Below are 72089 nucleotides of genomic sequence, written 5' to 3'. Positions count from 1 at the left end.
CGTAGCTTGCATGCACCGCCGCTTTACTTTCTGGTGATACTTTAGTAAACATGAACTGTTGTTTTTTTAGTCCCGACTTGAGCTCTTTCAACTTTTCTTGTCTCATTAATCCCTCGTAATTATCATATTTTGATTTATGTTGTTCAGAGTGACGATTAATGTTGTACAACTTTGGTACACTGATAACATTATCAGTGTACCAAAGTTGTACAACATTAATCGTCATATTAAGCAGATTATTTTATTTTTTACTTCGCAGCAAAAATACTCCAATTCCCACTTTTCTTGGAAATTTCGATGTTCGTCGGCAATTTTTCGTTTATTACTATCACTTGGTTTCGATAGACACATGTGAATACAAAGGACTGATAAAAAGTAATAATCGTTAACATAAAATAATAGAATATTTTAATAAAAACTGATATTTTTTCTTGAACATCAACGTACCAGACACTAAATAATTGCCCGAATTAATAAGCGTAACGTAAAAAACTTATTTTTCTTGTTCACCGAAAGTTGTTCAAACAAGACTGACGACTAGATGTGGGCGTGGCATTGGCACGTGATAGTAGGTATATAATTGGCTGGTAGAAATAGTGGGGGAAATGCATGAAACACGGCTATGTGTAGTAATTACTTTCATTGGCAAACGATTGGCTGGGCCGCAAAAATATTCGTAGCGGGCCGCGAGTTTGACACCCATGTTGTAAAGGGTAATACAATAACCGGGGAATATTATTCCGATCTCTTAACCAGACTAGACGAAAAAATGCGTGAGAAATGACCCAGTTTGCAGAAGAAAAAAAAAATCATCTTTCATCAGAGCAAGGCACCTGCCCAATGAGGTGTTTTGGCAATGGGAGAATTAAGGGATCTGCACTATGAATTGTTGGAACATCCACCCTATTCTCCCATATTTGGCTCCCTCTGACTTCTATCTCTTCCAAAAACTAAAACTCGTCCTCGCTGGTCAGCGTTTTTCTTCGAATCAAGAGGTGATTGCAGCTGTAAAGGGGTATTTTGCAGATCTTACTGAGAACCACTACAAGGACAGGATAATGGCGCTGGACCATCGCTGGAATAAATGTATTAGTCGTAAGGGAGATAATGTTGAAAAAAATAAAAATAATTTTGAAATTATAAATTCAAAATATTAGGCTGAGAACTTTTCAGACGACTCTCGTACTCCCTAGGGAAAAATTTTTCTCTGATAACTTAGAACCAGAGAGCAACGACATGACCAATTAGATAAGCATAGATTCAAATATTGCGGGAATTCAGGAAACGTTTCTAGACATTTTTTAACCCAACTGTCATTGTATGATGTATTCAACGACTTCATTTATTTCGAAAGGCGAATTATATGAGAGATCATTTGTGCTGCCATCTATCTGGAACCACAAGAGGTATGCTTGTTATTTAGCTGAAATGATAAACAGTGAGAACGGATAACTATATTTATATTATAGTTGAAAAACCGCGTAGAGCTATTGCGCATGTTCGTAAATGTGTATTTTTGATTTTTAGCACAGTGGGAGATGAATTTCATCCCACATAGAGTTCTAATTGGGTGGATTTTTTTTTTTTTTTTGTAAATTATAGGTTTACAACCTTCAGACGGGAATCATAAAAAAAATAAAATAAAACATTCGTCACATGCGTGATAGAAACAGTTATAGCCCTTTATTAGCGAAGCGATGAAGTGGTTATTATTCGTTCCTACAGAAGTTGAGGATAAATTTTCTCACAAGGCCTGAAGAAAACAAGGCTGACTCTATTTTCTCGTTATAATAAAATACTTTAGTTTGTCTGCCAAATAATTTGGTTGCATTTATTGCCGATGCAACCATGGCTATGAGCGTAGTGTATTGTCTGTTAAGCGTGAGATCTTCTGCCTAGTTTGTCCGTTTTACGAGAAGAAAAGTCCGAGTTTCAGAAAGGAAGACCCGCCCGTATAATTCCGCTAAGTCATTCTTAGCTGAAAAGCTGCTAGAAAGATTCTTATAGAAGGGATTTCAATCAATATGTTACTAACCAAAGAGTGTCAATATCTATCAAGCTCAGTAAGGCAGACGTGAGGAATGCTTCCATGGCAACAGTGGACTTTGTTGTTGCTATGTAACCATGTGAGGTGTTGCAGAAATTGGAAGACAACCATTGTTATTCCCCCCCCCCTTTTTTATATCCAGTAAAGCTAGTATTACTATAATTAATAATGTTAATAATCTCTGCTCTATAGACCTAGAATACAGACGTGAAACTTTATATTTTGGTTTAAAAATAAAAATAAAATAAAAATCAGATTTCTTTAAAAATATGAAGAGCTAGAGGGTTCCAAATATACTCACTTTTCCCGACATCATATCCACCTTTCATCTCGAAAGTCCCGAATATTCTTCTCCATTAGTAACTATAAAAACACTAAATAATTGCAGGTTAAACAACTACTTGAATGTTATGTTTAATTAATAAAGTGGCGTTGTGTAAACCATATTTGTCAAGAGCTGACGAAAGCATTCCCCCCCCCCCCATAATCAGTATTCGATCTATGTAAATGAATCTATGTACACATATATCCTTTAATTAATCCCCCCATCAGTAAATGTTGTTTGTTGGTGACGGCACACACACACACGTCAGACTAACGTGACGTTGTCTATTTTCACGTGTTGATGTTGAAGGATAGTTGACTTTTTCATAGAAAGGAAAGAGAAGAAAAAAGAAGAAAAACTGGTCTTGCTAGAAGCTAGACAAATGCAAAATAATTTTATCGCACTTCCTGTCTGTTAATCGTAGGTATGTTTGGTGTAGACATGCAGTAATGTGGAATGAGGGATATTGAACTCGTACGGCGGGATATTTATGCATCACTTTAATATCACTTTTATGAGCCCTGTCCGAAAGCATTCACAGTATCATTTTTGATCTCTGTCATCATTAAAAACCACTGAACTTAAGTGGGACGGCATTCGTACGGGGGTAGAAAAAAACAAAACAAAGTAATTCCAGGTAGAAAGGTTTGACGAATATGGAGAATATTGTAAAAATGAAATGCAACGTTTGGCCACGTATGATTATACGAGTTCTCAGAGTTTTTAGTATTAAATGTGTACTGTACAGGTTCATGTTCGAATAATTAGTGAGCATGATCTGTCAACTTCTATTTCAAACAACTGATTTCAGTGTTACTGTTCGAAATGTTGTTAATTTTTAAGGGAAACGGATCGTATGTTTGCTGAAAATAATCTTCATATTTAATAGTAGTGATACCTATGAAGTCATTATAATAATAGGGACTTCATAAAAGTCACTGACTACTTCTTTCTCTCTGCTGCTTGGCTCTGGTCACACTTCTTTTTAAATCTGTAATGCTCCCCCCCCCCTCCACATTGGGTTATAAAATCATCAGCATAAAAAAAACGGCGAAATTTGGGCAGTTAATCGATTTGATAAGTAGTTTTAAAATAAAAGTAAAAAAAAATCGTACTATCTATACAAGTACTTCATCCGAAGGGACTTTATTTTTTAAATGCAAACATAGGAAAGTATGCTGCATACAGTAGAATTTGTATGCATGCATAAAAGAAGCATCGTCGTGAGTAGTTAGTGTACAATACGAGTCTTCTTTCTTTTCTAAAATTGGATAGTCGTTGAATGATTACAATTTCTTGCTGTTAAATTTACTCTTAGCTAAATAACCGCAAGAAATTGCAATTAACTTTACTCTTTACCGCCATAAATTCTCATGATTTGCAATATCACTAATAAATATAACACATCAAGTGACCAATCATTGCAAATGGCTTTGTGAGGAACTTCTCTAGGACTGCTTTTGTTACAGTTTTAATATTAATCACAAATTTCTTGGATCATCTGTACACATTCTTCTAATAACGTTCACGCAATCTCACCTCAAATTGAACAAGACAGTAGTTTTTTTGTTTACAATTAGGTATGATCAAGTATAAGTATAACGAAGTATAAATATAATAAAATTTTAAAGTTCGCGACATGAAACTGTTGAAATATGAAATACCATATCTGATACACAAAACCAAGCAGCTCAATTCTGATACATCGCAGAGACATTTCAAAACTTCCAAATCCAGCTGGGAAACTGTAGTCAAAGTGTGCAAAACCTTTATGATTCATAAGGCACATTCCGGTAATTGGACCACATTTTTTTATTTTTTTTATTTTTTTTATTAAGCTAAAAGCACAATAAAGAAATAAAACCCGACAAGTTTTGTAAGTCGTTTGACTTACATCTTCAGAGGTAAAAGGTAACTGAAAGTTAAAACAACAAAAAAGAGAAATTAACAGTTCATACTATACAGTTGTAGCCGTCTGACTGTTCATAAAATTAAAAAATCAGAATGCAGATTCAAAGCAGTGTGCTAAGTTTAAACAATGCTGGATGATGCCACGTTCTGTTGTTCACGATCATAATGTCCGAGGTCTGAGTAAGCCTTGGTTTTTATTGCATTGTGTTTGAATTCTAAGCATGTTCGCAGCTTCTTTAAATTTCCTTATGTAACAGTTTTTTTCTTTTTCTGCCAGAGTACATTGTGGCAATTCATAACCATTTTTTGTTTGAGGATCTGTGTTAAATATTCCAGTTCTTCATTTCTCTGTTTTTCTGTTCTGGAAATATTATAAGCTCTGTCCCTCAGGGTTTTTATTAGACTTATTTTTTGCGAAGGGTGGTGGTGTGAAGCCGCATTAAGAAATATTCCTGTGTTGATGAGTTTTCTATATATTGAGAAAGAAAGTTTATTAACTTTTTCATTGACTTCTAATAGGATGCCAAGAAAAGGAAGTTTTCTAAGTTCTTCTTGTTCTAAAGTAAATTTTATATTTTTATGTAAACTATTCAGGTAATTTTTGAAAGCAGTGAGTTCTTGTGTTGTTCCTGGTCAAATGATGAAAATATCTTCTACATGGCGTAGCCAAATTTTTGGTTTTTTATGATAATTGATTAAAGCATTATTTTCAAAATTTTCCATAAATAGGTTAGTTAAAGCCGGAGATAGAGAAGAGCCCATAGCCAATCATTCTTTTTGCTTCCAAAATTTGTCTTGAAACATGAAAAAAGTATTATTTATACAATGTTTATAAAGATCTATGATGTCTGGAGGAAAGAGGTCTTCAAGGAGATTCATAGTTTTGTTTCTTGGAACATTTGTAAATAGGCTGCAAACTTGCTAAGATGCCTGAAGGTCCAATGTAAATATCTTTACCTTCTCAATAAAATGTGCACTGTTCTTGATGAAAGAAGATGTTTTTCCTGTGTGAGATAAAATCATGTTTGTGAGATGTTTTGCTAAATTAGAGGTCGGAGAGAGTCTCTTCCATCCACTATCGTTTTAAGGGAATACCTATCTCATGTATTTTTGGTACACCATAAATTCTTGGAACTAATGAGTGTTTTGATTGTAGAGTTCGTTTAAGTTCTTCAATCCAATTTAGGCATCTTTTTAATTAGATCGTTGGTTTTATTGTGACTATGCCACGTGGGATCTCTGTCTAAAGGTCTATAGGTATTAGAATCTTCAAGAAGAGTTTTAATTTTATTGTTATAATCTTCAGAGTTCAAAACTACTGTTGCATTCCCTTTATCTGCTTTGATTATAACGATTTTTGTCTGATTTTAGTTCTTTGAGGGATGTGTATTCCGTGTAAGGAAGGTTCCTTTTAGGTAATTTGTTTTGCAATAGTAAATCTGCGATCTGTATGCGGATGAGATCTGATGTATCACCAGGTAAATTTCTTATTCCTTTTTCTATTCGAGCCATTATGTCAATTTTTGGTAGTAAACGTGGCGTTAAGGCAAAGTCGAAACCTTTCATGAGTAGATTTTTTTCGGTTCTTGATAGGACACTTGAAGAAAGGTAATATAACCACTTTAGAATAATCGAGGTGTTTTCTTTGTTTTTGTTTTTCATGAAGAAGTAAGTTAATTTTTTTGATTAAAGTATGCTTCTTCCGATCGGAAATTGCTGCAGCTTTGTTATATGTGATAATATCTATGTTGTTCCACAGGTCGGACGGAAGCGATGTGGCTAACTCATCATGTAGAGAAAATGTATCTCTGTTAATTTGTGCTAATTCTGATCTAGTGGCTGAAATTTTTTCTCTCAGAATCGCTAGTTCTATTCTTCGGTAAATTCCGTTAGCTTTATTTGTATGGAATGCACGATTGATTTGGATGAACTTAGGTATGATTTCGTTATCTCTGCATCGGATTAAGAATATAAGTCGGTTGATGAAATTCAGTTGTTCAAAAATGTTACAGACAAGATGGCTAAATTACTAAACAAACATAACATCGAAGTAGCCTTTCTGCCGCTGGAAAAAATTTCAAGATTTCTATATCCCCCGAAACCTCCACATCATCCTTTAAAAAAACCAGGTGTTTATAAAATTTATTGTTCTTGCGGCATCTGCTACGTAGGACAGACAGGAAGATCTGGGGAAATACGCATGAACGAACACCAAAAGGATGTACAAAACAGAAAAGAACACAAATCAGGTCTAGCTTTCCATACCACTTCCACCGGCCACAATCTACTCTGGCAGAAAACAAACATGTCTTATAGAGAAAAAAACTGTTACATAAGGAAATTTAAAGAAGCTGCAAACATGCTTAGAATTCCAACACAATGTAATAAAAACCAAGGCTTAATTCTACACCAAGTTTGGTCAGCTTTGATAAAAAAAAATATACCTCAGTCAGACCTCGGACATTATGATCATGAACAACAGAACGGGGCATCATCCAGCATTGTTTAAACTTAGCACCGCTTTGAATCTGCATTCTGATTTTTTAATTTTATAAGCAGTCAGACGGCTACAACTGTATAGTATGAAATATTAATTTCTCTATTTTTTTGTTGTTTTAACTTGCAGTTACCTTTTACCCCTGAAGATGTAAGTCAAACGACTTACGAAACTTGTCGGGTTTTATTTCTTTATTGCGCTTTTAGTTTAAAACAAAAAGTAGTCCAATCACCGGAATATGCCTTATAAACTTCTAAACCACAGAAACCTCTATTTACCTTTATGATTGTTGAACGCAAAACAGAGCCAACCTTCTTCAAAATGGCAGTCTCATTCGAAAAAGCCTATTGTGTCTTCACTAAATTTTATATGTATCGATTTATGTTTTGACTGGACGTTCATCTGACTTAGTATTAGACTGGGCTTTAAATTATATCAAGACGTCTAAGGTTTACGAGGCCTGTGTATTTGTCTATTAATTGGAGGGGGACGGCGATTCTGTTTGGTTTGCCTGATTTACAAGATAAAAACAGGAAAAAAGGGGGGGGACTTACATCCTCCTCATGAGACCGAGTAACTCACCGGAGTTCAAATTCCCAGAGGAATCAAACCTAGGTCTTTCCTCCTTAATGAGCTCTGAGTTACATAACTTGTTTCAGCACAAGTGTACATGCACCGCTCTTTAGTGATAATAAAAGAAGCTTTTATATTTTTATTACCAGGAACAAGTTAATAACTACCGACTTATTATTAAATGTTACGACAGTTACGTTTTATTAGTGTTTGAAATAAATTTCAGACGTTGTTAGTAGTTTTCCACTATATATCGTCACTTACTACGTATACGACATCTGACCAATAAATGAAACTGATTCTAATTCTTCAAAGAAAAACCAGTTTTATTATGAGCTAATGAAAATCCTGTTTCAAGTTGGCCATTAACTAGTATATATTAACAACAAATTGTATCTCATTTCACGTAGTGTAATAGTTCATGTATTGCAGGCGTACTGGTAGATGTACTTGTAATATTTGCCGGTTTTCAATTCCACAAAATAAACAGATACGAAAAGATGCAAGAAGTAAGATGGTATAAAAGATCTCTTTGTTTTTACCATGGATTCGTCGGCAAAAAAGCATTTGGAAATATTCTCACTTTTACATTTTTAATATATTAGTTTCGACAGTAATAGGATATCCTGTTTATGCTTGAAAGAGCACGATGCACGATAATGGATGTCTGAAGGCTAAAATCCTTGAGAAGATTTATGAATCTATAATTAAATAAGATATATAAAGATACAAGGTTAGTTAGGCTAGCCTGCTTTCGTCAGCATAAGATTGCAATTTGAGTTGTAAGGGGACATTTATAAAATAATATATTCCTGAAAAGAAATTGTAATTTTTGATGACGAAAAACCGAATATTTTAACACCAGATGGCGATGTCTTGTTTGGATTGACGTTCTTTTATCAAATGCCAGTAGAAATAATCGACAATCATGTGGCCCGTTGCTGTGTGAGAGGGGAAACAGATGAGTATGTTGTTTGTATTGTTGGAGATAATCCTACAACATATTATACCGGTTTTCATAAATAAAGGTTTATCATAAAGTTTGTAAAATGATTTTCAATGTTTTATTTATTTATTTATTTATTTATTACTATTGCGCAATATTACAATTATTATTTTGGAACACAGATTATTGGTAGATGCAAACTGATAAATACACAATTTTCTAATTGTTCAACTGTCTGGTGGTGGTGGTGGTGTGTGTGTGTGTGTGGGGGGGAATCCTTTCTCATTCTACAAATCCAAAGTGCAAGTGCATTCAGGTTGTTCATGTAGTTCTTTAAGTGGAGAATTTCAAGATTTAAAAGGAACAGCAATATTAACAAGTTCGTTTGCAAGCTACGTGAAATTCCACCTTAGCCGTGGTCAGTTCCTGGTGAATAACTTCATTACACGTTCTTAGAAGACTTCACAAGTTTCGTCTGCTCATTGCCAACTGCATGTGGGAAAAAACTAACCTATTTTGAAACACTTTTACCAAAGATGCATTTGGTAAAACATTGCATTAACCCAAACAATGAGCAACATTAGCAGCAAATACAGAAGGCTAAAGAAGAGTTAACACTAAAGGATCAAACAGCCCTTGACAGATTCCCAAGGGAATCTCGGCAAGCCTATTTGCAAACGCTTAACAAGGATATCAGAGCGGCTTGGAGGGGTTTAGGTGAGCGATAGAACAAAACGTAAAGGGCTACACAGTCTCAGTTTCTACGGAAGAATAGTCACATAACCGTAGAAAGTTTTCCCACTTAGTTACAAAATAAATTATACTAGACAAGAAATTAGATTTTGTTTTATTTACTCAAGCGGAAGCAAACTATGATTATTCTGAACTTATATTCATGAAGCTCCTCATAGTTTTACTAGTAAGTTTAATAGCATGCTTATTCAGGGCGCTCCTTTCACTAAAAGCATGTTATTCAACTACCGAGTAAGCAAAACAAATTTTGACTGTGAAGTATCTTCACGACTAGTCTATATATAAAGACTGTTGACACATCTACAGCCTTTATATATAAGATAAGATTCTATGTGAGTTTAGAGGTGGAATCGAAATGGCTGTTTACAAGCAGCTGATCTTGTTCATACAGTTTTGCAGGATAATAAAGGATTTACAATGACCGGTTCAACAGTGCATTGGCCATGAAATTTATCTATAGAACGCGTGTATGTGTGTGTGTGTGTGTGTGAGAGAGAGAGAGAGAGAGAGAGAGAGAGAGAGAGAGAGAGAGAGAGAGAGAGAGAGAGAGAGAGAGAGAGAGAGAAAGAATCAATTATCGTACTGTCCTCGATAGCATAAATTAATCTTAGAGAGGATTTCGGTGCACCGCTCATGATGTGTGAGAAGTATTCCATGATTGGAGATTTTGGATTTCTATAGAGTTAGCAGCTGTACAGGGGTTGAAGTATGCCCTAAGTTTTGGTTGCATTGAAGTCTACCAGATTGTCATCATCCAAGTAAAATATAGCTAGGAGATCAGAGTTATTAGTTCGGTAAGTTTGGAGCTCGAATATAAATGAGTGCTGACCGACAGATGATATTAAGTTATGGTAGATCTTGAGGTTTCTAAACTTGGGCACTAGAAGGTTCGTCAAATGAAAAGGAGTGCATTGTCATCAGCTAATCTATGAATAGGATTTGAAGTCTGTGAGAGCAGGTTATTTATATAAAGAAGGAAAAGAGAGAGAGAGAGAGAGAGAGAGAGAGAGAGAGAGAGGTAGAAAGTACAGAGTCCTGGAGTACTTCTGCACTCTTGGCGAAATCTGAGGAGAGGAAGCCATCTTCGATGACTAGTAGTGAGCGTCCAGTGAGAAAGCTGGTGATCCATTTGCAGAGGATGGAAGGTAGATCGTATGATGCTATTTCAGTGAGTGGGTTTTTCTATGCCAAACTTTATCAAATGCTTTAGGTGGTGGAAGGCTAGAAGATCAACTGTGGATTGAAAGTGACGAAATCCATATTGCATGTCACTGTTTAGCTGTTAAGTCTAAATGGAGAATTTAGACTTAACGGAGAGAATTTAGATTTCCCAGAATTTTTAGAGAGAACAGAAGTGAGAAATTTGTTGGCTGATTTGTATCACATTTCTTTGGAACAGACTGCATGTAGGTATCTTTCCATGCTGTACGGTAGATGAGAGTTAAATACCATAGACTGAAGAGGCGATACAGGATAAGTGTTAATTCTGAGGCACAAGTTTTTAGCACAGTAGGGATACCATCAAGACCTTGTTTGTGTCCAAATTATTAAAGATTCGTCTGATTTTTTTAGGCGAAAGACCCCATGGCATTGTGTGAGTAGTTCTTGGTAAAGTGTGGAAAGTTTACCTTATTCATCAGTGCAGGAATTCGAAATACCATCTTGATGTGAGAGTGGTGGAAACATAGATGGGAAAAAGTTGCGTCCAATGATCTTGAAAGTGAACTAGGAAGCTCCATTAACTTTTGGACAGGAGGAGAGTTTGCAGCACTTGGCTTTTTTAAAATCTGATTTAGATTTTCAATTTATTTTATTACTCCTAACACGAGTTGCAACTTCGGTGAAGTGTGCAGTTGGTTTTAGTTTTGAACTACTAATAGTATGTTAAATTTTTTTCTTGTATTGCATTGGCACCCTTATTTCAGAACAAATTCTTGGACAATTGTCGGGAATTTAGGGTAGATGTAAGATGAAGTTCTTCATTCCTGTGAGGGTAATTTTTATTTTTCAGTCTGAACAGGCGTTTGGATTGGGAGAATTTGCATTGGTCGGACGATGGAAAGGAAGAGTAGAAGTCACGGAGCCAATGAGCACCTTCTAATACCAAAGGACACTAGACTCAGACTTGTTGGATGAAAGAAGTTCCATGAAAAAAACTTGTATTACGTTGTGGTTGGAGTTTCCTAAAGGAGTACTGACGTTCACAGTATATGTGGAAGGAGTGCTTGTTAAGAAGAGGTGAAGTGCGTTAGGATTGGCAGGAGTTTTCTGGTATTCTGGTAGGGAGATTAACTATCGGTGTTAGGTCATTGCTAATGGCAAATACTTCGACACATTCACTTGCTTGACCAGTGGAACTGAGAAGGGAATCCAGTCAGCTGTGGATTGGAGTCCCAGGAAGGATGAAGGGTAATTTGACTGCATAAAATCTAGCTTTAGAGATATATAGTTGAAGAAGTCAAGTCCGAGTGGTTATCAGAGTTTGAAAACTGATAGAGACAGCAAATGAATGCGATAATTTTTTGGTAAAGAAATTTTGAGGAAAAGCAGATCAAATAGTGAAGGAGCATCCGAGGTTTTGCAATCTCTGACATAGAATGTCAGTTGTAATGAATGGCATGAGCCCCGCACTTGTGACTGAAGAAGTTGGATAATGTGTAGTTTGAAAAGATAAGGTGGACAGTAGTTGCTGAGGTTAAGTTCCTTTTGCGTACCACCTTATTTGATTTTCCCCCAATCACGAACTGGTAGACCAAAAGGAAGCAGGATATAGCATAAACTCATCGGGAAGTCTCCGCATTTGTTACTATCAGGTGAACTCTCGTGCACCAACTCGTTGTCGGCCTGGGAAACGTTTTATTGCCGTACCCACAAATGGAAGTGGGAATAGGATCTGGGCAAGTCATCGAATGTAATACCTTCAAAGACATGCCAATCACTACCTTGAGGGCATGCGTGAAGACAGGGGAAAAGAAACTAGAGCTGCAGATTTGGCGACCAGTCTTGGCCACAAATCACTTCAGGCTTCCAATATGCAAGGTGCTGGTGTTTCACGATCAAGCACGTTTACCCTTTCGAGATCTAGTAAGCAATCTTTCCAACTAGGAAAGGCATGCATTTCCTGACAAAATTCCCCGGATATGCCAGAGTCCCGTTTATTGAACGCTAGTGCAGTGCAATTATATGATTAGGTTGATCTTTATAGAGCTTGTCGTGATTGGACTCTAGCCTTTGGAAAGTTGTGAAGTGACGATGTTATGGTGGGAGGATGATTCTCTTGGTTTGAACCAGAAGCCCGTGTAGTAAAACCTGAACAAATCGACTTGGACAAATTGATTTATCTGTCAACACAATAATGCGTGTATGCTATAAATCAAGGGTTGTGACGATATGGTTCGAGGGTGTGGGAAAATGTTTAGACTAAACATCCCTTCTATCTGAGCCCTTTGGCTAGAGTGCCAGTTGGAGATGAAACCACATTCATCTTTGTTACAACCGTTTATCACGCCGGTTTATCAAGCTTAATTAGTATTTTACATAGCAGCACAACATCATTCGCGATCGCAGGCAAAAGGTATTGAATGTTAACAGACTATTGAGATTGGTGTAAATAAAAACGGATAATGCAAAATACTCAAGCATTAGAATACTTTTTAACAGAATAGTGAGTACTAAATCAGACCATCTCTGACGGTACCTATGAAAAAAATCTAGGACCACATGATAGGCAATAATTCTTTCTTTAAATGCAAATCTTCGCTTTCATTGGTTCTTTCATTTCATTGTTTTTGTGATTATTATATTTAGCTGCAACCGAGGTATAACATGATCTTCTTTTCTTTAACATTAACCAAATGTTTTCCATTGCATTTAGCAATAAATATAATATATTTTTACATATATTCCTGAAAGCATTCTACGTTTCGACTGTAATAGCACTGATTTCATCGATGCTGATTTTTTTTCAACTTTCCTGCAAAGAAATTAGAATTACCCGCATGGACTTAATCATGGAAGAGTATATAACCAATAACGTAGGCGATTTCTTATGTGTTTGATGACTACAACTGTAAATATGTACTCTGTAACTTCGTGAACATTATAATTCATTATATGGTGCGAATAATGAGTTCGGTTTTATTTTTCAATAAACTTCGCTAACGAGATTGCACTTAAAAGTATTATTTCGACTCTGAGTTATCTAAATATTTACATGCAAGATTATTTGATCATCTCTTGTAAGAAAAATTCCTTAAAGTAGGATATAGAATTGTACAAAGTACATCATTTTTTTTTTTTTTTCGTAGGTTTAACTGTTAAGTCAAATGTTGACTGATTGATTTCTCATATTTCTAATTTATTTTCGGGCAGTTTTATGACTAAAACAATTAATAATTCATAAAATAATTCATTTCATAAAATACTAGTTGTACATGAAAGATATTTCAAGACACGTTCTTTGAAGTAATTCCATGTCCACTACGGTATTTCCCTTCTCTTAATCAGTGGCTTACACCAAAGTTAAATAATATTCATTTGACTTTGATTAGACATTTAAAAAGTTTTTGTTTCGTTACGCAATAAAGCTAAAGAAAAATTGGAATGAATCCAAGCGCTGAGGTATTAACAATTTGAGTTATAGATGATATCTTTCTCCTTTACAAGGTTACGTTTTGCTTTTTTACTTCCAAGAAATGTTTGAATAATATATTTTTGTTGTTCTGAGATAAATGATTTGTTTTTGTCATTTTTCTTTTCTCTTTTTCTAAGAATTGGCTTGTTGAAATATTAAAACATTGCGTCATTAAAGCTAAAACATCATTACCGATTGCTAATTTTTGTAGAAGATATACGAAACGAAGAGATGGAAATCTGAGATTATAATAGCACTTACACAATCTTGATTATTCTAATGGATTATTAACAAAAATCTGAATTTTGTTAATAAAAGTAAATAAATACTTTAAATAAAATAAATAAAATTCATACCCATGAAAATCATATAGATACATTACCATGGAATTAAAATGAGAAAGAAAAAACTCTCGTTGAATCCAATATAAAACTGACTCGTGTCATTTTGCTGAATTTCATCACCTTCGTATTTGCCTTTCAGACCTCTCTTAACAATAATTAAAAAGAAAAAAAAATCATAATGAAACATATTCGTGATAAACACTAATGGGCAATGAGCATCGCCATTGTTTTATTCTTCGGATATTATCTTCTCTCTCTCTCTCTCTCTCTCTCTTTCTTTTTAGATGGGTCATTTCAGCAAATAATTTTACTTTAAAAATTAATCCTTTAAAATCGATGATATTAAACAAAGAGGATTACCGTATCTTTATAAGATAATATGTTTATAATATGATAAAGTGATGTGGAATGTCTTTTCAATCGAGTTTTAATATTAGGACAATTTAAATCAAGCCTCTATCATAAAGATTAGCAAGCAGCGCCACATAAATAGCAGTTGCTGAAGGTGTTTATTAGCTTAGCAAATTGCACTGTGTAGGAAGTGCAGTTGAACTGATAGAATCGGTCATCATACACGCTAAGGCCACTCATAAGAAGTATCACACTATTATATAGTAAGTTCCTTTCCCCCCCACTCTGCTCAATGGTATAGTCGAAAACAGTTAAGAGTTTAAGCTTTTTAAAAATTAAAATATACTTTATCTTACATGCAGTTTAAAAAATAGAGAATGCCATTAACTCTGACATCAATTGTGACGTCACAAGGCACAGGAACCATCTCATCGAGTGTTGGAAGTTAGTAGAATGATTTTGATTTCTCTCGGATAAATGAAAACGGTTCAAACTTTATTTTATAGTTTAGTAATTTCTATCTATTTTTTCTAAATAAATAGAAAAATTGAAAAGCCAAATAAACTTGGAAATGACCAGTATATACCAAAGAACAGAGAATTTCGAAATTGATAAGGAATATAACAATTCATCATTTAAAAGAATTAACACAAAATATGGAATTAGTTAATGTAAATTTAAGAGGCATTAATGTATACTTTCTTTATTGTTAAAATTTTAATATTTTAACAGTTTAAAATATGAAAACATTACATAGACGTTTAGATAGTTAACAATTAACTATTTTAAAGGTGAAAGAACTTTAAAATGGTAGAAAAGTACCAATTATAAAGTTTCTTGAAGAAATAATTGAAATGAATTTTAATTTACAGTGGAATCCTTTTCTACAACTGCTTCAGTAAAAAAAATACGTTATGAATATATGAAATTCCAGGCCACAGAAGCAAGACTACATTACCAGTAATTGATATCGGTAGCCTTTTATGGCAGATGGCCGCTTGAGTGAGACCATAACTTATAAATGAGAATAATATAATAATGTAGAATAATTTTAATTAGTGTGAACAATTTCAAATAACTGAATCAGCATTGTTTACTTTTATCCATCACAAAAATATTGTATACATTATTTACATTAAAAAATGTTGCTGTAACACTTGATTGTGTCCAGATTACTCCACACTGCAGATGGAATTAAGTTCATTACTTGCAGGTGAAGATGAGTTGTAATTTGTCTCTCTCTTCATTTCACTTATTGCCAACTTAATTTAAATTTATTTACAGTAGAGTGCATTTTGTGCCTTGAAAAATATCCAAAGAGGAAAAGGAAATTCGAGAATGTAAATTTTAAGCCTTCACGAATCTGAAATGGAAGCGATGGAGTTTGCTTCACATATCATTATCTAATTCCACGATAAGGACCATCTTAAAGAATATACAAAAAGTTTGTGTTATATTATAACACATGGAAATAGTCCGAATTGTATAATTACAGTTCAAACTGTTTCAGAAACTTACTGAAATTCTTGACTCTGAGCTTATGGGAAATTCAATTTCACGACAGTGTCAGGAGTCAATTAAGTTGTACATAATAACTTAGTATTATGTACGACCTAATCGTACATAAGCAAAAAAAAAAAAAAAAAAAGGTAAACTTTATACTCTATTAAATGAAAATATGCTTAAATGAAAAGTAAAATTTAATATATTTTTTTTTTGTTGACGTCATTAGTTTACAGTAGACTATGCAACGAAAACTAAATGAACATAATTTAAAATAATATTTTTCATATGATTTTAAATTATCTCCATGGTTGGATTGAAATATTTAGATATTTATTTCTGCTAAAAGGGAACTTTCCTCCGCTAGTATCTAGTGTTTCGCCATTTCAAATATAACAGGTTCTTGCGTAATCACATATACACACTCAAAATGCAAGTATTGTAAATGGTTTTATTTTTGACAAACGTGTTACATTTATCCTCATTATGAAAGCTGAAAGCGAATAAAAATGAAAGATCGAATGACAAAAAATAAACATCAACAACACCAACAGAAAAATTGCATTTTATACTTTAGGTAGATATACTTCGAGATCTTGACCAGTCACTTGAGTGATGTAATCGAGGTAGCTTTGAATACGCACGTAAACACCAGGATGATTAGCTTTACCACAATCGACACCCCAGGCGACAATTCCAGCCAAGATATAGGCATTATATTCAACGCTGAAGCACACCAGAGGTCCGCCACCATCTCCCTATAACAATGAACAAAGAAGAGCTATTAATTATAAGATTAATTAAACAGTGATGACACAATGATAGACAGGAAAATCAGAGATGCTACTGATATACAGAATTCACAGGGTGATTTCGATAAGCTGGAAGTGTGGGCAAACGATATTGGCTAGCAATTCAATTTTAGTAAGTGTAAAGCTATGTGCTTTGGCTTGATGCGATAACCAACAACATATTATATTGGTAAGATTATGCTTGCAGTAATTGAGATTTTGGAGTTATGGCGGACTGAAAATCGAAGTTCAACGGTCACATCAAAAAAATTGCAAATACAACTCAGGGGATAATTACGATGTCCAAACAAAAATCCACATGTAAAGATACGGAAGTCATTTTGTTCTTTACAACGCCCTAATACGAACGCATTTGGACTACTGTGGGCAGATCTGATTTCTTTGTTTCCAAAGAAATAAAGAAGTAGTGAAAGATCGCAACGAACAGTTACGAAGATTATCTAGCGATTACGTGAAGATTACGAGAACAGATTGAGAGTATGCGGACTGCTAGACAGAAGAAAGAGGGTGATGTGATAGAAATTTATAAACTTTTGAGAGAAACTTATGGGATATCAGTTGATAAAATTTTTCATTATATGGAAGTTGGCGAAAGGACAAGAGAGTATCAGGGGAAATAAAGTTTGTGTGCATTTAAGAAAGGAGTATCGTGCATATAAATGTCTATACAACATTTATATGCACGATATTAACCAGCATTCATTTTACACAAATTATGGACTCCGCAACCGTGTTATAAATAATTATTTTAATTTCCTGACGTTTCGACCTTCACACCAAGGTCATTATTTGAAGTATACACATAGATATGCAGACACAAGCTAAATTACATTTCAAAAAGTATGCTGAAGAGACCACGATTTGATCAAAGGTTATTCTAATGTCTGACTTCTAGTGAAAATAAAATTTTATTTTATTTTCACTAGAGGTAGAATATGTGCCTTCCATATTCTTGGGATTTTTAGTTATTATTGTTAAGATTAGGGTGATTGATAAGAATCTCACAGGCCTCCTTAAATTTATGCTCATACCATGTTTTGGTATGAAAATATGAATGTAAACAACAAGTGCTTTTCCAGTCAGTTCTATGTAAAGTTCAGGGCATGATCAGAAAGACCAGTTTGACTATAGTTATTATATTTATTGTGTCGTTTATGTTCCTTTCTTCTGATAGGAATTGTGCGTCCTGTTTCCCCTATATAGGACAAATTACAGGTGCAATGAATACAGTATACTCCAGAGTGAGCCAGCAGAGGGAGTGGATTCTTGGTTGAGTTGAGTAAGTTCTTTAAATTTGCAAGAGGTTTAAAGGTGACTTTAAGGTTGTATTTTTGTTGTATTCCGTTTATTTCATCTGATATCCCATTAATGTATCGCATGGTTACAGTTTTATTCTAGTGTTGTTTCTTTTTGTTGTTTCTTTTTATTCTCTTGTTTCGTTTTATTCTCTACAAGACTTCAAGTGAAGTCTTGAAGAGAATTTTGTTGATATTATTTTGGCTGTAACCATTTTTTAGGAAGATATTGCTGATTATTTTTAAATGCTTGTTCACTGGAACAAATCTTCAAAGTCCTGTTTTTTTAGTGTATTAATGCTCCCTGGTTTTTGTGTTGGATGGTGGTAGGAATTTATGTATACATTGGCCAGTATGTGTCGGTTTCCGGTAAGCAGTGAAGGAAAGCCTGCCAGAAGGAAGACGTGTGACAAGTGTATCTAGAAACGGAAGTGTGTTCCGCTTTCAATCTCAATTGTGAACTGTATACGTTTGTGTTGTTTGTTTAGGTGGCTGACGAAAGTGTCTAATGTCTGGCGACTGGGGCCCAGATGGCAAAAACATCGTCAACGTATCTAAGCCAGAATTCGGGTTTTAAAGGAGAGGAATCTAGAGCACGTTGCTCAAAATCCTCCATATAAAAGTTAGCAATGGGGTTGGGGATAATGGTGAGCCCATGGCTGTGCCTTCTATTTGTAGATAAAAGTGTTTTGCCACGCCAAATAGCCAGAACATAGTACATGAGTAAAGAGCGCTGTGATATCGGGAGGGAATTTGTCCTGTAATAGAAGGATTATGTCATTGATTGGGACATTTGTGAAGAGGACAGAGATGTCAAAATTGACTAATAAATCATTTTTTTCCCAGTGTGATGTCTTTGATTTTGTTTACAAAGTGTTGTGTGTTTATAATACAGGAGTGGAAATGATCTACCAACTACTTGAGTGTTGACGCTAGTTGATAATCCTAGTTGATAATGGCTAGGTGATAATCCGGTAGACATAAATTATCGGGGAACGAGCATAGTGCGGAAGTAATTTTTTACTTCCGCACTGATGGTGTATTTTTTACACAATCAGTCACCACATGGCCCGAACAGTATCTTCGGGCCACGTGGTGACTGATTTAAGTTACTTCTCCGTTTTCGTTTTTATTCGATTGGTAGGGTCATTAACAAGTTATTAACAACAGCACCTATTTACAAGTTGATAGGTACTGTTGCTCGAGACTATTACATTCATTTTTTTCGGAATAAGTATTTCGATTTAAAATAACTGTTGAATTACCTTTATTGAAATATATGGAAAATTAACCTAATCTACAGTTGGAATGTCACCTAAGACGATTATTGTATATATGTAAATAGTTTTGAGATCAATAAAAATATTATTATTAGTTATTTATTATACAAAAAATTCTCTATAATCTTCATTGTTAATGAAGATGATATAATGTCTTTGACATCACACACTGGTGGAAAAAGATGATTCATTAGTCAGTTTTGACGTCTCTTCCCCCTTCGCAAATGTCCCAATGAATGATGTGTCATGACTTCATGAAACATCGATTACCCACAATTATGGTTTTAAGTTAATGAAGAACAGATTAATTTATTACACCAGTTGAATCTAGACACGTTATTGCCTTATGATTACTGTATGTAGTTCGTTTAATTATCATCTGTGAACAACTAATTTTGTATTGTTTCAAATTTTATTGCCACCCCTAAAATGGCCCTATTCATGCAAAATTAAGAAATTCAACAGATTTGAACAGATATTCTAAAATCCAGTTTTATTAAACTTCGTTGGGTCATTGCTTACTAACATTTGGAAAGTTTTGTTTCCCTATTTGTCCTTAAAAATGACCGTTCAACTCAAAATCGAATTGGCTTCCTAAGGCTGTGTAAATATCTAATTGGAAACAACTGGTAATTATTATCTGCAATTCCAAAACAAAGAGGCTGTGTAACTCAGGGGATGTAGCGTGTGCACATCACAGCCCTTGACCGCACGAAGGAAGACTTTGTTTCGAATCTAGTAGATAACTAGAGGAAATTTTTCTGAGCATTTTTTTTCGACCGGTACCAGAGTTAATCGATCTATGGCACGGGGAAACGGGTTTTTTTTCCCGGAAACTCGAGATTTTCGTCCCTTGAACTCAAGAAAATTGACCGTAGAACCCACATTATTTCAGACATTAAATATATTGTGTTAGGGTTAGGGACCTTGAAATGGCGGCACTTGTTGAGCCGTCTCTCTTCACTGCTTGGGCTGGCTATCTCTGAATCTCTACCAGTGGAGATTGAAATCCTCCATTCAGTCTTCAAAAGTGAGGTAGGACAAAAATGACCTCGTCTACTCCCCTACACATGAATAAAAGGCGTTAGCTGATTTTTTTTATTTCAAAACAAAAGAACAACATTACAACAACGAAAATGAACCAAGATTGTTACCATGTCAGATAAGAACGCAGCTAAGATCATGTTAAACTTTGTATAATATTGCATTCTTACCTTGCACGAATCGAGACCTTCCTCTCCTCCAGCACAGATGAATCTTTCAAAGAGTTCGAAGTAAGGTCCCAAACGAGTTTTTCTCAATTTAGTCTGGCAATCATCATTGCTGAGTATTGGCAAGCGAATCTCCTTTAGAATATTGGAGTAACTTCCTCCTCCTAGAGAAGAAATAAATGGTTAAATTATGGAATGGGTGAGATGATGGATGTGATTCTTTAATGCATAAATTGAAATTCCACTCCTTTGACGAACAAGAAAAAAAAACAAAGAGTAAAATAATCTGATTTTGTAGTTTACTGAAATCATTAAGTTATCCTAAAAATAAAAGCATTATAAGTTTCTCTTGTTTAAAGCTGTTTCTGGACAGTATTTTTTCGACAGTTATTGCATGAAGAGCAAACTCTACATTACATTTTGGCAAATATTTAATTTAAGGATAGATCAAAACCAAAAGATAATTCTCCTATCCTGATTAGGTAACTTAACATTTGTCTAAGTAATTCTAACATCTCTATATGAGACTGTAATTTGTTTTTTATTAAGGGTTTAAAAGCATGTTCTTCCTAGCAGATGACATCATCAGCAAAATTCTATAGAGTTCGGTTATATGCCCAAGTAAATAGTAGAATAATTACCAGATATCCAGCTTTCAATGAGAGGAATCCGAGGAATATTTTAAGCAATGAAATCAACAGAAGAATATAATGATTGAGTGGTAATGACCGTGTAGAGATATTCAAACATGTTAAGTGCCAAGTACCACGTTAAGTGATCATTTACAAGTATCAATGACCTCATCAATCATTGGCTGTGACAGATATGGAGGAAGAATCGTTGCAATTGTTGCAACAACTCACGAAATCATATCCCCACGTGCCTCGAGGACACAGAGGTCTGACATACGTCAGTTTATAGGCCGAAGTTAACCCTGTGAGAATGCCCAGTCCTCAGCACAGAGTCCACAGCATCAAACGATTCATTCCCTTCCAACTACTAACACCGCTCAGTTTCGTTTAACTTTTTGCGTGAGCTATTAGTAGCAGAGACTCTACCATTCAACCAACCTTTGCTTACACTCTCCCATAATGCAGCAAAATCTACAGGAACAGCACAAAAATAAATAAATAAATAAATAATAACAATTACGAGTTAGATTTATTTATTTATTTATTTTTTCTTCAAATTACAGGGACCGCATAATTGGTATTTCGCTGGTAGCACGAATTGAGCATTCAGGATTCCCGCGAGGATCTGATCCCAACATGACAGCTTTTTATTGCACTAAAAAGAAAACAATCGAGAGATTTTCTCTTTAGTATCGCCAAAAGTTCAGTTGTAAAAAAAGTCTGCGAAATAGAGAAGAGAAAGATGGAAGGAAAAAAAAAACAAATGCAAATGTAATTATTTCTGGTGTATAATGTGATAGGTACTTACGATAAGCTTCCTTGCCCCATCCGGTAACAACACATTCGCTTCCTACAAAGATATCTTCATTCTTAGGTAGACATATTTTGTCGATGTTTGGTTTGAAGACCACTGTGCCTTCCAGTTTCAAAATAGCCAAATCATTAAACAAGTTGTTGCTCTTATAGTCTGGATGGATAATAATTTGTTCTACACTGTAATCGCGATGCTCCATGAACTCATCTTCGTTCTGAGTGTTCCATTCTCCCAGTCGAACTTTAATGGGGTATGGAGTCTCTTCGCTGTTAAAAATAATAATGTATTTGATCAGTTACAGAACAATCATCTCTCTCTCTCTCTCTCTCTCTCTCTCTTATATATATTTATATATTTTAAAACGCGAAAACATATAAAAATGTTTGCAAACCATCAAGAAAAATTGGAAAACAATGTTGGTTCTGAACAGAGAAGAGATTAGCGAGGTTAACATAAAAATGGGTATCTTTCAGGGAGACTCATTATCTCCTTTATTGTTTATCTTGTCATTGATCCCCTTAACTAGCATTTTAAATAAAACTGCTTATGGTTATCAAACTGTGCAAAATATTCAAAGACATCTCACCTTTTATACATGGACGTTCTGAAGCTGTATGCAAAATCAGAGAATGAACTCGGATCATTGCTTAATACTGTGCATATATTCAGTCAAGATATATCAATGGACTTTGGCTTAGACAAATGTACCATTGCTGGAATAATAAGAGGAAAGTTTGAAGATCTGAACCAAATCGAGCTGCTCAATGATGAAAATATCAAGACAATAAAATTCAAAGATAGCTACAAATATCTGGGAATGTTTAGAAGCATCAGAAATTCTGCACAATAAGATCAAAGAAAGAACTAGAGCAGAATACATAAGGCGGCTAAGAAAACTCCTTAAGTCAATGCTTAATGCTGGAAATTTGATAAAAGCAATTAACACCTGGGCCATACCTGTTCTGAGATATTCAGCAGGCATTTTTGAATGGACCCAGCTAGAGGTGGAGAATTGAATGAAAAACTCGAAAATTCAATGCACCATTCCCTCAATCCTCGCAGTGACATTGAGAGCCTCTATCCATGACGCAAAAAAAAAGGAGGCAGAGGATTATTACAAGTAAAGCAAGTTGTTGAAGAAGAAAAACAAACGAAATCTGAATGATTATCTGCCGCAAACATTTCTGAGGTAAGGAAAGAGGGTTTATTCAAACCCATAGAGATAAAATTGGAGTACAAGACCAGCCAAGTACTGTAAAAGTGAGAACTGAAAGATAGAAAAATAAGGCATTGCATGGAAAATACCTTCACAGCATAGAGGACAGCAATTACAGCAACTTGACCTGGCAATGGTTGAGAAATGGCGCACTAAAGAAAGAAAGAAACAGAGTCGGTAATATTTGCAGCACAAGAACATACCATTAACACCAATGTCATGAAGGCAAAAATATAAAAAATTCAAGAAGACAGTAAATGCAGATTGTACAAAGTAAAGGAAGAAACGGTAGACCACATTATATGTGGGTGCAGCAAAATTGCACAAATTGAGTACCGTAAAAGGCACGATAATATAGCTAAGATAATTCCCTGGCATTTATGTAAAAAGTACGGGTTTAAGGTATCTAAAGACTATTGGAAGCATAAAGTTGACCAAAAAGTGGTTGAGAATGAAAAAACTAAAATACTCTGGGATTTCAAAATCCAGACTAACAAAAGTTTGGAATGTAACACACCCGATATCACAGTGGTTGAAAAAAGTGAAAACAAGGGTGTTTAGTTTATCGAAATATCAGTACCAGGAGATAGCCGAATTGATGAAAAAGAAACTGAAAAAATTACAAAGTATCATGAGTTGCAAGTCGAAGTTGAACGAATTTGCCAAAAGAAAACGAAAATTGTTTACATAATAATAGATGCTTTAGGCGCCATCTCCAAAACTTTGAAAAAACATCTAGAAGCACTCGAGTTAGATGGATTAAAAACCGGGCAGCTGCAAAAGGCTGCTTTATTCGGCAGAGCATTCATATTCAGAAAGTATTTCCAACTCATAGGCCTTTGGGCAGGGCTCGAGTTACTGGAATATAACGAGCTTTTACTTAAGGCTGAGGAAGCAAATCAAGCTTGGATGATATTATATATATATATATAATATCATCCAAGCTTGATTTGCTTCCTCAGCCTTAAGTAAAAGGCTGGTTATATATATATATATATACACTAGAGGGGACTTCCCCCCCGGCGCATACAGCGCCCCCCCGAGTTCCGGACTGGTAGGCCGGTTCTCCTTGAATTCTGATGACTCGAATTTTGAAGATTCGACACTCAGGCTAGCCCCTGAGTTTCAAAACGTTTCAAATAACTTAACAAAAAACGTGACACAAAAACGTTTCACAAAAAGACTTATCATTTTATATCTATAAGGTAGATATGTAAAGAAATAAAAAATATAATAAGAAAAACAATTATGCCTTTGTGTTTGTTTCTTTATAAGAAGAAACAAAGAAACTAAAAACATGGAGTGTTATGCAAATTCGGTATATCTTCTTTGGGATAACACAATTCATACACTTAAGAATTTTATAATAAGTATCAAATATTTTCTTTTTCTTTTAAAATCTCCAATATTATCATTGTTATTATTATTCAACCATGTTAAATTTATAATATTTTATTGAGTTCCAAGTCGTTCTGAAATGAGAACAAACAACTTCAATGGCACTCTAAAATGAATACATACGACAATATATATAAGGAATTAATGCATCTTTTGAATGGGAATTCTGAAAGTAAAATGTCACACGACCTTGCGACAGTATTTAAAAAAGAAAGGAAAAAAAAAACTGCCTCGGTTCTTCATAACAGATTGAAATGACTTCAGGTCTTATTAACAATCAGAAATTGTTTTTATAACAATTATGCCTTCTCACCTTCACTGATGTAAACAGCGCACTTCCCTTCTATTTATGACGTTCTAATATACATTTCCCCGTCATATTCCTTGCTATCAGGGACACTAACAGAACTGCTGAGAAGAATGAGTTCTGATTAAGACAAAGCAAGCGGAGCAAATGCATTGTTGGTAATTTAAAGGGAATGAAAAATGTATAGGTTTCAAAACGCAAACTCTACTCCAAAGGATATTGTGTCTTCTGATTGAACTATAGAACTTCTGATTGTATATATATATATACAATATATATATATATATATATATATATATTGTAATTTTATACTAACAAACAATGATATATTCACTCTGCATGCACTGTATCGTTTAGTGGTAAAACGACTCTGAGTAGAATACCGATTATAATTGTTTTGTCTATTCTTTATCAATTAAACGAAATGTATGTTTTTTAAGCAAATTTTATAAAAGCAAAGTTATTTGATGTAAAATTATGTTCTCTTAAGATTTCTAATTGATGATTTTATTTATCTACATAGCCACAATTATGTGACCAAAAAAAAGTAATAATTATTCTCATTGTAATTTATTTACTAGTTAAAGTTGTTACCTTTTGCACTTTAATACTTACAGGAATCTTTGGACGCAGTGTGCTACAGTGAGCACATGTTTATTATCAATGAGTGTGCCTCCGCACAAGAAAATATCGGTGGTACCTTCGGCTTTGAGTATTGCAGCCTGTAAAGGATTAAGGAAGAATCAATGGTCTCGCAACGATCATTAAATTAAATTAAATAAATATATTTCTCTAATGGATTTTAAATCAAACCAGCCCTATTTATCAATTATGCACGTTAACCTACCTTGACAGAATCTGACCATCAAACGATTTGCTCTCTATATAGCTCCATATCATTCCTTGACTGAAAATAGATATGCTTACATATTCTTGAGAGAGAATTTTTTATATTATATAAAATGTATGGATTTTTATTATTCAAAGCAGGCGAAAATATCAGCATAACCGGCCTGGTTGGCCGAGTGGATAACGTATCCGCTCACCAGCCAAAAGGCTGCGTGTTCGAAATCCGCCGTGGAAATGGATGTTTGTGATTGTCTGTGGAAATACCAGTGGTGGTCGGCGGTAGATGTCGTTGGCGTAGTTGCGGTTAGTTGGTGATTGAATGGTGGAGACGGAATTGTAGAGTAGGTGCCCTCCTCGATGAGTGCTTGGACTTCCTAGAGGTGTCAAATAATAATAATAATAATAATAATAATAATAATAATAATAATAATAATAATAATAATAATAATAATCGAGGTGCATGCTACAAAAAATTGCAGTCTTATATTCAGCCTATGTCGATCAATAAATTGTTCGAAATCCGCTTTTGAAATGGCGACAGTCCCGGCAGTAGCAAATGTTGGGCCAAATTGGGATAATTTTGAATGGTCTAATTTAAGATAATTAGGAAATGAGTCAGAAAATCGTCCAGAATTTTATCAAATATTAAATTTCTTTCTTCAAGATCTCAATGGACCAACCGGTCCAATTTGGTCAGGGCCAACAGCAAAAAAACTCACCTCCTGTTCAAATAGAAATCGTACTTATGGGCCATTACAAAGACCATCAGATACAACTTCGTCTCACTTGTGTGCTTCCACATTCTCTCTCTCTCTCTCTCTCTTTTTCTCTCTCATTCAGATGGCACCTCACTGTTACAGCATCTGAAGACAAACCTGACCTGGCATAACTCTTTTACTCCAACTCCTGCATAGATGACCAAAGCGAATTACCTTTTTTAGCATACTGGCAACTGAGAACCATGTGCCTCCAGTGGTCTTTTGGCAAAAAGACATCAGAGAAACTAAATAACTTAACAGCAAAAGGTTTTCCATTCCCGATGACACCTGTCCTTGAACGTCTCTACGATAATTTATACTCAGTTGGTGCTTATCTGTCAAGTTTACTGGCACTTATATGTGGAACCAAGCATATATTCAAACAAACAACTCTAAAAGAAAGAAATAAAATTCTGTCATCAAAATACCCCCTGATTGCCATTACTTTAAGTGTGTCCAAAATAATGGAGGAAGTTATCCACAGTCAACTTTAAATCCATGGTCGATCTCTTATCTGCAAAACGTGTACAAATCCATCTGTCCTTAGAATATTGTTTTCACATGTTTGGGATAGGCATTATAAACTCCCTAAAAATGTTCGGAGGAGAGCGATTCCACTGATAGACGACCTCTCCCTCACTGACTCTCTTCAACCACTATCTCACAGATGCACTGTTTCAGCTTGTCATTTCTGCACGTACTTTCATGGCCGCTGCTCCACAGGAACTAGCATTAATTCTCTGCACCAGTTAATTAGCAACATCTGCACGAAATCCTGAATACTTGTTTAATTTTAACCTACTTTTGACTTCTGTAATATTTCTGTGAATTCTCATTTTCAGTTGCTTTTGGTTGAAAGTACCTGAGTTAGAATCCGCTAAAGTCAAGAGGGAAACTTCTAAACCTCTTTAATCGAGAATGAAATAACCAGTGTCAGACGGAGATGAAAGGAGTTTTACCTCTAACAAAACAAAAACTATCTAACCGGTAATGTACACCAACTATAGACACAGTATCATTCCATGTTCCTATCCCAAGCCGAAAAATCTTACATCATTCATACTATTTTATCAACCCTAACAATTTTGTTGACAAATGAGTCTCAGAATTTACACATATACAATAATAAAAAAAAAATCAGCTAACGCCTATTTGTTCCCGTGTAGGGAGTAGGTGGGGCCGTTTACTCTATCTAACTTTTGGAAACTGAGTGGGCAGTTCAATCTCCACTGGTAGCCAATCAGAGAGATAGCTGGCCCAAGGCTATCACTGATTCATCGGTACACAGTGAAGAAGGCGGCAATCTAGTGCCGCCATCTCGTGGTCCCTAATCCTAACACAATATTTTTAATGTCTGAAAATAGTGTGGGCTCAACGGTCGATTTTCTTGAGTTTACGGGACGAAAAACCCGAGTTTCCGGGAGAAAAAACCCGCTAGCCCGTGCCAGACATCGACTAACTCGGGAACCGGACGAAAAAAGGCTTAGAAAAATTTCCTCTATAATAATGCTAATTAAAACTAATTACAGAAGTTATAATTAGTTCAGATATTAAATTCAACGGCACCAATGCTTCTTTTATAGTGTAAGTGTACTTTGGGAGGCAAAAAGTGTAAGATGTTGATAATTAGAAGTCACTTTTTTGTTTTATCCAGCAGATACACAAGGACTAACAAATAGAGACATATGTTCTATACAGGAAAAAAACGAAGAAATGAAAATTTTGAGCACAATGTTGGCAAAAAGAAAACAAGGAAAGGCAGAATAAGAAATATGGATATTGGGAATGCATTGGGACTAGAAAATGTTGGGATTTATGGCTATTCTTATTTTCTTTATTGTCAAAGGGGTGGGGGAAAGATGAGATTGGAGTGCAAATGAAAATCATTGGTCACCAAGATGTCTTTTCTTGAGATTACCCTAGTTGAGCATTAATAGTGACGTATATAATAGTCACAAGCCAATAGTACAACTTTGTTTACGTCTAGTGGATAATTAATTTAGAACACTGATTTAGACATCGTATTTTTAGAACATCCCCAAATTCAGGTAGATAGAGAGACAGAATAATGATAAACGACATGACACATGTAAACAAAAACAAAGTATATTGAATCATCAAACAAATACATTATATAAAAAGGTTACCCCTTATCCTGTTTGGATAAGGAGTAAACCTTATAATTCTATTTTTGAAAATACCTTTCTCTCATTGGGTTGGCACTATCTTACTATGCTGACAGATATATGATACTCCATCCATCAAACGTCAGTCTGTATAATCGAGTAGAAAGGCATGTGTTTTAATTTCAGTGGTATGATATAATTGGGAAGTTAGCCAACTTAAATTGTGTTCTTTAGACAGGCAAATGGACTAATTAACTTCATTTTAAATTATCTTAATCTCATTTCTCTTCTGTCCACTCTGGCTCTCCAAAATCCCTCTTACGCTTCTCGACTCTTTCTCTGCTCACGTCAGCCTTCCTGCTTTGGTGACCTCTTATTATTCTTCTTGATCTGGGTTCCATTCACGTAGCCACTGTCCACACATTCACTTTTATTCCGATTATCTGATCATTACCCAGTTTATTCGATTGATGAAATACAGTATGTAAATCTGATGACTGTTTAGAATTTATAATTGTTAGAAAAATAGTTATGAAAAATATTTACTTGAAAAAGTAGAAAGATCAGATAAGAGAAATTAGGGAAAAAAACTTTTGTTAGAATGGCGTTTATGAAGAAAGAATATAGAAGGAGAGAAAGATTTCGAGTGTTGATCCGCGTGACCTAACAGTTACTGTCGGAGCAGATGTTATTGCAAAAGTTTCTATTATTGGAATTTGGAACACATCAGAAGATATCAATTTTGAATTTTGTTGCTATTTTATATTCAAGATAGTACATAATTTAATACAGTATTCCATCTATCTATAAGTGATAACAGGTGCTAGTTTTGTAACAAATCGAAAAAATGAATTCATTGCAATAAGGAAGACAGTTAACATTATTCCACGGGAATTCTGTTTAAATTCCTAGAAGAAGGACGACTGCATTATATTTCCTGCCTTCTGACATATTCAAAAGTATGTTGAGCCTCTGCTGTTTACAACAAAATAGTCGTCTAACAAGAATTATTTCCTCAAGAACCCAGTCAAGTGATGAATCATTTGCTATTCACGGTATTGGGTCTTGACAGCTTACAAAGAAACAGGAAAATTCTTTATTGTCTTCTATGTATTTCTAACATCTCCAATGGGCTATGTGCAATTTCTCTCTCTCTCTCTCTCTGTGCACATGCACATGGGAATGCCCTCCCCCCTCCCTGACACGAGACCAGGAGATAAGCTTGCGACACATTACCAAACATGATTACTAATGCAAATCTTAATTTTAAGATTGGAAACTTTGCTCAACTTTGTTTAATTCCTCACATGGACTTAAAATATGTATCAAAAAGAGGCTTTTATTTTTTAAATTTTGTTAATCTAAATAAATGCCGTTCTGCTCTAATTCAGTTGGTGTATATGTCACAAGTTCACTAGAGCAGCACTATTCAATTTTTTCCCCTTTTCTTTTGTATTCACTGTTCATTGCTAATTACTGCCACCAGCGCATGTCATATAGCATATTTTTGTGTGGTAACTCCTCATTAGAAACTATCGAATTATAACATTATTCTAAACTCTCTCTCTCTCTAACAAACAGTATCGTCCTTGAGAAAGACTGAAACAAAAAATAATAGCTGATCATGTTCTCAACACAAGTGGCCCTGTGAATTCTAACTAGCTTCAGGTGGTTGATTCCTAATTATAATATAATTAAAAAAAACAGGGATTTTTTTTCTTTATTATATTACCTCACGTGAAATACTCCGGGCTGTTTGGGAAACGATACATTAGAAAACTCGGATTCAGTGCCCATTTATATTTTTATAATAACCCTTCAATTTCTTATGCGTGCATTGAATCAATGACATTCCATGTTTATTTATTTATTTGGAATGAGGGATTATAAACTGTTGATCAATCCACTAATTTCTGAAACTTGAGAAGGAAATAAATTTTATGTACTCTTAACAAAGACAAGTATGCTATCTGCTGTGATAATGAGAAAAGAAATGAAATCTAATAGCATTACTGAATATTAAAACTAAAACAGAACAGATGTTTCCACGTTTCTGGACCTTATAAATTCAGGACCTTATAAATCCATGCTAAAAAAACAACTTCTCTCTAAAGCCAGCTGTCCATCCTCGAAATCTATCTTAAGGAAGCATTTTATTAATTTTTAATGAAAGATATTACATTCAAAATACTGTGTTTTTACTAAAGGGATACTATAAGATTGACACAGAAGCAATTTTTCAATACATAGGGAGCAGGGGAAAACAAGACGTCGCACTTGGAAGCTTGTACTAGTGTGGTTAGTAAGGGTTTATAATATGGGAATGCCCCCCCCCCCCCCCGACACGAGACCAGGAGATAAGCTTGCGACACATTACCAAACATGATTACTAATGCAAATCTTAATTTTAAGATTGGAAACTTTGCTCAACTTTGTTTAATTCCTCACATAATATGCTTAACAGAATGCAAGTAGATCTATTATATTTAGGATCATCATATTTACAAATCTCAGAACTGGAATACTTATTACATGTATGACGTATTGTAAGACGTCATGTTTTACGAACATAAAATGTGTTTAACACGAACAGCTAATCCAACGCTTGTAAAATCGTTTCATGCAGCTAATAGATCATTTGGGAGTGTGATTATTCTGTGCCCTAAATAATACCGAATGTTTGTTATATACATCATTTTATTGTTATGCAAAACTAAATTCTTCCGTTTTTCAACTTCTCACATTTCCAGTAGACGGTACTTTTCAACCCCTCCTCAATAAATTTGAAATTATTCTTATTCTTGCTACAGCATTTTGAGTACGTAAAATCCATATTTAATTGCCTTTTTAATGCGACTTCCACCTGGAGAGTAAATGTTGTTTATGATGGAGACAAAAGCACCATTTCTATGAATAAACATTAATTCGAAAAGCCGCCTCATATAAGATTTCCAATTAAAATATGCAGTTTATAAAAATGGCTAAAAGGCTGACATGAATACCCAAAAATATGAATAATGCATAGTGGTTTGTTAATTGACTCTGCTTTGTTGGGATCTGTTTATTTCTTTGTTTCTTGAAATTATATTAAGAGTATCCCCCATTTAATTCTAAAGTGAATTTTAAAAACACTGATTTCTAATAACGCATCATTTCCATAATGATAACTCACCGAAGACTAGAACGCATTTCTCAGGACTCATTTGGTGTTCAATAATCATTCGATGATGATAACTTTTTTTAATTACCCAAGACTATTTGACATAATCTGTGAGTAGTAACAATTTACCAATAGTCAGCAGTGAATCTTAATCCAAGTATTGGAGAATCTCTGACTACCCTTCTTATAACAATTATGAGGACCAAACATTCGACCCTACAGTATCTCCCGTTCTAAGTTGAATAATAATGAATAAGTTGAATAAAATAATAATGAAAGAATTGAAGTATTGATTCCTCTAAACGATCGATTTCGACAAAATGTAGAACACAGTTGTTTCATATATGCCTAAAAAAAGTTAAAACGTTAAAGATCTGTTGAGAACGTCAACCTGATGGGACTCAAAAAAAAAGGAAGAATTGCAAAGATCCTTGTCCCTTCTTCGCTGATCGCTATGCATCGTTTATTCTATTTCCATAATTTATTCCTAGTGGCTATGCGCTTCGATATGCCTGGGGAAGGAGTGTCCTAGGTTCGATTCCCGTCGGAGACGCGAGGAGCTTAAGGATCTTCCTCAGCCATAGCCAAGTTAGCTGGTCTTGGGCGCGGGCAGTAAGGTTTTTCTCCCTAGTTTATCTAGGGTTTTTCATTCCGCAAACAGGCAAACCGGCCCCGTGAACACACCCGGATTAGACATAAACATCGTCCTTAGGGGATGCAGCAGAGGAGTGGCGAACCGCTGCATTATTACGCCAGTAACCCCTCATTAGGAGAGGACTCAACCCGTCCTAGGACGGACGAGAGGGATGGGATATATTCAATCCTATTCATACCATGAATGGGATATATTTTTGTGGCAAACACATTTTAATAATCTAGCAAAAAGCGATACTTCGGCAATCGGGCTTTAACGTCAAAATCGATGGTATATAATTATTCCGAAACAGTAACAGAATGAGCCGCTAGGTGGCGGCACTCTCGAATAGCAACTTTATAAAAAAACAATTATGCCTTTCGTTGAATCGAATCTCAAGGAAGCAGTTTTTTTTTTTCCAGCGAACTACAAAGATAGGAATTATTCACAATACACAAAATTTCAGTGTTACTTAGTATTTTTATTTATTTATTTATCTTTATTTTGAAGAAAAACAGTAAATTTTAAAATAATGTAACGAAAATTAGATGTTTCATTACAACTGCTGTAAAAATGCTCTTCGTTGGTACTCTAAAACACAATGTGGTATCTTAGATAGTTTTGCTTACCTGCCAAGGCCATTCTCCAAAATCTGCTTCTCCTCGATTAGCTGTCAGTATTCGGCTGTTTATGCCACTTGGATTACGATTACCGCAGCGACTTTCATAAGGTATAATAGGGGTCGTTTCAGGGGCCTTACAGCATACGTGAAAGGTTCCACAGGTGGGAGGTACATAGCGAACATCCTAAAAATGGAAGATTTTATTATTATTATTATTATTATTATTATTATTATTATTATTATTATTATTATTATTAAGATATTAAGATATTTAGCTTAATAAGAAAATTGTTTGGACTAGAAGTGTAAAATAAATATGTCACATCCATTAATTGTTTACAAGAGATAATCCGAAAACTTATTAAAATATGAATATATAAGTTACATAAATGCATTAATTGAAGATTAAATTTATACATAAATTAAATGGTTATAATATGTAGGGAAATAAAACTCACCAAGCCCAATTCCTGCTCTGGCGGAGGTTTCTGACGCGGGTCAACAATACCAGTTCCATCTGTTACAATGTTTCCTGCCTTACATTGGTAATAGGGGACACAAATACAATTAGAGGTGTCTCCGTAGCTGGATGCATTTTGTACTTGAGGTGCCACCTCGGTTAGAACACAGAGCAGCACCAGTAGACAGATCCTTGAAATCATTCTGTAAGAAGATATTTTTTCCCATTGTTTTTATTACAATAGCTATGTGAATTTTGTTTTGTTATTATCATCGATCAATTAAAAAAAAATCCTGGTATATTTTTAACGATCAAAGAATGCACTGACATAGGAAATATGATCAAAAACCTTCTAAACTGTATTTTTTAATACTACTGATGATCATTTCGGTTATTAATTTGTTCTTTACTGCAATTCCTACACAATTTTTAACGTGATGTAAACTTTTGTCATAGCTCTCTCTCTCTCTCTCTCTCTACATGTTTAAAAAACAGTTGCAAGTGGAAAAAGACGTCTAAAGAACGGAGAAGACCATGGAATGTGATTTTGGACAGAAATTATGGTTCATAACATTATGAGCAGGCGCATTGTCATGGTGGGCCAACCTATCTCTAATTACTATCTCTAATGCACCAATCATCAATGTTTTCACCACATATTGTCCTAGATGACATATTACTTCCTGCACATCAGCACGTTTTGGTGTCCTGCAGAATTAATTCTTTATACTAACTATCAAATATATTAAGAAATATGAAACATGCTTTTGACATAAAATGCTCCTTCTTCAGTCGTAGTGATACTAGGAAATTCCACTTTAAAGACTTGCGCTTCTCTTCTAGGTTTTTTCATCGCTCGTGAAAAATCTGAGAAAAATCCATCTTGATACCTTAAACTCTTGACACAGACATTGATTTCATTCTTCCCCTGATTGGCAAGCAGACGATGAGCGCGTCTTAATTTATTTATGGATGTGAGATACATGCGCTAGTGAATTAGTTTCCTGATTTTTCATACATTGTTTTTACCTAATCTATCTGCAGAAATAGGACATTTAAGAAATAAACCAAACATTTTTTATTGTTTGTTAGAAGTTTTGGTTTTAATGGTCTGACTCTTTTAGTGGAAAATGATGGAAGAATGCAATAAGAATGCAATATTCTATTAGTGCTGTAAACTCCATACGAATTATTATTTTGAGAATATTTGCAATAAAAGTATTTCTCAATCTGCCTTAAGACAAAAATATTCGACATTTTATATTCCGGTCATGACATATGGAAGTGAAACATGGACTTGGATTAAAAATTGACCAAAAAAAGTTGAGTAATTCCCAGAGGAAAATGAAAAAAAAAACCATTACTTAGTATTACCATTCTAGATAGAAAAAAAACAATACTTGTGTCAGAGTTCACACTAGATCGAGAAACATTTACGACAGTCATTAAAAGATCCAAATGGCAATGATCAGGTCATATTGCAAGAAGTAACACTCAAAAATGGACAAAGCTGATATCAGAATGATATCCCAGTGATGGAAAGAGAGCTACAGGAAGTACAAAGAGACTGTGGGAGGATGAGATTAAAGAGATGGCAGGAACTCAGTGGCATAGAAATCTCAAAATAGGAATGAATGGAGAACTTTTGGGAAGGCCTTGGTCCAGCAGCAGTACACAGAAATGGCCGATGAAGAAAATATTTGTATATTTCAAATAGCTTAGTTTTCAACGTAAGAAAAAATTACATTAAAATAAATGATGCAACAGAAACTTTATAAGCTTCTTTTAATTCCTATATCAAAGCGCTATGATATTTCTTAAGTGTAAATTTTTCTTTACTTTTAAGATTAATATACTCTAAAAACTAATCTAAAACAGGATTCCTTCCTTCCCAGGGTCGACGTAACAAGCAGTAGCAAACGATCCTATTTTGAAATTAGATTGGTTTAGGATCTAGTTTTTTTTTTTTTATTGAGTATATAAGGGGGACCAGAAAGTAATCATTTTTTTTAAAATACATTTTTAATATAAATTTTATTAAAGAAAAAATTAACATTATTCAATTATATAATCGTCATCGTTAATTATAACCTTATTCCAACGATCTACTAAGTTTAGAATTCCTTTTTTGAAAAAAGTTTTTTATCTGGAGGCAAAAAATGATATCAAACTCCTTTGGACATCCTCTTGGGAACGAAAGGTTTTATTTCTTATGCTGTGTTCTAAGGACCTGAATAAGTGATAGTCACTAAGGGCAATATCCGGCGAATATGGAGGATGTAGTAGAAGTTCCCATCCTAACTGCCTAATTTTTTCTTGAATCATTCTTGCAGAATGTATTTTTGCATTATCTTGCTGCAAAATTACCCCTTTTCGATTGACAAGCGCAGGACGTTTGATTAACAATCTTGATGTAGTCGCTCTAATTGTTCACAGTAAATGGCTGCTGTGATAGTTTGACCTTGTTCCATGAGTTCGTAATGAATGATTCCATGAATATCCCACCAAAATCACAACAAAACCTTTTGTGGATGAAGATTTTGGAATTGGAGAAAGCCACTGTTTAATATTTTTATACAGCACCCATTTTTCGTCACCAGTTACGACTCGTTCCAAAAAAGGGGTCATTTTGTTGTCTGGTCAACAATGAATTGCAAATCACCCGTCTCTGTGCTTTATTGTTTTCTGACAGTTCATGCGGTACCCATACACCCTGCTTAAGAACCTTGCCACTCTTATGTAAGTGTTCTTGGACAGTTGGCCATGATGAATTAAGTTTCTCTGCTAATTCTTGTATGGTTTGTTTTGGATCTGATTCAACGAGAGTTTTAAGAGCATCGTCATCTAGAGTAAGAGGTCTTCCAGATCGAGGACGATCAGAAAGATCAAAATTTTTTTCTACAAATCTCCTAAACCATCGCTGACATTTGTTAACCTTCAATACGTGTCCACAAGTTGAGCAAATGATTTTTTGGTAGCCTCGGTAGCATTCTTTCCTTGGTGAAACAAAAGCAGCATACAATGACGTAAATGGTGCCCTTTAACTTTAAATTCGGCCATATTAAAAAAAATAATCTGAAATTAAAAAAAAATATTTCTTAAATAAAAAAGTAATTCTATTATTTAAATAAAAATCAAATTTAATAATTTATGTGCTATTTAAAAAAACAATAGGCTAAAAATGAACTATTAAAAGTAATTGATTACTTTCGGTCCCCCTTATATTTCTGGTATAATATCTATAAAATAAATAAATCTCCATAACTTAACATCGCAAAAGTCGAATCCTGAAGGTGTTCTAAATGAAGGATGATATTCTCAATTCCAAAGTAATATTTAATTTTGTGTTCTGTAGTCAATTTTTTCGGTATTACAGGTTAAACACTAATTTCTTTCTGATAAAGTCTTACTTGCTAAAGGTCTCGTTCACTAGAATTAGTAAACAAAACAAAAAATAATAATAAATAAAAAAAATGAAAGAAAGTAAAATAAATAAATAAATAAAAATAGAAATCTTCCCTCTGCAAGCACATCGTCAATGAATTTGTCAAATATCTCTGCAGACCTATTTGGTATACATAATAATTATATAGTCCTACAGATTATCCAAAGATTATATATGATAATTTGCAAATAATATTCAGTTTAAATTACAAAATAATAGTGTCGAAAGTTCAGGCGAAAGAGAAATCTTGGTCTAAACCATTTAAAAATGCTTTGCCATATTTAGATTATAAATGTGAGGTGGTTCTCTAAAAGATTCTCACCTGCAGGCTTTTCATGATAATGTTTAAAACATAATTCATTATTTTTAAAAATCTGTAATTATAATTAGCTATTTTTTAATTTTTTAAAAATATAATTCGTCATTTTTTAAAAGATGCATTCAGCGAATTTGAAAAGTGAAATTATTTACATAATTTTATTATTAAGAATATTCCATCTTTAGTGCATCAGAATCACATAATCCGAAAGATGGCGCTCTTCACCAGTATAATTAATTCTTGGATAATCCATTTGAGTTTAGATTGTCAGTGTAGATCAAGGTACCTGGAACGCGAGCAAAATCTGACATTTAAAAATTTATCTGATTCAAAACAGCCGTGAAAGAATACTAAAAATAACATACAAACTATAAACATAAAAAAAAAACAACTTTAAATATTATCACAAATATGAAAAGAAAAATGTGTTCTGATTTCCAAAATTTAGGATTAAAAGTGGTCTTCCTTTCTGGAGCAAAATGGCATTAGTGGATTTTATATGAAAGCAAACATTAATGAATCCAAGTATAACTTAAGAATATAAACTTTCTAATATTTCTATTATTAATTTACTTTTTTTTTTGTCTTTTGATTCGAAAAATGTTCATTAGCTGACTCCTATAAAAACATGTTAAAAACACTACTGTATGAAAACTTTTGTACGTCTAAATATTGTCATGAAGCCCACAATTTTAAAACTAATTGTTAGAAAGCACAAAGTCGGGTGCATTACTTCATTTGTTAGAAGCAGTGAATAACAATTTTGCCCTAATAAGACTCAGTGATTATAATAATGATTATTAATTTAAATATAGCGGAGAATTTTAGTAATCCTATTAACAGTAATCCTGTTAATCTTATTAACAGGCAGTTTTATTATGATGGACAAAGCATTTTAGTCTTATATGTCTGTTGCATTTCTTAATTTGTGTTTAGAGTAAGAAAAAAATATTTCAATCTCCGTATGAAACTGATAGACTCATATTCTGTTCAAATGAGAAAAACCTCTTACAGATGTTTCTGCAAGTCCTTACAAATTCCAAGATTTGAACTTTTAGATTTACACACACACACACACACCACAGCAGTCGAAACATTATAATCATCCCTGTTTTTTTTTTTTGTTTTTTTTCACAATCAGTCATTCTGTCCGTCAGGTGGCATTCGTATTGCATTCGTATTTATGATGACCGTAATTTGTCCCACCTTGTGCAAGCTCATAGACAAAAAACTGTACAACCGTTGACCAAGGAATTTAACCGAGAGGGAGGGGGAAAAGATGGCAATGTTTTCCAGACCTCAGTCAAATGTAGCCTTCTTCGTAGGCATTCCTTGATGGGATACTTACACCTAATCATTGACAACTACATCAAAAGTTTGCATCTGAGAGACATCTGATGAAATGAGTCAATCGTTGGATCATATAAGACTGGAGAAAAGTTGCTGATTTGGATTAATCTCGTTTCCACCTATGGCGCGTGGACTGTAGATATTAGGAGAAAACTTGAACCATAAAACTATCCAGATGTTATAGTCCAACATAAGCCTAATACCCATAGACTGTACGATGAAAGCTACAAAGAACTTATCCATTGTGGCTGATCAAGTGCATTTCTTCATAGTGACTCTCTTTCCACTTGGTACAGGTGTGTTCCAGCTAGGATAGCGACTTCCAAATGTTACCATGGCGCCAAATTCCCAGGATATGAATCGTACGGAACATCTACTGAATGATATGGATCGAGAACTTCAGCATTTGAATACTCCATCCTGGAATTCCATAATACTCCGAGAATACCAGGCAAGCAATCATGACCATGTGGTACCGGCAGTTCATGCAGCGGTAAAAGAGGTGAAAAACCTGCGAACTATTAGGATAGTGGCAATAATATTTTGATTCCGCTGTGTGTGTGTGTGTGTGTGTGTGTGTGTGTGTGTGTGTGTGTGTGTGTATGTGTGTGTGTGTGTGTGTGTGTGTGTGTGTGTGTGTGTGTGTGTGTGTGCGTGCGCGCGCGTGCGTGCGTGCGCGCTGTCCACCACAGAAGGTTGGCAACTTATAGCAGCATGAGTGGATCAGTTGTTAAGTAATCTGGAAACTCTTGCTCTAGAGACCAAACATAGTAATTTTTCAAGCCAATTCAAGTCCCCAATAAACAAGTTTGTTCTCACACTTTGGCGATAGAAGTCAGTTCTCTCCTAAAGTCTTTCACGAACGTCTTAGTGAGATTCTCATAGTCTATAGGATTGAGAGTAGAAATGCTATTCAATATATTTCTTCCTGCTCTCAAATTGATATAATATATAATACGATGGCTGACTTGCTTTATTCTAGAATTTTATAGAAAAAAAATTAAAAGTGCAAATATTCTAATAAAACGTTATTGACGAATAAATCATGTATAGAGAAAACAAGTCAAAAGGCAATTAACTCCAATTGATTTATTATTAAGAGAATACCGTGACAGTATTTAATTTCCTTTTTATTTTGATTAAATCCAATTGCAGTGACTAAAAACGGGACGTTTGGGACAACCGACTAAAAATTATGAGGAAATTCGAGTTCTGTGACGGAGAAAACACGGTTAGCAAATCGTGTCAACTATCTGTAAGTATTTTAAAAACATCAGCTGCAAAAGAACGTAAAAGTAGTCCTCAAATAGGATGAAGGTTATATTAAATTCGGATTCTCGCAAACAGGTTATGTAGCAACTTATTCCAATATGCATCTAAGCAAACTTATTCCAATATGCGTGATATGTTCTCCAACTCATGCTTGACAATATGAAGATGTCTAACCTCTGTAACGCCATTTTCAAAACAAGTGGATTTCACAAGAAACCAGTAGAATTCTCCGTATTGCGCAAGCATTGTCCCAGAAGGCAATTCTTGGTGAGATTTTGTTGAAAACATGCAAGTAGTGGTAGCGTTCTACTATACTTAATAGCAAAGCCTGAAACTTCTGATCTGATCGGTGAGTTATTAATAAAACCTGCAGCTAGAATAACTGAAACTCGTGATAGGAGACAAAGCTAACAAGGCTACTGAAAAAAATATATTTCTATCAAATAATTTTGTACGTTGTAGAATTTTAGATTTGGCTGAAAACACAAAATAGCAATTATTGTCACAAATCTAATAAAGTAGATACTGTATGCTGCAAGTATCTATCGATATTGAATTCTGTTAATTGAATTCTTATGGTATTTGTCCGATATGAGTTAAATAAAAAAGTTCACAATGATTTGTTGTTCTATCAATATGTGCTAAAACAACTGGGAAAGCTATTGTTTGAGTAATTGTTGATTTAATCACGGACAAAGGAAATAATAATTTGCTTTCTATTATAACTAACGTTTTTCGCTTGAAAAATGGTACTTTATTAATAAACTATATTAACTCCATAACGGGTTCTCTATAGCTCTGATTTTCTATATTATCTTATCCTAAAACTGGCTAGTACTTCGAAGAAGTCATACTCCCAAAATGGTATGCGGCCAGTCCGACGTTGGGAAATATTACACACACTGGTGTAACTGATAAGAAGTCAAACAACTTTTTGTAATGTCACTCAATTTCATGATGTTGGAATGTTGAACTTAGATAGTGCAATAAGTGCTCGAGGCAAGGGAAAAACCGCATCCCAAGAGGAGCAATGTCAGGGGCAGGACATTTTAAAAAAAGTTGAAAAATTAAAAGTATATTTTGTTATTTCCAACATTAATGTAATTAATAGATTCATTTTAAAGAAATGTTTCTAAATAAAAATGAAAAACTAAGGGTCATAATTAGTATAAAGCTGGGATAAAAAGAAAGTTATTGTGGCATAGAAATGAATGTTTTTGCAATACACTCTTGGCATGCGAAATTTCAGGTGTTACCATGGCCTATAATTATCAGCAATGTACGCAGATATAATCGGAAGAAATCTCAAATTTCCTCGAAATTCAGAGTTTCTCCCTTGCAAAATAGACAAACCAGCCAGAGAACACACACACGCTGATAAATATGCCAGATGAAATTGATCGTTCTATGATTGTTAAAAATTAGTTGTATATAAGCCAAGTTACTTGATCGCAACAGGATATTGGTCTTCATACGTCAAGGAAGATAGGATAATCAGACATTTAAAATATAACAACCTGCATCCACAAATGCTTTAGAATTATTCAAATAGGATATTTCTTTCTGTTTAGCGAAAGGATAACCAAATTCATTATGCTTAATTTCGTACAGTAAGAAATAGATTAATAAAGGTAAATAAATTGATAATTAATTTTAAAAAGGTATTTGCTAGAAATTCCAAAAGTATCATTGGGGAAAAGTTTGGTAAGGTAAAAAACCAGAAATTCGTGATTTTTTATACCATTATCTCAGTACATGTTTTTTTTCTCTCTCTCTTTATCTCTCTCTCAAAAAAAAAACAACAAAAAAAACGGCATGCATTTTAGTAACATTTGGTTGCAAAATAGTCTTAGCAATCATTCATTAAACAGAAGAAAAATCATTGCATAGAGCAGAGCATAGATTATTATTATTGTTATTATTGCTGCGAGCAGCCATCCATAAGATTGTGAAATGAAGCTGTACTAAAAGCAGAAAACATTCCTTATAATAATAAGATGCATATTCCATTATGCATCTTTATTTTTCACTGCATTTCTCTTGACGTATTCTAGTAAATATTTGGGCATGTATGATATTTTTAAAAATATCAAAGAGGCACTATACAAGAACGGTTTGGCTAACACTAATAACTTAAACTCAAAGAGAGGACAGATTTTGTTCACTTGAACGGACATAATATTCACAAGTACTTCGCTTCTTATTGCAGATTACTGACAATTTAAAAATCTTGGAAAAATCCCCTTGAAATAAGTTCAGCATGTACTTTATCCCTTATTAGTTACCAACATGACATTAGCAGTGGAGCACCAAGCACATCATTACGATCTTTGTAATTCAATCAAACATAGGTGGCGCAATCATTTTGAACATCGTCGACAATCACCTTTGGTGCAGATACAATTTTCGTTTTTTTTTTGTATCCGATAATTCACTGAAATCAATCTATAATCTCTGTGTCTACCGATGCATAGACAGACAGACAGTCCATTGACTTCGAGAAGGAAATTAAAAAACATCGTCTAGGAGAAAACTTGCTTTACGATAAGAATAAAAAGGAGTTCATTTTATTTCAACTTCTCTTTATGAATTCTCAAATGGAAAAAGAAACAAAAATCGTTTTCGTTTCATTGAATACAAGTTTGAAAACTTACTTTGAGTAAAAAATATCTGAAGGTTAATGATCCAAGCGTAACAAAGAGAACTGTATTCAAACTTAACTCTGTAAAATAAACACACTCACCTGAGTATTAGTCGTCCCCCGGAATGGCTGTAGTTCATACGAAGTACTACCGATCGGGGCAGCAGTATTTATACAAGTAGTCGATTGGCCAGAGCAAACTGTGGCTTCTTCAGCCACTGACTTATGACGTCACACGTTCTTTCAAGGACGTGGTGAAAGATCACCCGCCTTTCTCTGACAGGAATGTGGTGATTTCTGGAAATATCCACCCCCACCTGCCAGGACAGGAAGAGATTTCTCCTATTTGTGTTCTGTATTTCCGTTCTCATAGAAAGTATTGCTATAATTTTGTCCTTTTATTTGTAATTCTGTGGCAACTTCGTCTGCCGCTGTTATCTCGGATTCTTGGGCCCCGTCGGGGACAGTAGATGTGATAGATTACTATCCCCTCCATGGAACCAGTTTTGCAGGTCAGGATGACCTAATGGTTCCACTCATTAGCAATTGCCTTGGCTAGAAAACATGAGGCCATCACGTTTTTCTTAATGGCACTGTTGCATTATTTATTTTGATGAACGTCTATAACCGGTCTACACATATTTTACCTACATGACACTCGACGTGATCTCATGAATTTCGTTAACTTTTTCAACATTATTTTCATTAACGATAAGTTGAAGTAAGTTCTTTGGTTGTCCAAGAAGTCTTTGGGTGATTATATGGAAAATTTTCATATGAAGTATTTAGACAAGAATAATATGGAGTCAGCTCATCAGAGATTATAATAAATAAATTAGAAAAAAAATTCAGCATTTCAATGACGTATGATAGTTGTTACCCGTCTCGAAAAAGAAGACATAAAATAGCCAGTTCTGAGATGACTGCTGCTGAAAGAGATGACTACCAATTACTGTGACATCCAGCAATACAGAAGGAGCTAGCAACGTCGACGCTGTTAAAAAAAGGGGATTCCTTTTTTTTAAGAACCCATGATCCCTTTACGTGCGTTTCGAAAATTTGAATGTGTACCCGCTTTCTACTCAAAATCACCAGTTATACAAATTGCCACAAGTTAATTTGTCTACATTTTCAGTTCCAATCGTCAGTCCTTAGGTTTTGGACACCAGTGTAGTTAAAAAGTCATGTGTAGGATGCTATTCGGAATTGTTTATGCTCATAATAGATGGAATCAAAGATCTGTGGCAATGAATTTTCCCACTTAAACATAAATCTCTCATTAATAGTTGATTTGGACATGCGCAACACATTTTTTCCCGTAAACAGGTAATGGGACTACGAAAACGTTTGGAGAATACTTTTTGGAGTCTTTCGATGGAGTTGTCGCGTGCTGGTAACTTTATTTCTCTCCTCTCCTGCTATCATTTCGCACGATGTATTTTATTTTGTCAAATATGCTGGAATTTTTTAAAAAAATATTTATCCCATACATGAGAGGTGCAGGAACTATAGCAAATCATACCGTGTGTGAAGAAATTCTTTCTCTAAAAGTTAGCCTGAAGAACAAAGAATGGACAGGCGTACCAATGTTTTTATACTTTCAGCTTTTTGACCATGATGGTGATGAGATTCAGCATGGATATAACGGCCAGACAGAAAGAATTATTCTTATTCGGCTAGAAGAACACAAGTCTTATATTAAATACCATGAGCCTGCAGAGTCTGAACTTGGGGAGCAAGCTATCCGTACTACACATAGAGTTCATTGGAACAAGAGAAGAGTTCTTCATAAAACTTGTTTTCTGATAGAACGACTTTATAAAGAAAGTGAAACGTTACTTCACTGTCCTAACATGAACAGATCCGATGGTCCACGGCTATCTCCTTTGTGGTAGATGGTCGTTTTTAAATTAGCTAATCTTTCTAACTTTATTTTATCTGAATATACAAACTAATAATAATAATAATAATAATAATAATAATCCACAAAGTAATGTTGACCGGTTGTACCTAATGAGGAGGATATGTGGATGGGGTTTGCTGCAAGTGAGACAGATTGTGGAAAAAGAAGAAACTAGTTTAAGAAGATACATCAACAATAGCTCTGAGCCAGTGCTTCCAGCAATTACACAAGAGGGCCTTCTAAAAGCAACAAGAAACAAATCCGAATACAAAAAGGAACAACAAAATAACCGATATATGTACTGGAAGAATAAACTCTTGCATAGCCAATTTCTTCGAGATACTGAGGACAAAACTGAGGTGAATAAGACGTGGCAATGGCTACAATACGGATACATTAAAAAAGAAACAGAAGGATTTATTCTAGAAGCACAAGAACAGGCATTACAAACTAATGCAATGAAACAAAAAATTTTGAACATCAATGATATCAATAATATCAATCAGCAAATGCAGATTATGAGATCAGAAAGATGAGACTGTAGAACATCTAATCAGTGCGTGCAGCAAAATAGCTCAAACTTACTATAAATACCGTCATGATGAAGTGGCCAAACTAATTCATTGGCATGCATGCTAAAAATATGTCTTTCCGACTTCTGATAACTGGTGGCAGCATAAAATAGAGACAGAATTGTCTCTATTTGGGACTTTAGAATACAAACTGATCGGCATTTGGAACACAATAGACCTAACATCACAATTATCGAACATCGACAGGTTTGGATTATTGATATCGAAATGCCCTTGCGATATCAATTTTAACAGCATCAACAACAAAGAACTGGAAAAAATGAATAAATATCGGGATCTGGCAATCGAAATTGGCCGACTGTGACTTAAACATCGGCCAATTTTGATTGCCACACCAAAGTCATCCCAATAGTTATCAGTGCATTGGGTGCAACTTCAAAGAAGCTATCCAACTATTTACAGCTATTAAACATCACCGAAGTGACCCCATATGAGCTACAAAAAACAGCATTACTTGGAACAGTTCATATTTTACGACGGCACCTGACGGACTATTCTTCGATTCTTGGGTAGAATCAGAATTTTTCTGTATTACCATTGAAATTTTTGTTTATATTATATGATATCTTGTTTTTGACTGTGTATCAATTATGTGAATATTAATAATAATAATAATAATAATAATAATAATAATAATAATAATAATAATAATAATAATAATAATAATAATAATAATAATAATCCCCCGAAGGAACACGGCCTTATCGTGGCGGTGGGGCTTGCGTGCTTCAGTGATGTTGAGAGCTATTCTGGCGGTAGCATAGCTGCCAGCAGGGCCACCCTTGTCAAACAGGTCTCAACTGAGGAACCAGACTAACAGTGTTCAATTCCCCATCTTAATGGTGAAAAGGAAGAGGAGATCCATGCTGGATCAGTCAACGCCTGGATCATCAAGGACTGCGTCAGATGTTGGGGATCCTGGGCATCAGGCGACAAGTGGGCTACAGGAGCCAGCTCTCCTTGCTGGTCAATCAGGACAGAAAGTTGAAAAGCGACTGGAAGAAACCAAATCTAAAACATGGACTGTACAGAGAAGTTATGAAATGTTTTTACAGAGCAACACCAGAAAAACGAGGTTTCAGAAAGCGTATGTATTTAATTTGGAAAGAAAAATTCCCAGAATCTGCAATAAAAGAACAAAGACTTATGGACCAAAAGAATTTTATTTTCCTTAACAAAATATTTACTGAACGTGAGCTGCAAGAATTACGTAATAAACCAACAACTTCAGTAACAGCAAATCATCAGAAGGTAGCTATAACAAACTTTGGAATTCAACTCAGTAAACATCAAGCTGACGACATATATCAGAATGTTTTGACAGAAGTGCAGTGTAAAATGAAGTCAGGGATACTGGAACATATGAACTCCACAAATGATCGTATAAGACTACCACCACCGGCCATTAAAGATCAAATACGCATCCTCAAAAGCTTCGTATCCATCTTAAATTTCAATGTAATATCAATGCTATTACAATTTTAATATGCACTTCGCATCCATGGAAATGTGGACATATATATACGTCCTGGCGTGGTTAAAAGCTTTACAACAATCTAAGCTAAAACATCTCCTCTTAGACCCAAATGCTGTAATTAAAACCATCACAACCAACAGTATAAAGGAAACAAATCAGCTCCAATACAGCACAGCCTATATCATTTCAGTGAAGCTTGGTTGCAAACCGAAAGAGCAAAAGCCGAGGATGAAACAATCTGCATCATGGAAAATCCGGTTAGAACGAAACGTCAACAAATTTTGACCAAACAAAACAACTGTGGAAGTTACTGAAGAGCTAAAACAAAGAATTACAGCGACTGCACAGAAAATTAAAAGATAAGAAGCAAGAAAAAACCAATATGTACAAAATATGCAATTTTGACAGAACCAACGTCAGTTCGTTCAGTCTCTCCAGAGAAATACAAATGCACACCATCATTCACCAGGAAAAGAAGAAACACTCAAATTTTGGAAGTCAATTTGGGATAATTATATTGAACAAAATAAAGATGCTTCATGGACTAAGGAAATAGAACCAGAAATGAAACAAAAACAAATGCAAAATGTGCTCAAGCTAGAAAATTAAAAAACTGGGGTGCACCTGGCAAAGACGAACTACACGGATTTTGCTTAAAAGATCTAACCAGTCTACTTGATCGAATGGCAGAACAATTTAATTATTTGTTGCAGTCAGGCTCAGTGGAAGACTGGATGATATCTGGGCACACATATCTCTTCATGAAAGATAAGGATAAGGGTGCAGAACGAAATAACCATCGTCCAATATGCCTACCAAGTATGATTAAGCTATTCACCGCAATCATAGAAAATTCCATATACCACTACTTATCAGAAAATCAGATTTTTCCGATTGAACAAAAAGGTAATTCTCAAAAATCTAGAGGAACAAAAGACCAGATTCTTATTAATAAAATGATTCTCAGAAACTCAAAAAGACGAAAAACTAACTTAAACATGGCATGGATAGACTACAAGAAGGCATTCGATTCCCTCCCACACTCCTAGATCCAAATCCTAAACTAAACATATTTGGAATTATCAAAAACATATGTTCGTTTCATGCTACTGCTATGAAATCACGGAAAACAACTTTAATAGTGAATAATGAACGCTTTGGAGATATCAGCATTAAACGTGCAATTTTTCAAGGTGATTCCTTCTCACCATTGTTCTTCAACATTTCTTTGATAACTTTGTCTATGATTCTGAAGAAAACAAAACTTGAATATGAAATTTCTAAATGTAATATTAAAATTTCCCATTTGTTGTATATGGATGACTTGAAATTATATGGAAAATCTGCCCTGCAAATAGACTCTTTATTGAACACAGTTCGTATTTTCACTCAGGACATGAAAATGAAATTTGGGTTAGATAAATGCGCAATTTTGTCTATTAAACGAGGAAAAAGTAATCATACTAGCAGTTTTAATTTTGATCAAGAGAAATATATAAAAGCAACTTCAGCTGGCGAACACTATAAATACCTAGGAATATTAGAAGCCAATGATATTCTTCACTCGAACGTTAAACAACAGGCAGCATCAGAGTTCATCAAAAGAGTTAGAAATATTCTGAAAACAAGACTAAATGGATTAAACACAATTAGAGCAATGAATTCTTGGGCTATACCGGTGATCCTATACACAGCTGGCATAATAGATTGGAGAAAAGAAGACCTGGACAAACTGGACCGAAAAACTAGAAAAGTAATGACTATGCAGCATGCATTCCATCCACGAAGTGTTGTTGACCGGTTGCGCCTACCGAGGAGAATAGGTGGACGGGGTCAGCTGCGAGTGATACAGACTGTGGAAGAAGAAGAAATCAGTTTAAGAAGTTACATCGACAATAGCTCTGAGCCAGCGATTCCAGCAATTACGCAAGAGGGCCTTTTAAAAGCAACAGGAAACAAATTCGATTACAAAAAGGAACAACAAAATAACCGATATGTGCGCTGGAAAAATAAACTCTTGCATGGCCAATTTCTTCGAGATACTGAGGACAAAATTGACGTGAACAAGACGTGGCAATGGCTACAATACGGATACATTAAAAAAGAAACAGAAAGATTTATTCTAGCAGTTCAAGAACAGGCATTACAAACTAATGCAATGAAACAAAAAATTTTGAAAATCAATAATAACAGCAAATGCAGATTATGAGATCAGAACGATGAGACTGTAGAACATCTAATCAGTGCGTGCAGCAAGATAGCTCAAACTGATTTTAAATACCGCCATGATCAAGCTGTCAAACTAATTCATTGGCATGTATGCAAAAAATATGTCTTTCCTACTTCTGATAACTGGTGGCAGCATAAAATAGAGACAGTATTGGAAAACGAAACAGCAAAAATTCTCTGGGACTTTCGAATACAAACTTATCGGCATTTGTAACACACTATAGACCTGTCATTACAATTATCGAACATCAACAGGTTTGGATTATCCATATCCGCATGTTATTCGCAGTACCTAGGGATAACAACATTAACAACAAAGAACTGGAAAAAATACTGAATATCGAGATCTGGCAATCAAAGTTGGCCGACTGTTGCTTAAACACATCAAAGTCATCCCAATAGTTATCGGTGCACTTGGTACAACTTGAAAGAAGCTATCCAACTATTCGGATGACTTTGGTGTGTTTAACGAAGTGATCCCTAGTGATCAACGAAGTGACCCCATATGACCTACAAAAAACAGCATTACTTGGAACAGTCCATATTTTACGACGCTACCTGACGAACTATTCTTAGATTCTTCGGTAGAATCTGACTTGTTCTGTATCACCAGCCAATTGTTGTTTATATGATATCTTGTTTTGATGTATATCAATTATGTGAATATAATAATAATAATAATAATAATAATAATAATAATAATAATAATAATAATAATAATAATAATAATAATAATAATAATAATAATAATAATAATGATATTCCATATACCACTACTTATTAGATAATCAGATTTATCCGATTGAACAAAAAGGCAATTTTCCAAAATCTAGAGGAACAAAAGACCAGATCTTATTAATAAAATAATTCTCAGAAACTCAAAAAGACGAAAAACGAACTTAAACATGGCATGGCATGGATAGACTGCAAGAAAGCATTCGATTCCCTCCCACATTCCTGGAACCTAAGATCACTAAAAATATTTGCAATTAGCAAAAACATATATTCATTTCTGGCTGCTGCTATGAAATCATGGAAAACAACTTTAATAGTGAATGATGAACGATTTGGAGATATCAGCATTAAACGTGGAATTTTCCAAGGTGATTCCTTCTCACCATTGCTCTTCAACATTTCTTTGATACCTTTGTCTATGGTTCTGAAGAAAATAAAACTTGGATATGAAATTCCTAAATGTAATATTAAGATTTCCCATCTGTTGTATATGGATGACTTGAAGCTATATGGAAAATCAGCCCAGCAAATAGATTCTTTATTGAACTCAGTTCGTATTTTCAGTCAGAACATCAAAAGGGAATTTGGTTTAGATAAAATAAATGCGCAATTTTATCTATTAAACAAGGAAATTTATGACACTAATAGTTTTAATTTTGATCAAGAGAAATACATAAAAGCAATTTCAGCTGATGAACACTATAAATACCTAGGAATATTAGAAGCTAATGATATTCTCCACTCGAAAGTTAAACAACAGGCAGCATCAGAGTTCATCAAAAGAGTTAGAAATATTCTGAAAACAAAACTAAATGGATTAAACACAATTAGAGCAATGAATTCTTGGGCTATACCAGTGATCCTATACACAGCTGGCATAATAGATTGGACAAAAGAAGACCTGGACAAACTGAACTGAAAAACTAGAAAAGTAATGACTATGCAGCATGCATTCCATCCACGAAGTGTTGTTGATCGGTTGCGCCTACCGAGGAGAATAGGTGGACGTGGTAAGCTGTGAGTGATACAGACTGTGGAAGAAGAAGAAATCAGTTTAAGAAGTTACATCGACAATAGCTCTGAGCCAGCGATTCCAGCAATTACGCAAGAGGGCCTTCTAAAAGCAACAGGAAACAAATCCGATTATAAAAAGGAAGAACAAAATATCCGATATATGCGAAAATGAAACCCTTGCACGGCCAATTTTTTCGAGATACTGAGGATAAAATCGACGTGAACAAGACATGGCAATGGTTTCAACATGGATACATTCAAAAAGAAACAGAAGGATTTATTCTAGCAGCTCAAGAATTCCATTACAAACTAATGGAATCAAAGCAAAAATTTTCAACATCAATAATAATAATAACAGCAAATGCAGATTATGCGATCAGAAAGATGAGACTGTAGAACATGTAATCAATGCCTGCAGCAAAATAGCTCAAACTGACTATAAATATCGCCATGATCAAGTGGACAAAATAATTCATTGGCATGTTTGCAAAAAATATGGCTTTCGTACTTCTGATAACTGGTGACAATATAAAATAGAGACAGTAGTGGAAACCGAAACAGCAAAAATTCTCTGGGACTTTAGAATACAACCTGATCGGCATTTGGAACACAATAGACCTGACATCACAATTATAGAACATCGACAGGTTTGGATTATCGATATTACAGTAAACAGTGATAATAACATTAACAACAAAGAACTTCTTAACTTTGTTGGTATATTTTCCAGAGTTCGTTGTTTAATGTTCTGTAGTTATCTACGTGTTTTAACTTTCTTGGTAGGTTGTTGAGTTGCGTGGGTATCTGATGTGATCTCACAAAAGAACCGTATGAGTTGTTGAGGGGTGTGGGGATGTAGAGAGTTGTCGTAGGTCGTGTTATACGATATGTGTCTCCGTTGTTTCGATAGGTGATGTTGAAGTAATTCCTTGTTAATATCATATAGTGTTTCAGGTTTTTAATGCTCAGAATTCTGTGTATCGCCATGTGCTTGTCGGATATTGGTTGTTGGATGTAAGGTGTCCAGATCACTGTTGACACGATTTTCCTGTGTAGTGTTTCCAATTTTGTTAGGTGGCTGTTTGATGTATTTATATAGACTGTTATTCCGTATCTGAGTAGGGATTAGCAGATACCGTGATATATATTTTTTATGTTGGGTGGAATAATGTCTTTAACTTGGAAGAGTTTTGCTGCAATGATCCGGAGTTTGGTGTGTAGGTATTCTATGTGTTTTGTCCATTTAAGGTGGAAAACTATATAGAGACCGAGGTATTTTTCGTGTGTTACCTGATTTCGGAACATTGCCAGGTATTTTTGTTGTTAATTCAGCGGTATGTGTGACAATGTATCGATAGTGATGCGGGGCGTATGATTCTTGGGTATTATCAACATCTGTGTTTTGGTGCCGTTGATTAGAATTGCGTTTTGGTGGAAGTATGTTGTGATTTCGTTTAGGTCTTGTTGTGCTTTGCAGTGAGCTGTGTTAATGTCTACGTGGATTGCTAGTAGTGCAGTGTCATCTGCGTATTGAAATATTTGAATTCTTATGGATATGTTATGAACATTGTCAATGTATATGTTGAATAGAGTGGGTGATAATATGGCACCTTGAGGTACACCGTGTTTTACTTGTATACTCCGACTGTGACATGTACCTATTTTTGTTCCTTGTGTTCTGTTTGAGAGGTAGTTCTTGAACCATGTATGCAGTGTTCCTCTTATATCTATTGAGTATAGTTTAGTGAGTAGTATGCCATGTTCAAGTGTGTCAAATGCTTTGGTTAGGTCCAGCAGTATAAGGACGGCGTACGATGTCTTCTAATAAAGTAATGGTGCTTTTTGTTTTCTGAAAGCCGTATTGGTTTTGTGAGATGATGTTGTACTTTTGTAAATAGTTCTGTAGTCTGGTGTGTGTTATTTTTTCTAGAATTTTTGAGATGACTGGTAGTGTAGCTATTGATCTGTAGTTCTGAGTATCGTTTCTTTTGCCGTGTTTGTATATTGGCGTAATTACTGCAGTTTTTAGTTGTTGTGGATTAATGCCTGTGTCGAATATTATGTTCACGAGTTTCAAAAGTATTGGATTTATTTGTTCAAAGTGTGTTATAAGGTCTGTGAGTCTTATTTTGTCTATTCCTGGAGTGGTCTTTGGTTTCAGTTTTAGTAGTGCTTCTTTCAGTTCCTGTTTTGTTACGGGTGGAAAATACATCGTTTGTTGTTGACTTTGTGTTGGTAGTTTTTTGTTGATCGTTGGTAGTTTGTCTTTTTTGAGTTGTGTGATGTTGTTTGTGAAAGCATGGTTGAATGAGTCTACTAGTTCCTCTTGGTTTGTGTCCTGACCGAAGCTTTTTGCAATAAAATCTTATACCTGACAACCCCCTCCAATTTCCTAATACACTAACAAAGTCCCTTTCCCGGTATACTGTTGTTGTCGGTTCTACTCTTGGTAACTCGGAGTGAACATCATATAAGTCTCTCTCTCCACAGAACAATCTTCACACAGCAGTTCACTATCTTAACTGGTGAGTTCTGTTCCTTCTTTAAATAGCCTGATTATTGTTACAGTTGAACATTCAAACACCAACTTAAACCGAATAACAGAAATTCTCTTCACAGGAATGAAGGCCTTCATCCATTATTCCACTCGACATTTTCAACCAAACAACCACCATCCAAGCCCTGGTTCTCAAAAAAGTGTGCCACTACTGTTAAAGAAAAAAAAACCTCTACTTACCGCGAATGGCTCAAGTCCAAAACTCCAGCTGGCCACTCTGCGTATACTGCAACTCACAATATTTGCAAAAGAAACATCGCCGAATCCGAATCAAACTTTGTAAGGTCGAAATGTTGCAAACGCGTCCTGCCCAAATGGCAGTCGATCCCTCTGTCCCCTTGACAATGCCGTTTGTTACAACGTTGGCTCTACACGCAGTGAATGAACATGAGGGAAAGAATGTAGTAATCGGATTTAAAAATATCATTAATAAATCCTTTGAACACAGTAAGTGTATAAAACAATTAAAGAGTGCTTCAGTTGTACCTCTACATAAACGAGGTAACAGAAATGAAATAAAAAATTACAGACCAATAGCTATACTGTCCACAATCTCAAAGGTTATTGAAATTCTAATAAAAAACGATTAAATAGTTATTTAAATACCATATCATTTTACATAATTAATCAATATGGGTTCAGATCTGGATAACATACGAAAAACGCTATTGGAGTTTCATAAAACGGTCTGCAGTGGAATAAATAAAGGAATGCACACAGCAGCCGTTTTTCTTGATATATCTAAGGCGTTCGACTGTGTTCATCATGACCTATTGCTACTGAAAATGTTCAAATACGGAATTAGGGGACTGGTTCAGATACTATCTGAATAATAGAAAACAATATACCAGGCACATTCAATAGCTCAACAATAATAATAAAATACGGAGTCCCGCAAGGTTCTGTACTAGGACCCATCCTATTTTTAACATATATTAATGATTTATGTAAATACAAACGTTTTGGCCAAATGATATCCTTCGCCGACAAAACGACATTAATATACACCGAAAGAACCCTTGAAGATCTAAAAAAGCGGATTAATAGTGATATGTTAAAAATAAGTAAATGGTTTAGCAATAATGGACTTAACATTAATACCGATGAAATGAGATCTATGTGCTTCACGTTAAAAGATAAGCTGGACCACGATATAACCATAAAATGGCATGAAAGGAAATGTAGCGACATCCTAAATTGTAACAGTAGCTTAATAAAAAAAAATTAAAAAACATCAGTCAAGTATTTGGGCCTTCATATCGATAGCTATATATAAAGTGAAACTCCCACACCAATTTCTTAACAAATAAGTTTAGGTTCATAATTAATACAATATATTATGTTACAAAATTTGTAAATGCAACATTCTTATGATGCTTGTATTATTCCTGGGTAAATTCCTCACTGCTGGTAGTACCCAAGGCAAACAAAGAAATTTTTCATAAATCCTTCGAATACCTAGAGACAAGCAGCTGCAATAAACTCCCAAATGAAATCAAATCTATAACCTCATCTTATGCATTTAGAAAAAGATTGAGAGATTACCTCATGGGACTAAACAACGCTGACAATTACTTTAAACGTATAGTATAAGAGATCATTATAACTCACGTATCATATCCAATTAAGCACCAATATACTAACTAGTTCATTTACTTAGGAGACTAATCTACTAACAGGTACATCAAATCAAACCATGTAAGGTGAGCCCTCATAGATATTGTTACTGGACTCGCAGTGACTGTTTCGAACTAATTTAATATTCTAGTAACCAGCATGGCTACAGCCCTTGGTTACACATAAATGCACAAACTAACTTACTTTATCACTAAAACCAGTAAGTTATTATAAATTTATTATAACGTTATTTAAAATTTATTAAAATAACTTACTGGTTTATGAAGTTATTATAAATCAGTAAGTTATTACTATTACGAAAACTATCCGAAATGTATTTTACTCTAATTGTATATATATATATATATATATATATATATATTCATGCTTTTCATGTACTGAATGAGATCCGAGAATTAGAATAAATAATGAAATTTATTAAAATACGCAACAAATTTCATCAGGGTGGCCGACGACTTCTTCAGGCGTGATAGAACATACAAAGCCAATAAAAAACACTGTAAAGAAACATTGAGTCACTATACAACCATAAATTATAAAATCGACTATAAACTACAGTTATTTTGAACTGGGGCTGCAGTCCGTGTTCAAGTTCTATTGCTAGAAACCTGTGCGCGTGTGGCTTCACGAGTGCGCCAATATCTGACAGCAGAGCTAAAAGAGTCAAGCAAATTATAGCTGAGGTTACTGTTTATATGAAGAGGGTCCATGACAATCTCTTTAGACTCGATTATGCGGCGTTCTACCTCGTCGTGGCATATGTGCAGGTTTGAAGTTGTTGTCCAGTTTATCTCATGTTGGCGGCCTTCATTATTTGTGTTAACTAAAAACAGGACATAGCTTCAGAGGGCACTAGCCCCAGTTCTTTTGTAAGCGATGTCTCTTTGGTGTTCCTCGAGACGTAGGAGGATGGACTTTTCCGTTTGGCCATAGTATGGTTTCCTGCAGCCACATGTGATTTTGTACACACCTGGGAATTGTAGATGGTTGTGAGCTTGTTTGTGATTGCCTAAACTTGATCTTAGTTTGGAAAGAGTAGAGAAACACGTTTTTATTTCAAACTTTCTTAAAATTCTACTCAGTTTCTTGGAGACCGTGGTGATGTATGGCAAGGAGATATAGCCTTTGGGGTCGTCCTGTATTTCTACGTTGCTTTGTTGACGGTGGTATAGTTGTTCATTGATACTGTTTGAAGAGTAGCCATTGTTTTTGAAGGTCCTTTTAAGATGTTGTAGCTCATTTTTTAGTTCCTTTCATCTGACAGTACAGATCTAGCACGATGCGCTAGAGTTGAGATGATACCCATCTTCTGTGCAGGATAGTGATGTGAAGACGTCTGTGTGTGTGTGTGTTTTCTAAAGATGGAGATTTTTATGAACTCAGGTGTTTTAGTACGTGTGACGTCCAGGAAACATAGAGATCCACTTTCTTCCATCTCCATGGTTAATTTGATGTCTTGATGGAAGTTATTTAAGTGATTGAGAAAAGTGTGAAGATTCTCAATACCGTGTTTCCAGATGAGAAAAATGTCATCTACATATCTAAGCCATATTTTTGGCTTAAACGTAGAAGAGGAGATTGCCTTTTGTTCAAAGTCTTGAAAAAAGATATTCGCTACTATGGGAGAGAGAGGGGGCTGCCCATTGCTAATCCTTTATCCTGTTTGTAAAGTTTACTTTCAAATTCAAAGTAGCCAAAGTTAACACAATGAGATAGCAGAGAAAACATCTTCTTTGAAATCTTGTTACTTAAAATATGGAGAACGTCTTGCGTCGGAATGTTTGCAAAGCTCACTATGTTGTCAGAAGACTTGAGTTCTATATTCTTAATTTTAGAGACAAAGTCTGTTGAGTTTTTTATATGAGAAGAAGATTTTACTGCAAAAGCTTTTAAGGATGATGCCAGATATTTTGATAACCTATAGGTGGGTGAGTCAATGCTATCTACTATAGGTCTTAGTGGGTAGTTTTCTTTGTGCACCTTTGGGAGACCATATAACCTAGGAATGAGTGGATATAATGAACGAATAGAAAGGCGTATGTTTCTTGGAAGTTCTGTGGATTTTTGTAGAAGGGTATTAGTTTTGTTGTGTATTTCTCTCGTTGAGTCTCTCTATCAATTTCCGAATAAGTATCCGACTCCAACAACGTTAAGATATTTTCCCGGTAGTCTGTTTTATTTAGAACTACAGTTGCATTCCCCTTGTCAAATTGTTAGATTACTATGTCTTTATTTTTCTTTAGATTTTTGATTGCAAGCATTTCCCTAGGGAAGTATTATCAGAAAGAGGTTTCGCATTATTGATCGTAAAAATTGCTTCCATGCGTAGTAAACTCGGTTCGGCGGCATGAAGTACTGAAGCTGCTTTCAAGCTCTGCTGTGAACTTAAGTTCACAGCAGAGCTTGAAACGGATAGTTCCCTGCCTTTCCTAGATGTGAAACTGACCCCGGTCTTTTGATAAACTTAAAATTTCGATGTATAGAAAGCCTACTTATACCAAGAGATATCATCATAGTCAGACCCATCACTTTCCTCCCCAAAAACTTGGAATAATTTCTACCTTGGGACATAGAGCTCGCTCTCTTCTTGATGACCCAAAAGAACTTCAAAAAGAAATCAACTATCTCAAAACTACTTTCGTACTTAATGGATATTCTAAAAGATTTATTGAAAAATTCCTTCTTTATCCTCCTAGTCATCACACAGAAGATATACTGTAAATACATTTAAAGGCAATATATCTATTCCTTACATAAGTTCAGTTTCACAAAAATTAGCCAAGGTTCTAAACAAATACAATATCAGAACTTTGTTCACTCCACTTCCAAAAATCCGCTCCTTAATAAGCCACCCAAAACCATGTTATCATCATCTTAAATTTCCTGGTGTGTACAAAATTTCGTGTGATTGTGATCTTCCTTACTTTGGCCAGACAGACAAATCTATTGAATTACGCATGGAGGAACACATGAGGGACATTGCTTACAAGAGACAGCGAGCCAGTGCCTTATCGAGCCATATAATTTTCTCGGCTAATCCTAATGATGAAGCCCCAAGTCATACAGTCCGCTGGGACAGATCTATTAACATTTTTCGTTGCCATGATGAATTGGAGAGAAGAATCGTAGAATCTAGGGAAATCATCCTCAACCCTGAACATCAAAATAATAACTTGAGCTACAACCTCCCAGATAGTCATTCAGCTGTAATCATGTACTGGCGTTCACGTGATGCTACAAGCACGCACTCTCCTAACAATGCAACAAACGAAAGAACAGCTTTAAATACAACTAAAACGTTTTCATACTAATTATGTAGAGACACTCTATGTTATTCATAGTTTTTTTTTAACCTTCAGTGTTCAGTGTTTCTTCTTCTATAATGTCACCTGATGAAGGCTGTTATAAGCCGAAACTAATCGTGTTTTACTATTAAACCCCCTGTTACTTAACTCTCGGTTTAAGTCATTCAACTCATTTCACAATATGTATTTTAATCAAGTTGTTGTCCACACACACACACACACACACACATATATATATATATATATATATATATGTGTGTGTGTGTGTGTGTGTGTGTGTGATGATTCATTGACTTGGTTAAAATACATATTGTGAAATGAGTTGAATGACTTAAACCGAGAGTTATGTAACAGGGGGTTTAATAGTAAAACACGATTAGTGTTTTACTATTAAAATCTTCTAGCCGTCCATTTTTCCACCACTCTCACATCCCGATGGTACTGTAGTTACTTCACCTAAAGACAAACACAACTCTCTTCCAATTTCTGCATTAATAACCTGGGCAAAGCTCCCTCACGCTACCAGGAAAATCCACCTCCCACTCATGTCTTCTGTAGTCTTCCGACAAAAAGAAATCCGGAGAATTATTATTAACCTAAACACAAACAATGTCTCTATTCCTGAGGTATCCCACCTATTGTGTTAAAAAGTTGTGCCCCACATATAACACATAAGATATGTGACGCTCAACAATTTATTATATTAAACTCTATACGCCGTAACATTGAAACGGGTTCACGTCCAGTTCATCCCAGAGAATGGTGATAAAATTCAACCAACGAACTACCTGTCCAATTGCTCTTACTTCGTTTCTCTCTAAAATTATGGAGAAGATCATTAACAATCAACTCTTGATTCTTGGCAAAAGACCATTTAAATTCATTATACACTATTGTTATCAAGTTCCAAATTACCCGCTTTTTTCTTTAGTGTCATGATAACTCAGACTTCATTTATGATCTCTCTTCTTTTGCATGTTTTTTCATACAAATTTCTTGAATGTCCTGCTTTTTCCAAAGTAACTGAATGCACGATTCTGTTGCGAAAAAAAAAGAAAAGAAAATTACACAGAAGAATTCATTTACTCATTCTTAATGCAGTGTTTATGCTTATGTTTTTTTTATTGATGTTAGGATGTCATTTTCTGTTACCGATTGGTCTTATTACTGTCTACTATCTCTTTGTACAGTTCGAAGATCTCGATCTCTGATTGTTCACTGTCTTGGTTAGAAGTTTGGTTCTAATATATGCAGCATATCAATCTGTTCGTGTTAGTATTCCATTGCATTCTTGACAATGTTTCTTTATTAATTAATGTTTCTGTGAACTTCTTATGCTGAATACTCAACTACCTTATATATATTCTTTAAAATACATATCTTGCTGTGTTTCTTAGTTTCTCGCTCGTATCATTTTGACATGATGATGGCCTCTCATCTTAAATTAATTCATTATTTATTCATATTGTACTTTCTGTATTTTCGGCCTTGACTTGTGGTTGATTTAGAGGAAGGAGTGAATATCGTCATCGTCACCGATGTCTTTACTTCGATAGCAAATGAGCCTCTTTGAATAAAGATTCGTCACACATTTGATAATAAGCCTATTAATTATATCTTTAATAATACTTTCTCAATTTCTTTCGTTAGGATTATCTCGACTCTGTCAGCGCCATATTTTATAAAGTCTTTAAATGCATTTACCCAGTGGGTAGCAAAATCGAAATTCCGATAACTCAGTCAAATTTTAGTAGAACTTCATTTTAATTTGCCAATACCAAAATCACAGAATTCTATTACAGTGATATAATTATCACTGTAATAGAATTACATATATTTAAAAACCATTATTCTAAACGGTTGCCTATTCTACTTCTAACCAAATACAGGATAGAAAGAAGTCAATACCATATTATTCGATCTTTTAATTGGAGTTTAGTAAAATATAACTTCTTAAGGTTTTGGTTTTGAAAGTTTACAAATATATCACTAATTTTTTATTCTTTAAATATAATTTATACAGGACCGTACTTATGCACAGGCTTTAGCTGGGTCCCATAAAAATTAGAACCGAAATAAGGGTCCCAAATAAGAGAGGATTCTGATAGCAGCATAGTGCCTCGGGCCCAGCTCGTTCCTGAAAGTGTAAGTACGAACCTCAATTTAGAACATGTGCTTTCCTTAAAGTTTTTCTTTAAGATGGACTGGCCAGTTAACGGTGTCCGTATAAAAAGAATAACTTTCGATATGAACTATTCCAATTTTCTGGATTTTTATGAAGAAATCCCACGAGTTCGAAACAGTACTGTCAGATTCTGTGTGACCATTAAAAAAAGGATGAAAAATACTAATAAATATGCGACTTAAGATTTGAATTATCTTAATTTGTGCAATACCAAAGCAACTCCAGTCAAAAGCGCAGTTCATTTATAAAGTGATTTAAACAATTCTTAGTTTAACCATCGTTGTTTTTAACTTAGTGTAAAATAAGATTTTGTTATCCTTTACTTAAAACCAATATAAGTAAGAATGTGTAATGGCTTTTTAATTAAAATAGGATAATTTTAAATAATTTCCACTAAACCTAATAAAAACTTATCCATTAACTTAAAGATTTAATACAGATTTAAAATCATTTAGCGAATTTAGTTCTCTTAAAGTGTCAATATTCTTAGCAGAACACGCGTGCACACATTAAATCAAAACTTACTTGATTTCGGGAGGTTTCTTCAATATCCATGATTGTCATAAAATTTCAGAAAACAGCTGGTGAGAAATTAAATTACATTTGCGAAATTTTAACTAAAAAAATAATAAATAAATAAATGTTGAAGTTGGCAGTCATCTTTTCGTAAATAATTTTTGCTAGGTAACTGAGTAGGTCTTCTCAACCAATCGATGTCGACCATTATTGAGACATAATATTAGGTTTAAGAAAAACTTCTTGGAATATTTTTGATTTTATTACCTTTTGAAATAATTCATAATAACTAATTAACGATGACGTTGATAATTATTATTTTTAATTTATCTGAAATCAAGAGGAATAGCCCATGTGATCAGAGTGTTATTATAGTATTTTCTGGTCCTTTTGCATGCGGAGTTTAATATGCTTTTGTTAACATTGTATCCTTGATACAGTTTAAAATTAATCTGTAGCTAATCTATCATCAGGTATTAAAATCCTTTGAGCTCACGATATGAGTAGCGTTGATTGGTCGAGAAGGAATGTACTCTCTTACCCAGCAATAATTTAATGTAGAAAAAAGAAAATATTAATTAATGAAAATACTTCAAGGTTTATGTTTGAATACTAATTTGTAAAAAAGTGTGTTTCCTGTGGTCATTTTATTGTGTTCAGATAATTATGAGTGCTGAACGATTTCAAAATCAGGTAAGTGGGGTGGCATTTTCGTTTAGCAATTAAAAAAAATACGGTTAAAATTATTCACCAAATAATAGGTGAAGAAATAATATTAAATGAGGATAATAAATTAAGTAGGGATGATTATATACTGAGCTCATCTTTAGTCTCCTTAAAGTTAGTTTCTAAAGTTATAAAACTGCGTTTTTGCAATGAATTACTTCGGTATTATTAATTAACAGACGTAATGTTTAGTTTTTATTAGTGCTGCCATTTTTTTTTTTAATCAAGGGCTCCGTCGACCCAACAGAACTACTATCACTGATTGGTGTTTTGGTTATCGAAAAGCTACAGTATTTCATATGAAAGTTGCTTCCAGAGAAAGCAAGCCATCATTTGGAGATCAACATCAGAATTTTGTTAAGCTTTAAATGCATATTTGGTTTGGTGAAAATGTAGCAACTTATTCATTGGCTAATTACGGCACAGTCTTTCACGAAGTTGTATTTTTAATTGAAAAGATAACTTAGAATTAATATTCAAGTTATTTAGGAATCTGATGAACATCATGTAGAAATTATAGTTTTTACGGTCCCTCTAAGGGTTTTAAAATGATATAAAAGCTACAGAAGCTATGGTAAAATATATTTTGGGTTCAATATATAAATCAGTTTCAAGAGATTCTGATTTATGTATCTTCTTAAAATGCATTCGGCAACTTAATGAAATAAAGAGTTGAATTTGTCCAGTTGAATTTGAAGGTAAATAATCGCACTATCTGGATGGAAGACTGCTATCTTCCAACAGAAAGACAGCCAGATGCATTGTTTGAATTAGCATCTTATAAAACGATAGAAATGGGATCTATTCTACATATCCCATAAAAATATAATAAATCCTTCTGGCGAAATTAATTTATTTTTTCTATATATTGTCTGTAGTAAATTTAAATTTGAGCTATTAGTACGGTGTTTTAAATAAGAAACAGTTCAAAAGGTCAACTGATATTATCGTATTTAGTATGCAAAGAGAATAATATATTGCATTTGTGAAGATTAACTTAAGAAAGAATAATTGTTAACTTCATAATTTACTTTAAATTCAAAGGGATTTTCTTTTTCAAGATATTGCAACAACTAGAATAATACTATTATCTGTATATTCCAATTCGTTTTCTCTTCATCAAAACAATCACTTCGGAAAGCACAATTTCAGAAACGCTATATTGTTCCAAACATCGGCTGAACTTTTTTTCAGGATGTATTGTTTAAAGTTGTTCACTACTGGGGATATTCTAACAAGATGCTGAATTTTTAGCTTATGCAGGAACGACTGAAAAATGTAATGTATTTTTTTTTCTTATTTTAATATTTCTAATTAATTATTTGAATTTACTTCATCCTTTCATAAATTTCAAATGGGAGATAATTTTTGCGTGTGAGGTTATCACTTTAATTATTATTAATGCCCTGAATTGTTTAAAAGAGTTCCATGTTTGGTCTTCACAACATGGTTGCATATTATCTAACCCTTATTTAAATTAAATCTAAATGTATACGATACAATTCAAACATTTCTTGTGTAAACATTTATTTGAAATTTTAATACAAAATTTAAAAAATAATCCACTTGTTCTTTTTACGAAACATTCACATGCTCCCCTTCTATTATTATTTTAAGAAAAGAAAATGTATTCCATCCAGTAACAGACGGATGGAATTAATTCAGAGTTAGAGTAAGGCTACACATATTCTGGTAGGTCACGTTCCTACACATGAGCTTTTTTGTTTTAAATAGTCTCCTTAATTTAGTGTTACACCTCCGACATTCAATCCACTAAGTGTAAAAATAGTAAATGTTTTAAATAATTTATAAATAAATGTTTATGAATTAAGATATTTCCTTTAAGAATGCTTATTTTATTAATTATGTCCAATTTCCCTCCTTAGCGTTTGCTGGATAGACTAGTTCCTGTTCCAGCCTACAGACATTCATTAACATGGGACCATAATTCTGATGAAATAGTTCTTTCAGACCTCGCTGAAATGGAATGGCGATCACAAATCACATTTTATTCGTTCAGTGCAGGCGTCGATATAAGACCTACCCTATGCAATTGTGTTTCTTCAAGATTGGTTCACAAGGGTAAGTTTTTATGTTATAGCAAATAGAGGTATGGGAATGTAAGGTATGGTATGAAAAATATAATTAATTATCCATAGTTATTTATAACACTCAGAGTGTTATAAATAACTATGGGCAATTAATTATATTTTTAACAATCAACATTACCTATTGATTCTTTTGAAGTCAACTGCTATTTGTGCTCAGCAACGTCTAGCCATTACTACTTAATGATGTACTGATTTCATTCTTCAGTCAGTAACTGAGGAATGAATGGCCTCCCCCGGTGAGTCCCTGACTCCCTAGAGAATGTAATATTCCCTCGGTCTATTCTAACACACCCTTATATAAATTCCATGAATCTTCTAGAAAAAGGTACACTATGATATATCAAATTATTCCGTTTATCACCTTCAGTGTCTTCATCATATCCCTCCTTTTCCATTTTGTAATAGTCTCTTAAATTTATTTTTTGTGTAATTTCCTATAGTGCTAGTGTTTAATATCAAACCTAATTTTGTTGCCTCAAATTACAGGAGCACAGAAAAACCAAAATCAAAAAATAAATAGAAATATAAAACATTTCAGTAGACTGCGGATATTGTTAACGTTCGGTATTTGTATTACAGGAATTCAGTCTTCTGTTCTCAAACAACAGATCTATCATTCTGAAAACCATGTTTGACTTAAGGAAGGAACGACCCTCTTCAGTCATTTCTGATTACTTTTTTCTAGATTGTTACCATAACCAAACCACTGTCAACTCATAATATCATTAATACGAAAATTACACATCAGACTACTGCAAGAAATAGATTGGTATTTTACTCCATTTGTTACATGTTCATTCTGTACACTTAATACATTTTGATATCTGATAGAAAACCGACAGCTTATCATGCCTTCCTCACTTGAATAATTTATGCAGTCAAATCTAGTGCACTTTCATATTCCTATCCCATTTACGGCCTTAAAAGATGCGAAGTTTTTACTAATGAACATTGCTTTTTTGGAAATGAATAAACATCATTACAATGTTATAATTTCATTGTAACAGCATCATAAGTAGTACCAATTTTTTTCAGGTTATGGGACATTAGTGGCGAAGAGTATAGCATATATGATTCTTCTTGACCTTCTTGGTATGACCCGGCTTCATTTTGTGGTGGGGGGGGGGGGGGGTGGGGGGGGGGGGGGGTGGGGGGGGGGGGGGGTGGGGGGGGGGGGGGGTGGGGGGGGGGGGGGGTGGGGGGGGGGGGGGGTGGGGGGGGGGGGGGGTGGGGGGGGGGGGGGGTGGGGGGGGGGGGGGGTGGGGGGGGGGGGGGGTGGGGGGGGGGGGGGGTGGGGGGGGGGGGGGGTGGGGGGGGGGGGGGGTGGGGGGGGGGGGGGGTGGGGGGGGGGGGGGGTGGGGGGGGGGGGGGGTGGGGGGGGGGGGGGGTGGGGGGGGGGGGGGGTGGGGGGGGGGGGGGGTGGGGGGGGGGGGGGGTGGGGGGGGGGGGGGGTGGGGGGGGGGGGGGGTGGGGGGGGGGGGGGGTGGGGGGGGGGGGGGGTGGGGGGGGGGGGGGGTGGGGGGGGGGGGGGGTGGGGGGGGGGGGGGGTGGGGGGGGGGGGGGGTGGGGGGGGGGGGGGGTGGGGGGGGGGGGGGGTGGGGGGGGGGGGGGGTGGTGTGTGTGTGTGTGTGTGTGTGTGTGTGTGTGTGTGTGTGTGTGTGTGTGTGTGTGTGTGTGTGTGTGTGTGTGTGCCTATCTAAGCAGCATTCGCTTTTTTATTTTTACAGTTAGGCCGATGTGTGAGAAGACTCCATCGAACCGAAAATGAATCTTACATCCCTCATGCACCCTGTGAATGTGCATGTTGTGAGTAAAGAATATGATGGGAATTAATTGAAATATCATCATCAATATCCAGATCCAGATTGCTATGACAGCACTATATGATTCAGTTTAAATTATTAATCTCCTATCAACAATTTTCCTCTAAATAAGTCTATTACTTGTCAGCACTCCAATATTGTCGTATCTGACATTTCGTGCTTCTAAAGCACTTTTGACTGAAACAATCCACATACATCTTGGTCTTCCTCTGGACATCAAACAGTTGTTTGGCTAATCTTTCTACTCCTGTTCTATTTAAGCCTCCTTAGATTAGCTTTGCTGACACATTCGTGGATGATATTAGTGTCAACTTAATTTCTAATATCTTCATCATTCTTAATATGAATCTGCCATGGATGACATCGGTCCATTCCTCCCCCCCCCCCACATTTGTCTCATAATCCTCATATTTGTCGCCTCTGGTCTTTGATCGAGTGGTTTTATTTCTAACGCCATTGTTAGATTGATAACTTATAAAATTAAACACCGCCTTATTAATCCCTAGTTAAGTGTTTTGGCTAATTTCTCTCTTATTCATATAAATTTATTCAGCTTACTATGCACGATACCAGCCTTGTTTATTCTGTTGTCTATTTCCAGGTTATCATCTTTACAAAACTTCTGCCTAAGCTGAAATATTTTACTCTTTCTATAGGATCTAGATTCAGACTGCAGCTGAAGTTTCATATTCTCCTTCTTAGTTTCATAGTTTTGGTCCTTTTTATTGCTTATTTTTATGCCAAATTTGTTACACTTGTTATTCAGTTTGGCTAATCCTGGAGACTCGAACAAGGTGCCTTTAGAAGGTCAACTTCTTCTGTATAAAGCAAAGAGTAACGCTTGACATCTACAATTTTAATATCAGACCTAATGCTACTTTCATTCGTAATGTGATCCATATAGATGATGAATAAGAGCGGGGATCATGTGCATCCTTGTCTTATCTCTGATTATACATCAAACAATCTTCCTTCATTTCCTTCTATTCTAACTGCTGACTTTCAACTTAAATATAGACAATGTATTGTTCTGTATAATGCTAGACTTATCCCATATAATTGTAGTGTCTTTAAGAGCTTTCCTCTTGACTCCTTGCAATATGTCTTTTCCAAATCTACAAAACGCAAGCACACGTTCTTGTCATATTCCTATCCTTTCTCAACTGTTTGTCCTAAAGTGAAAATCTGTTCCTGGCAGCCTCTATTTGCCTTGGACTCAGCTTGTTCTTATATAAATGTCTCTTCCGCAAACGTTCTCAGACTCTTTTCAAGCATTCTTGCACAAATCTTACCTGGAAGTCTCTTACTCTCTGTACCGGTCTGTCTACTCGTAGTATATAAATTTCTCTGTGATTTTCATATCCGGTTTCATTCAAGTATTAATATGTACTCCTGCATGCATTCCCCTTGAAAATGTTCTAGTATGGTTCTGCCACTGCTTGATTCTTTTAACAGTTTTTCAAAGTAATTATTTCGGACATCCTTATCTTCAGTTTTCATGTCATCTTTATTTTATTTGATTTCTTTTAGAGTTCCTTTTCCCTGCATCTCGAAGCTTCTTCAATAACCTCCAGAACACTTTGCCACCTTCCTGATATCTGTTTTCTATATTCTTACCAAAGTCTTCCAATGAGTTTTATTTAGCTAATTTTAGACGCACGAGTAGCTAAGCTCTCTTACATTTCTCTCTGTATTCTTTTGAGGCATTTGCCGATTTATTTGCTTGAAGCATTTTATGCTTTTTTTTTCGAACTGCTTCTTTAACTCCCTTTTTCTGCCATACGGGTTCTTATTTTTGTATCCTTACTCACGACTTCACCACATACCTCCGTAATATCTAGTTGACTCAATGTCTCCTTCATAGTTTGTCACTGGAATTCAAAAATGTGCTTCTTGTTTTCAAACTTTTTCAAAAATTCTTCAGTGATGATGTTTGTTTACTCGAGTCTACAATTTAACCCTTAAAACCTGCCCAACTTTACTTCTTTTTAAAACGCACTTACACATTGTTCTTGTCATTATAATTTCCATTTTTATCCTTCTTAGCATTTAGTAATTGTCGCATAGAATTTGAAATCTTTGTACTCTCTTGTATCTTGAACCAGCACGAAGATATCAATACCAACAATGACATGATCGATGAGGATTTTCTTATTTCTTGTGTCTTCTCTCCACGTGAAATTGTGCACATCTTCATGATACCGTATAGTGTTAGTAATGACTAGTCCGTGTACTGAAGAGAAGTCCAATAAATACTTTCTATTATTGTTGCCTTGGTTCTTTTTTCCAAATTTTCCCAAATTGTTCCAATATGTCTGGTGCAATTCATTTCCTACTTTGCTGTTCAGATCTCACCATGGACCACTTTTTTCATGTTTTTGCCAGCTTCCTGTTCTAATGAAAACACGTTTCTCAACCTCTTCCTTAGAAGAACCATCTGTGAGACCATAAACACAAACCAGTTTCATTTTCTATTTCTTCATTTTTTGTCCGTCTACACTACCTAAAACTGCTTTTCAATCAAGTCGTTTATCTTGATGATAATTCTTCGTTTGAATAATCTGAGCATAAATAACTAAGAGTACAAATGCTTCTTAATTCCGCCGAACTGTCTGCATATTTAACTACGATGGAGCTTTTCAGAGGTCTCTCAAGTATTCCTGATAAATATGTTGATAGATTGAACCGAGAAAATGTCAGATGATACAAAAAAAGATATGGGATGTGATGAAAATATCATTACATGTTAGCTCGTAACTGGCTGTGATTGTTTTAGATGGTTATTATTTGTGAAGCGAATCATCTGTTTTATGTATGTATCTCACTGGGAGATTCCCATTTATAAAATTCACTGTCTCCGTGAAACTGAAAGATTGATGCGAAACCTAATCGAAGAAGGAAATGAGCTTGAAATACCGTACTGGGGTACCAGAAAGGCTCTCTTCGTTCTCTTCCCAAGAAGGTACTCATTCATGAGATTTTCTTTCTTATTTCTGTCCTTCTTTTCGAATACATACTGGACAGAGCTTTTATCTGGGTGATAAACTTCAACAAAGAATACATTGGAATAAAAAATTCCAATTCATAAAGTTGATCGCTTGAATAATGATGAACAAAAAGTTTCGAAATGGGTATTGCGAACTATTAAAAAGAGTGATTAAAGGTCATTTCGTAATTACTTAGGTCACATGTACAGTAAGACTACATAAGAACAGAAAGAAAGAAAGAAAGAAAGAAAGACACGAGGGTCATATCTAATTGTTCATCTGTTTAGGCTAATAACAATCCAGTTTTAAATGAACGTCATTCGTAGTGGCAATTAGCAAAGAACCTGAATGTTCCTATTTGTAAATGATGTGTTATAAACTACACGTAGGAATAATCAGGTGTTTCTTAGTTTTTCTTCCCTTCCTGGTGGTTTTTTTCTAAATTTAACTAATTTTATCTCAATAATATTTCATGTATTCTGTTTACGATACTCTTCATTAAAATCTTGGATTTTTAGAAAAGGCTTTACAGGGACACTTCATATTTATACACAAATTTCTTTGAAATCAGATTCAGATATCTTTACGAATAGAATAGAATACAGATTATTCCACTAGGAAGGGAAGAAAGACTAAGAAAAATCTTAGGATACATGCATTAATCTTAAAAATGAAAAAAAAAAAAGAATCTGAAATACACAGTTTATAAAATCAAAGAAATGGGGAAAATGAAGATTTACGCATAAAACAGCGATAAAACATGAAGATATGAAGGAATCTTACGAGGGCGGTCATATTTTCAAATTGATATAACATCTTCTATGGTTCTTAGCAGGTTACATTGGTCAATGGCTCTTCAGCACCAATGACCTTGAAAGGTATCCTTGGATTTCTTGGATAAGCAAGATTCCAGATGAAGTGGTTAGCCGTATGCCTATAAGAACGCTTCGTATGTAAATTGCATGTGCTTCCATGGCCTGTTTGCGGGATGAAAATCCCGAGTTTCCAGGAGGAATAACCCTTCCATCCCAGTACGGGACTGACTAACTCAAGCTTCAGTTGAAATGCCTCGATAAAGGTTCGTTGCGTTCTTACAAATTAGATACTTACCGTTTTAAAAAAATGAGCATATCTTTATCTAAAATACTTCCCATAATTCCACTGATTCGCAGCTGTCCATGTTTATCCCTCTGGCATTAACCTACCAATGGCTTTGGAGATAATCGAATCTGTCTTCAAACATTTCCCCTTACGTGGATGCGAAACATCATTTACCTACCAAAAATATTGTAATATATAATTATATGTTATGTAGTTAATATATAGTATATTATTAATAGTATGTATAGTAATGATCAGATATCGAAAATAAATTAGGGAACCTTTTTCAGAAAAGCCGTGCTACATGGTTGCCATGAGAAACGGTTTTCGAGAGTGCACACTTGACTGGAAAAGGATGAGCAAGCAATAAATTTCTATTTCATAATAAAGGAAACCGCTAAAAGTAAAGACAACTTCAATATTTGAGAAATGAAGTTGTTTAAAATATATTTTTCACTTATGTATCTCGTGGTCCAGTGATAAGTGAACCAAAATGAAAATATATACAGAATATCACCAGAAAACTGATAGACGATCTGGAAAAATGGCAAAATATGAAACAAATAATATCTCAGCGAAATTGATGAAAGAAATCAATGAAAAAAGGTGATCAAACCGTTAAAAAATCAGAATGACATTAAGATGTAAAAAAAAAACGATTAGATAATAAAAAGGAAAAACATTCAAACAAGCAAAGGTGGTAATTCGAGTAAGAAATATGGAATGAAATTTAGTAGAAAAAAAGGTAAAGATACATAAATAAAAGAGGAAGGAGTCGAATTAAGAGAACAATTTGCTAGCATCTCAATGCAGAACTTATAAGCAAATTATAAAACATCAAGTTGTTCTAGTGAGCAAGCAAAGCTCTAATGTATTATAATGCTGCCTACTTTACTATCCTTTGAACTTACCGAAAATGTATATGAAACACGTAGCACTTACTTAATAAAAAAGGTAATTATTTCCTATAAGACGTCATGAAAATTTAAAATAATAGAAAAGTTTTATAAATAATGGTGTTAAATTAACTGAATAGCAGAGTTTTATAATAAACTTAATACACCAATTTCAAGAAAAAATAGATAATAAATATAAAGTTTAAGGCATTCACTTTATTTATGTAAAAAATAGAGAAAATAGAATCAATCGATCGTAAGATGCGGTGATTGATTCATTCAATCCAATTCCCTTGGAGGGAAATGGATGGCAGTGCTGTAGCCAATGAAGTTCTATCTGAGGCTCGGCTATTGCTGCTATCCTCCTGCCATAATCAGAGCTTTAATAGCTCAATAACACCTTATCCCTACACTGTCCTCTACAGATAACGGGGAATATGAAAAGCATTCTTGCTTCGCCCCTTTAAGCCAGTCCTTATAAGAATAAGGACTTTATTTATGTATTTATATTTATATATGCTTGTGTCTAGCATGTGATTACAAGCGTTGGGTCATTCGAGATTTTTGCCACATTACACGCACCATGGTCGACTGTCAGCGAGGTTATCGTGAAGTGAAAACGTGATGGAACTAGCAAACCCCTTGTCCGAACTGATAAATCGGCAACGGCGAATTCTCAAGCATGTTTTCACAGAAGTGATTGTTCAGTTAATGAATAGCCATCTTGCTAAAAACTATTAACCTGGTATACGCAGTATTACCTCTTCACCATATGTGGAAATTTGTGGATGAGAAGAAAGTACTAGACTTGTTGCACAAGCTGAATAGGAATTCTGCAGTAGGAGCAGGTGGGATATCAGCATCGATGCTAAAAGATTGTTCAACTGAACTGGCTGTTCCTTTGACTAGGCTATATAATTTGAGTCTCGGAACAGGGAAGATTCCACACGAGTGGAAAGAATGTAAGGTAATCTCATTGCACAAGGGTGTGCAAAGGACCACTGTATCCAATTAAAAGAATTTAGTTCTCTTCAAGCTAAATTTTAAAATGTAAACAAAATATCAAAGAATGATTATTTCGCTGTTCATATCAAATTCGGGAAACTCGTGGAAATTAGCACCACCCGCAATACGTGCTGTTTAAGAGAAGAAATGACCAGATCAATATAACTAGAAACAGTTTTACATTGGAGCTCGAGATATAATGCTAACCACATCGAAATCAAATTAGAAAATTAAAAAAATAAAGATTAAAACTTAGTTAAACGTCCGGAGAACAAAACTCAAAAAATCACTGTTTGAGCATATAAATCATTGGATTACATGTCTACACATAAAGTCAATTTTTTTTCACGTACTGGCTACAATACAACATCATGATATATGATTGTCAGTTAATTCCGGCTAAATCAGCGTAAACTTCATTAACAATAAGATTTTTTTAAAAATGAGAAAAAAAGAAAAAAAACGTAAATGTTTATCTAACCTGAAGAGTTTTGTGGAACCAGCGCTACTGCAGATATATCTCTTTTTCGTATCGAGTTCAGTCGTCTGTCGTTCTCTGTTGTAGAGCTTACTTCTCGGTCTCTTTGAGCGGTTATCGTTCTCTAAAAATGAAAATCTCGCATCATTGTTGAAAATCAAATAACACAAGCGTTTGTATTCATTATTGATTTATTATTGTTTAAACGGATTCGAACAGATCTAGACGTCATAACAATTTGCATAGTGCGGTCTTGGGAAAGCATCTAATACCTACACTACTTAACACCCTGCCATATCATCTAATAAAAAAACATTTAAACAATT

At 34.8% G+C, this 72089-nt stretch overlaps 1 protein-coding gene across 1 annotated transcript; it reads right to left on the bottom strand.

Annotated features, from left to right (window-relative positions):
* Positions 1–16326: 16326 nt before the first annotated feature.
* Positions 16327–42645, bottom strand: LOC150108092 (phenoloxidase-activating factor 2-like). The gene is made up of 7 exons (XM_090415577.1): positions 42587–42645; positions 33456–33660; positions 33005–33181; positions 25464–25570; positions 21922–22193; positions 20485–20645; positions 16327–16641 (listed from the first exon to the last, which is right to left on the bottom strand). Exons 1-7 carry the CDS (start codon positions 42622–42624, stop codon positions 16450–16452), a joined length of 1152 nt encoding a protein of 383 aa, XP_090271703.1. The 5' UTR covers positions 42625–42645; the 3' UTR covers positions 16327–16449.
* Positions 42646–72089: the final 29444 nt, after the last annotated feature.

Source organism: Typopeltis vanoorti, chromosome 3 (assembly GCF_054136105.1).
Source record: "Typopeltis vanoorti isolate ZY-2024b chromosome 3, IOZ_Tvanoo_1.0, whole genome shotgun sequence".
In the NCBI taxonomy this organism is placed as follows: Eukaryota; Metazoa; Arthropoda; class Arachnida; order Uropygi; family Thelyphonidae; genus Typopeltis; species Typopeltis vanoorti.
This window is presented reverse-complemented; position numbering and strand designations above follow the sequence as displayed.

Bases quoted from the DNA above. Each gene is read 5' to 3' on its own strand.
- LOC150108092 (XM_090415577.1), bottom strand. From the start codon at position 42,624: ATGAACTACAGCCATTCCGGGGGACGACTAATACTCAG. The intron at 33,182-33,455 runs GTGAGTTTTATT...TTCCATTTTTAG, and splicing joins CAGAGCAGGAATTGGGCTTG to GATGTTCGCTATGTACCTCC. The intron at 25,571-33,004 runs GTAAGCAAAACT...AATCCTTTACAG, and splicing joins TTGGAGAATGGCCTTGGCAG to GCTGCAATACTCAAAGCCGA.